This window comes from Rhipicephalus microplus, chromosome 8, assembly GCF_043290135.1.
Source record: "Rhipicephalus microplus isolate Deutch F79 chromosome 8, USDA_Rmic, whole genome shotgun sequence".
In the NCBI taxonomy this organism is placed as follows: Eukaryota; Metazoa; Arthropoda; class Arachnida; order Ixodida; family Ixodidae; genus Rhipicephalus; species Rhipicephalus microplus.
In genome coordinates, this window is record NC_134707.1 from 23,273,572 (window position 1) to 23,334,519 (window position 60,948).

At 45.7% G+C, this 60,948-nt stretch overlaps 1 protein-coding gene across 2 annotated transcripts; it reads left to right on the plus strand.

Annotated features, from left to right (window-relative positions):
• Positions 1 to 20,389: 20,389 nt before the first annotated feature.
• On the plus strand, positions 20,390 to 54,324 carry Cdc37 (cell division cycle protein 37). 2 transcript variants are annotated; one of them, XM_075871313.1, is made up of 11 exons: positions 20,390 to 20,538; positions 21,622 to 21,755; positions 22,521 to 22,668; positions 32,046 to 32,096; positions 32,233 to 32,298; positions 33,751 to 33,909; positions 38,847 to 38,962; positions 41,174 to 41,318; positions 44,649 to 44,717; positions 46,921 to 47,160; positions 53,778 to 54,324. In XM_075871313.1, the coding sequence occupies exons 1-10, from the start codon at positions 20,506 to 20,508 to the stop codon at positions 47,113 to 47,115; spliced, it is 1,116 nt and encodes a 371-aa protein (XP_075727428.1). In that variant the 5' UTR covers positions 20,390 to 20,505; the 3' UTR covers positions 47,116 to 47,160; positions 53,778 to 54,324. The 2 variants fall into 2 exon arrangements, with proteins under 2 accessions (XP_075727428.1, XP_037272320.2); XM_037416423.2 differs by having other exon boundaries at positions 41,174 to 41,294.
• Positions 54,325 to 60,948: the final 6,624 nt, after the last annotated feature.

The window sequence follows — 60,948 nt, forward strand, 5'->3', positions numbered from 1 at the left end:
TAAGCAACACTAACAGAAGTTATTTACCAACTCACATCACTATCCGTATTAGCTTATTAGTGCTCACTTGCCTACAGGCATGAGAAAGGCTGTGTGCATTTGATGCAATTCCAGCAATTTTCCATTCATTAAACACAAATAGCCTATTTATTGTGCACAGAACTACTTTACATAAAAAAAAACTATGCGTTAAAACACAGCTACACACACTAGTCGTTCTTGTAACGAGAGCTACCTTTTTATTCACAACGCCTCCCAGATTTGCTAACTTGTGAATAACTGCTCAAAGTTATTGGACCTTTTAAGCCTACTACGATTAAAGTCTATTAGTTCTCAGTTCACGAAGCACCACTATTGGCTGATTGTGCTCGGAGCTATGTCCCATAACGAATGTACATACATGCATAAAGACAGATTTATCAGAAACATGTAATTAGGTGGCAAATTTATTTGAAGGCAACTCAAAGCATCTCTCGTAAATGTTTAATGGCAGGCAATTGTGTTAAGGGGTTCGACATGTGAATAGTTGTACTCTCTACATGAAAATAAGAGTTCTTTGTTCAGTATTTACCATAGCTAAGCCGATCCTCCAAACAGTTTTACTAGACAAATGAGAATGTATGCACAAACACTGAAAAAATTTTGATAGGTGGCACTATTGCCTTACCCCTTATATAAATGGCACTAGACAGTTCTCCATTTATTACCCATCACTTTTTTACTGCCGGAACTATTTCACAATAATGAGCACACATGCAGACACATTCACTGAACCTACACATAAACTCGACTAATCAAGGAGCCTAAAGAGAATTCAACTTTAACTCAAAGCAGCTTTAATAATTGCATATGCAGTGTTTAAGGCATAACAATATTAGTGGTGGGAAGCATACTGTGGTAAAATAGGTTTGTTCAGCTAAGACTACTAAAGCTACACTCCGGAGAATTTTGTATGCTCAATGAACATTCACACAGACAACACACACTAGCCAATAAATGAATCAGGTAACCCAAGCAGAAATCAATGCCCACACATTGCTTTTCCTAGACTTATTCTATTTGTTGTAATTCAGCAACATGAATAGACACACAGATATATCATGAAAAAGTAACTTAGTATACAGTGATTACCTACCACTACTAAGCTGATTCCATGCTGGAGTATATTAATCAGCATAGGAGCAGACACCAGTAACACATAATTACACTCGCAAGTTGAACTAGGCCACAAGGAAAATTAATGCTGTGACATACAGCACGTCCAAAATTGTTTTAACTGGTCCAAGTTGCGCAGCATGGTTAGATTGACTAAGTACTATCTGGGGAAAAACTTATTTCTACAGTTATTCTCTACCTGTACTAAGCCGATTAAGCAGTGGAACAATTTACATGAATAAAGAGCACGCACACAGACACCCATGCAAACAAACATCTACATGCATACACATGCAAATCGAATTCGGAAGACCTAACAGAAATTAAATTGAAATACCAGCATCTCCTCAAATGTTTAATTTGATCTAGTTGTATAACTATTTCCAAAGCAAATTTTGTACCTGTACTAAGCCGATTAAGCAGTGGAACAATTTACATGAATAAAAAGCACGCAATCAGACGCCCATGCATACAAACATCTACATGCACACAATGCAAATCGAATTCGGAAGACCTAACAGAAATTGAAGAATTGAAATACCAGCATCTCCTCAAATGTTTAATTTGATCTAGTTGTATAACTATTTCCAAAGCAAGCTTTGTACCTGTACTAAGCCGATTCAGCAGTGGAACAATTTACATGAATAAAGAGCCCGCACACAGACACCCATGCATACAAACATCTACATGCACACAATGCAAATCGAATTCGGAAGACCTAACAGAAATTGAAGAATTGAAATACCAGCATCTCCTCAAATGTTTAATTTGATCTAGTTGTATAACTATTTCCAAAGCAAGTTTTGTACCTGTACTAAGCCGATTCAGCAGTGGAACAATTTACATGAATAAAGAGCCCGCACACAGACACCCATGCATACAAACATCTACATGCACACAATGCAAATCGAATTCGGAAGACATAACAGAAATTGGAGAATTGAAATACCAGCATCTCCTCAAATGTTCAATTTGATCTATTGTATAACTATTTCCAAAGCAAATTTTGTAGCTGTCAATTTGCAGCTGCCTTATAATAACCCATCTGAAATTGGTCAATTAAATTTAGTTGCATAGGGCGACTAGATGTAGAAGTAGGAATTAATTACTTTTAGTCATTCCTCCCCTGATAATCAGCACATTGTGCAAAATCCAATTGAGTGCACATGACAAACACACTAACAAGTGTACAGCTTCTGGCAAAATAAATGAGGCACTAATTGACAGTAGCCGATGTCTCCACTGATCACTTCACTAGCAGCGCTTACCTAACGTGACTGGGCAATTAGAATGACTTAGCCGTAATTTGTAAATGAAAAGCAGGACTACAGATTTCAAAAATCCACCCTTGAGCAAATAGAACGAACGAGGTGCAGAAGTTTTATACCTAGCTGACAATGAAGTTATGAAAACCATACACAATAAGCCAGGCAGCAAAGCTGTTGGATATGGAGGAACAATCTGAAGATGACAAGGAAGTAATGTAGAACTTGCTGAGCTTCACACTCAATTATTCTCAAAAACATTTTTAGTGATCTGGAAAAATACAAATATACAAATGCATAAGTAGGGTGCCATTAGAGAGTGAAAGAAATATGTGTTCACAGTAAGTGATAGTGATGATAGTTAGAAACAGCAGTGATGGAAGTGACTTCAGGTGCATACTTTGTATGCAGGAAAAGTACTTTTTTAGAGTAGACTTACAAAAGTTTTAGAGCGGAAATATCGTTACTTTGGAGCACCTACAATTGTAAATCAAAGCATTGTTAAAGCATCTCATAAATAAATATAAAATATCTTTCAGACAGCAGTCAATGTTAATTCGTAGAATCGAATATATTTCACACAACAGTCAATTTTAACTTTCAGAATCAAGCAATAAGCGGGATGGCTGGTCATTGGATTGTGCTGTGAAGGAAGCTTTATATTCAAGATACTAGTATTTGTGACAGAAATCAAATGAAGCCGGCCGAAGTGTAAACACAGTCCCACAGAAGTGTTGCCCAATAAAAGGAGATCAACAGTTTGAAATTCTACGAAGTAAAGTTTAACTAAGGTTTAACTAACTAAATTGAATTGAATTGAAATAACAGCAATCCAGCTGATTTTTAACTATCATGAGTCATGACTTACTGAAAAAAAAACAACCTGCCAAATGAGCTCTGTGCTTAATGTAACAGTTCATGTTGCATAATGAAAGTTAGAGCAAATAATGCTGCACACTAGGGGCATACTGGGATGATAGTATGCATTTTTTTGTTTCTTTAGGACCTATGAGCTTTAGAGCCTTATACCTTTGCTTTTGATCCACCATGTGGAAGTAAGGTTTAACTAAGTTTTAAATGTGATAAAATCAATGCATAACCATAATGTGTGGTGCCACCAAGCAGATTCATTTATGTCTGAGAACTGGTAATTCAAACTTCTTGATAATTCAAACGAAGTTCAGAGGACCATTCGAGTTTGAACAAGAGTCAACTGTATTTACCAAAAAAAAAAAAATACACGAGCGACAATCGCCTAAAGAGACACTAAGGGCAACTATTAAGTCGCCATTGATTGTAATAGCGGTTCAGAAAAGTTACTTTTAACCCAGGGAAGGGCCTATTTTGCAACAAAGTCACGTTTTAGTTGTCCGCATCGGGTTAGCGCACTTAAAATTACCCGCCTCAAGTAGTGAACCGACCGGACCGATTCACGTCACTGTATTTTGCCCGGCTTTTACTGCGCTAGTAGCAGACCGGAAGCAGCGGAAGCCACAGCAGCAACAACGGCCATTGATCGATTTCCCGCCATTGGCTTCGAAATTGCAGACGCGTTTTGTTTCAACTGCGCACCACTAGATGGCACCCCCTGTCCCGGGTAAACACGCGAAAATTGAATTTTCGGTTCACTTGCCCTATATAGCAACGGCCGGTGTTTTTTTTACTTAATTTCTCAGTAAGTTGAGCACTGTTGATACTATTGTTTTAGATGTGATACATTAATTGAGCTTTCACTCTGACGTGAATTATTTGACTTTAGTATCCCTTTAACAAGAATCTGGCTTTCCAGAACAAAAAGTTCTCTAATAATAGTTCTACAAAACTTGAAACGCAGAACATATGGCATAAAAACAAAATTTTGGAATGCTGTAATAAAATCAGAATGAAATGGGAATTCATTCAGCTTTCTCTTGGCACGGTGCCACCATACTGGCATTATCGTAAAGAGTAGATCCGAACTGAAGAAAGCCACTAAGCTGCATTTCTCTGATAAAGAAGTTTCGTTTGCTTACTTTCTAGCTCCAACTTTTTTTTTAGCTTTCATATTATCCGCAGTTGCTGTCATCCATCTATGTGCCAATTAAAAAAACAAAGATATAACCATTCCATTTTTACCATTCAGATCCTGAGACATATGTGAATGCCGTACATCTGTCCCGTATTTGTATGCACATCATTTTATCATTGGATTTTCGAGATCGAAGCAGTCTTGGTAGACACCACCACCAACGGCTCACATTTAGATTAGATACTGCGTGCGCGAATAACCGCGGCATTCAAGACGTAACGCGCGGCGGCGAAGTACGTCTGCCAACTGGGGAAAAAAAGACGGCAATTTGAACATGTCTGCCTTCAGTTTGCTGCAATGTTGGTAGAACACGAGGGAATACTTGCAAAAGCAACTTGCACCTCAACATTTTCCCCCACAAATCGGTCATCTTCTATTGCAAATATTCAAACTCGGAAGTGTCACCGCGCTTGCCTGCTCGGATGCGCGCCAACGTGCCAGCCGCATATGCCGAAATCATTCGCTCCGCGACAGCTCCGCCGCGCCATTTAAGACATGGTCACACCCCCACTAGTCGTGGTTTTCAGCGGAAACTACGAAAAGTGCGCCCTGAAACAAAAATTTCAGTAAAAGACAAGCCGTAGAAATCGCCGGCCGCAAACTCCACCCACCACCGGCGACCGCCATACGGCTGGCCATGGCGCGTGTGACGTCATGAGTTTGAATGAGCACAGCTATGGTGGCCAGAAGCATAGCGCAGCTGCAGTCTTTTAATGGATTCGAACCGCTGCAAATCGTTCAATTTGTCTCTACTTCACGCGCAGCTGAGCACGGACCAATAATGTTCGCCGGATTGCAAACGCTCGCACTGCTAGTCGCCTTGTTATTATGCCACTGTTCGCGAGTGCTCCGTGAAGCCCGACTCTCAGGCAGCCCACGTGTTAATAAGAATGTGCAATTATAATTCGCTGCATCTTTGTGCTGCCCATTCCCATACGTCACGATTTCTTTACACTTCGAAAAAAAAAACAACGAATTGACTTGCACGCAGGGTACCTACAAAATCAAGACTGCCGCAGCGCCAATATATACCTGAAAAAAGGCCTTCCCAGCGCGAACATTCAGGTTGCAGTGAAGCCACATTTACAGAGATTAGCGTAACGCGCGTAGAAATTATGCGTCAATTCGTTCCGTTTTGAATGCTCCCGACGTTCTGGGAACAGAAATTACATTAGTGCGGAAAAGTAACTTCGAATCCCGTAATATTCGATAGAAATTTTCGAAGCGTTCCAATATTCGCTCATACTTAATTTTCATATTTCTCTTTCGCTGCAATGAAAGGCTGAAAAGCCAACTAATCTAGGAAAAGCGACACTGGAAGCGATTTTTTTTTTTCGAAACGCTTAGAATCGGCGTTTCAATGTAGAGCCGTTAGTTGCGGCAGTAGCACACGCGCAGATTTCGTGAACGCATTTCCACTAAACCGGGAAGCTTTATCATTAATACTGCTAATATTCGTAATCATTATCAAATACAAGCATTTTTTTTCTCAGAAGTTTTCGCTCCGACAAATAATTATATACACGAGTTGGAACGTCTAGGTTTTCTCAATTGAAGCCGTTTTGGTCAATAACATCATAAAACTAACCGAGCACCCCACGACTACAAAACAAAATTTGGCATTTTGGCTACCCTGATCGGAGCTCTGGTCACGAGTTTCGTTGCGAACATTTGGAACAATCGCTAAGCAAAGCTCCCGACACTGAGACTGAAACGTCTTTTTGTTAACATTCTACTGGTGGGCACCGCTCATATTTTTTTACAGGCACGATATTGGGAAAAAAAATGCGCTGAAACAAAGAAAGCATTGTCACCCGACCTCAAAGCACGCCGCCGAGAGCAGCCACTGCCCGTGCGTGGGGCTGAAATTGCACGTTAAAACCGTAAACGTTTTAGAAACGAAAGGACGAGTTCTCAGTGATCGAAGTGACTGTTTTCGGGAAATAAAAATAAATGCTAGTTTAGAGCAGCCTTTTTGGTGTTTTAGAAGCAGATACTAAATTCGCGACACTGAATACAAAGCACTGCCAAATTTCGCAAACATTAACATTCATCATGAAATATATCAGACGATGTAAATTTCATGAAGCAAACATGGCAGGTTGTCAGAAATGTGCTGTATAATGAGCTACAGTTTAAAATACTAGTATTTGTCGCACAAATCAAATCTAACCAGAAAGGCTGAATGCCACATTTTTAAAAATCACCACGGCCCCTAAAAACTGGCCAAATAAGTTTAAGACGATGTGAGATAAAGGCACTCCATTTTCACGTTTCACCTCACTAGCCTACATTTCTATAGCTGAAAAAAAAAAAGAAATCAGCCAAATGAGCCACATCCTCAATATGCAAATTCTCTTATGAGTCGGTCAGATGGTAGGAAGCTCGTCATTCTCGTTCTCTCGCTGCTGCTTTCGAGCAATTACAAAACTTGCTGTCTGGAGCAGCAGTTCTTTTTTGAAGCATTTTAGAGCACCGCTTACAAACTACGCAACCAGCGAATGCTTGCAACGCCAACCACCTTAATTGCAAAAAAAAAAAACTGGTCTACCATTGACAACACGAAGAAGCAAAGGATGTATTTCCAAAACTCACTTCACGGGCAAGGCACGTGCAAAATGACTACAGCTATACTTATCAAGGCAGGACCAAGGCCACAAGAGAGGAGGGGGGGGGGGGGGAGGTCCTAGCTTTTCACACCCGAAAGTTTTTACAAAGGCGAGTTTCTCTCGAAAACAATGAAAGCTGTTTTACTACATAATCGAAAACCTTCAGCAAATGACTGCCTTCCCTGAACAATGTTCCTGTCTACGAGTTATAAAAGAAGCGCAATTATGAGTTGAAAGATCATTGTGGGGGACTCTAAGCTCTCGTTGGGACGACAAATAAATGCGGCACCGATACACTGCAAGTTTATACGAGCTTCGTCCAAAAATGAAAGTCTACAATGAAATTCAGCCGCTAGTTACCGTTTAGGCTCATCTAGTGACCACCACCCCCTCCCCTAACGGACGCCTCTAGGACAGTAATAGCACATAAATACCGTTATATACCATTATTACCCTAGCCGGCTAACTTGAAAAAAAAAATTCCTCGGCCCCTTAACGGTCTCCTCTGCTAGCTCGCAAAAATATCCTACACAGTAGGCCCCAATAGCACGCGTAACAAACGTAACTAAGTATAAGCCAGCTCATTAGGGAGGGAAATGCCCCTTACTCACCTTCGAAGAGTCAAGATCGCCGAGCGAAGCTCCAGTCCGAGTAGGATTCACAAGTCCGCAAGTTTTTTTACACTCACACAAGCACACACCGGCGAGAAAAGTTGGAAAACGCGCACCACGTCGACTGGTCCAGTCACTCGAAGCAAAAAAAAATAAAAAATCTCGAATAAAAGATCTTGCATTGGTTGCAGATTGACGTGAAGTATCCTTCCGAAGAGCGCCGACCGAGTCGAACGCACGGCGAGTCTGACGTCCGCGCGGCCTCCCTGGACCACGACCTCGCCGCCGACGAGCACGACCAAGCCCTGCGCGTAGTTCCAGTACAAGATCTCAGAACGAAGGAATCAATCTAAAGCGCAACATTTCGGCAAAAAAATGAACTCACCTACGCAACGTATTTTGGCCGGCGCGACGTCCGAGGTCCGAAGCACAACCTGCGCAAGTACCCGCAACCCCCGCACCTCAGAACAGAGACATCGTAAAACAACCGCCAATCTGGACTCACCGGCGACACGTCTTCCCTTGGCCGAGTCTTGAGAGAAAAGAAATTGTCCCGCGCGTTCTGCGTCTTTTATACCTCGTGTGTGACGTAATCTTTTGTCCCTATACGGAGGTACTCATGGGTACATCAGCCTCAGCACTGCGAGGGCAATGAGATGGAGAACGAAGGGAAAGAGTTTCTTCGAATTTTCCCCATTCGTCACCGTGAGAGCTCTTCCCGCCAAATTAATGGCGGCGGGAGTTCCCTAGACGACTGAACGGATTGCATCACCCTCATTTCTCGTCGCATCAAAGCGACGAAACCGATTCGTAATCGAATCGAATTCAATATGAGACCTTCGGACATCCAGTGGTCGTGCTGCGGAGGCCCTTCGACACGAGGATGGCCATTATTCGACAGATTCCCTGTCGGCTACCGCACTCCTCTTTCAATTCACGTCGAATTCTAAATCGCTCAAATTCGCTTTGAATTTTGAATCGGACGTGTTTAGAATGCTTTCCTGATCTTCAATAGGCGGGATTCGATCGTGTCGTGATCGTGGGTGAACTTTGTACGCACCCATTTCGAGAAAAAGATGCGATTTTCACGCCAGAGAACGATGCTACACGTACAGGTGTCACGAACAGACGTTGCATGTTAAAAAAAAAAAAACAGCAACAATGAGCTGTAATCGAGGTGAAAGCATGATAAACTATCAGTACGCATCCCGTTCTGCTCCATAGTTCGTTATTTCTTATACGGGAACGCTGAAAACTATCACGCACACTTCGACACGTTCGAATCGTCCTCGCGTGTTCAAGAACGAGCGTTCAAAGAGGAAATGGGGCGACTTCGACTTGATCGTTCTATAACTACGGCCAGCGCGAACACACTCAGTCGACGCTGCTTGTTATACTGCGCGTTAACGGCTCCCCGAATAAACATATCGAAGCGCGCGTAGCCTAGAGCAGCCGCGAAATCACAGGCGGCTGCGTCATGGCGGACCGTGTCTCCGGAGCCGGGCGGGAAACCGACCGACAACAACACGGGGCTCACGTCTCTGCGCCGTCACTGATCGAGACGATGTGGCGTTCAGGTTGATCGCGAGTCAATCGCGCGCATTTCGGTCGCATCTACGTTGCGTAAAAGTGTCAGGGCTCCAAACGCGAGTGCGCTAACGGTGTTTTCACCGCGTACGATCGGTGAGGAAGCCATGGCGGGGGGTCGATCTCCGCGAGCAGCCATCTCGACGCGGTTCGATTTGCTCTTCGATTTCACAAGTCGCGTCGGTTCACGTGTTAATCAACGACACAAGGATCCAACTGAACCCACCCGAGAGATCCGTTATGATCGGTGAGGAAGCCATGGCGGAAGAGGGGGGGGGGGCGAGCAGCCATCTTGACGCGGCTCGATTTGCTCTTCGATTTCGCAAGAAAATCGCGTCGGTTCACGTGTGAATCAACGACACTAGGGTTCATACTGACGCCTGTGACGCCTTTACGTGTGAATAAACAGTTAAGGAGCGTACGCGAACGTTGTAATGACGAAATTTTATTCGTACACGCAACTGAACCCAACCCGAGAAATCCGTTATAGATGCGGGCGCATCCGTTGTTACCTTCTTATACATCACGTACACACGACGAAGTGCATGTTTATTTTGCGTTCACTTCTCGTTCGTACACGAGAAGTACGTTCGTTGCTCTAGTAATTGCCCCAGTAATAATCAGTGAAAAGATTACGGTAAATTTATTAAACGGTGAGCACACATCGTCGTGTTAACAAAATGTGTCGCTTTGTTTTTCATCGAGTACGTGTTTAATCGAAGAGTCAGTTGACGCGGTAGGTTTTAAAAGAACTGGAAAAAAAAACTGCGCACGTGATCTCGAATTCAAGCGGAATATGAATATTTCTTTCCGAGAAGCAAACTCTCGGCTCGAGGACGTGAAAAGTCGCGAGCGCTTCAGTTTAGACACTACGCGTGTAAACAGGCCGAGTTCGGCTCTTTCTTTACTTGACAATCCTCGGTGAAAGTTCGACGCGGCCCGGTTGACATCGCGAAAGCGCTAACGGCTAGCGCTTCGCCGGCTGTCCAACCCGAAGAGCGCGTGTCTTCGAACGGCTGCCATGGTCGCATTTGAATTGAGGCGATATGATCGCATCGATCAAGGCTACTCCGATGAAAGGCGGCCCGTGTAATTGTCAAACTTACCTTAACGAATTGTAGAAAACCCTCCCTCTCGACGACACGAAAAGGCTCCATGTCTGCGCAAATCGTGTCATCAGCACAGTCGTGCGTCAATCGTGCGCAAATCATAGCGTCAAGATCAGCATCTCGATGGGCAGGCACGGAATTGCAGCCAGCGGCGAAGGCAGACGTTATTTTCGGCTGGTTTTGCAAACCCTTTCTCTCGTGCTTTCTTTTGAGTTGCCGAATCAAATTCGATGTTACTCCGGCTACGGCATCTATGGTTTCGAAGCTAAGTTTGCAGCGTGCAGCTTCCTTGCTTTCAAAGCGTGTAATTAAAAAAAAAACTGTTTCCAGTGGGCCATGTTCGCGGACGAAACCAGCGTGCGCGAGCAGCAGGCCGCAGAAGCTAGTGTGTCTGTGCGTTACGGTAGTGCCACCCTAGCCGCCAACAAACGGGCACCGGCCGCCAGCGAGGCGGCAACGGCGCCATCAGGGCCGCCCCCCCCCCCCCTCTTCGCCTTCGCCCCCCCCCCCCCCAGAAACAGCGAGTGAACGCGGGTTTTCCTATCGTCGCGTCGGGATTCCGCTGAGGCACACCGCCGTGCCCGCCCGTGGTAGGCTCCGAACCTATGCTTTCAAAAGTCTTTGCTCTCTTCCTCGCACGAAGAGAGAAATCACGCATGCAGTTCATCGTGTACGACTCTGCGCTGCGCTGACCTTCGACCCTTCGTCGACCGAGTTTCGGGCGAAGGCGCCCGTGTATCTAGACGGGGAGGACAGTGCTGCAAAAGGTTGTGTGTGTGTGTGTGTGTGTGTGTGTGTGTGTGTGTGTGTGTGTGTGTGTGTGTGTGTGTGTGTGTGTGTGTGTGTGTGTGTGTGTGTGTGTGTGTGTGTGTGTGTGTGTCGCGGCACTTTTTTTTTCTCGTCGAAATAGATCCTTCGCAAGACACGCACCTCGTTGCCGGCGACGTTCGTTTCCTGTAGGGTCGCTCATGAGATAACTGCAGAGCTCGTTGCGTTTATTGCCGCCGCCTCAACGGTGTCTCACGCTCGACATTTGGCAAGCACCAGCGGTGGTAGTCTAGTAGGCGTCATGTTGAACACATACACACACACATTCAAGTAAAACGGGCTTCTACATTTAAATAACGTCGGTTATAGTGATTCTCGAAAGCGTTTATTGTCGGTGACTGATCCGATTCCAGTTGGAATGTGGTTCCCCTCGATCGCGGTGCGTGGCGAAAACGATTGGGAGAATGTGTTCGATCTTGAAAACAGAGCGCCTACTCTATATGGCGTTGATCCGTCTGTGTCAAAGCATATTGAATTCTATCTTAATTAATTTTTATCTCAGCAGTGTGTCAGTTCAAAAATGAAACCTTTGTGTCCCTCCTTCTTCACACATTTGTTTTATTTATTTTTTACCTGCCGTGTGAGCTACGCACGGAAGGGATCACGCTGCAGCTCGAGCACTCGGGTTCGAATCCCAGTCGCCGCGTTTCCGTGGAGCCGAATTTCAAGCAGTGGAATCTCGTTGATGCCACTCTGCGTAATACGTTTTCCGGTCTGAGATGTTTTTTTTTTTTTTTTCATTCCCGGTGATGGCCCGTGGCAGAAATGCATTCTTGAGCGCTTGATGCGATCACATTTTTTCCCAAAAAAAAATTGTATAACACGTTAACCATTCCTTGGTTTGGACGAAGCTTGAAAATTGCGAATGGCGTAGACGAGACACGCAGAACAAGACTGGCTATTTACCTTAATTAAAAAAAAACAATTAAAAAAAGAAAAGGCAGATCGTGAAACAGAACGCGACATTGTCGAGGCTCACCTGGTAAAGAAAGTCGGTAATGACAGTGTCGGTTGCCCATCTTTGGTATTGAACATAAATTAAGTGGCTTTTCTTTCGGCGGAGTGGACCGGTCTTCGTCAGGGTTTGTGACTTCACAAACCCCGACGAAGTTTGGTCTACTGGTCGAAACCGTTGGAAAAATAAATATATATATTATATGTATGTGTGTGCGTGTGTGTGTGTGTGTGTTTGAGATTGATGCGCGGGTTTAACATGATTCTCACTTCAAACAAACGCCTGTGTCAAGTAAAAGCGCCTGTCCTGCTGTGGGTTTCGTCTTCGTCGGTCGCGCTTTCCAAGTTTCCTCTAACTGTTAATGGAGCCGAGAAAGTGGATATTGACCATTGGCGTAGTCAAGGGAAGGGGTTAAGGGCGTTCAGGCCCCTCCCCAAAAGTTCAGACCCCTCCCCAATTTTTCAGTTTTGCTTGTGTGGATATATATACTCGCACACATACAAACGCACGCACTCAAGAGATCCCACTCAGGAGCTCGCATGAAACCAAGTTTCGATTCGTGGCCGAGAGAGCAGCCGCTACAACGGCACTCAAACCTCATTAGCGGTGTTGTCAATGTTAATTAGGTTCGCATTTTTTCCCCGCTCCGCGCATGCTCCTCCCTTATTTACTTCTCTGCCTTGGTGTCACTCTTCCGTTTCTGGCACTCGATTACATCGCAGTATATCGATGCGCCTTTCAGAATGTGTAGTTCAGATTTCATCTTTTACCGTGTTTTTCAGATGCCATATTTAGCCTTGTATCGCCCCCCTTACACAATGCTCCGATAAAGAGCCTGTAAAATATTGTGAATGTTACGTCTGGCACGAAAATGCTTCGCTATATGCGGAATTTCGCTGTAAACATACACTTAACACTGTATCTATGGCAAAGCTATTCTTCACTTCGTTATACCCGGGTTCGTTATATCGAGGTTTGAGTGTATGCAGCGTAAGCCTGCCAAACACCTGCAAGTCCACCTACTGGCTGCGAAGGCTAAAGCCTGCATCGCAATGTCTTTAACAGAGAAAAGCGATTTTTCGCGGATCAGTAATGTTTCACAGTCCCGAAAACAACACTCTTACCGCGAGACGACGCTCGGTAAACGAGAAAACGCGCGAAAAGAAAGCGCGGGTGGGGACGCCACCGTCGGATTCCCGCACCAAACACCGTGACGTCACAGATTATGATGGCGTCTACTGAGTCCTGCGCAGCTTCATGTCGGTAAAAGGGAAGTACATGGCCACCAGTAGGTGTCATGTACACAACATGTCAAGCTTAAGAAATTTTCATCGAGCCCATGTCGCGAAAATACGCAGTATTTGAAAGTGTTTATGTGCCGCTGAGAGGCTTCGGCGCGAAATTTAAAAATGAAACTTCAACCGTGATTTTCTTCACTAATAACGAAGTTATGACAGTGAAACTTGTCGCATAAGATATCTCAGAGTGCAGTTTATCAATCTAAACAAAATCATTGTTTCTCTTTAATGCGGAACAGCGCCTTTACTGATGGCGAAATTCAGGTAGCACATGCGATGTCTGCGCTATGCGACGGCGCAACCATTTTCCGGACAAAAAAAAATGGCAGCATATTCACGGGGTGAATGATGGAGAGTGGGGGCGAAGCATCCGTCCGTTCATTCGTTCTTGCTTCCGTCCATGCGTGCGTCTCATCGTGCGTCCACACGTCCATCTGTGCGTCCATCCCTGCGTTCGTCCATGCATCCGCTCCTGCGTCCATCCGTCCGTGCAGCCATCTGTGCGTCCATCCAGGCATCTGTCTGTGTGTCCGCTCGTCCATCTATTCAACACTCCAAGTACCACCATCTCGCATCTTTTCATCATATATTCCCCATACAGAAGCACCGCCATCCAGCAGACATTCCAAGGACTAAACGAGAGGTGGCACCCGCACACTTTCTTACGGCTTGCGCTTCGTGTCTATTTCCCACCTTTAACCACCTCGAGTTCATGGTATATACTAGTTCACTGTATTCATGGCACTGTGGCCGAACGCTCGCTAAACCTTTCTAAAACCAAGCAGGTTACGCCCAGCGAGTATAACGTAGCAACCCCTTTTTTGTCAGATAGTGCTCAATGTACATGCCAATGGCTGCTAATGGGAAATGAGAGACAGAAGAATTCGGCTTTTAGTTAACGCACACGCTGCGAATTTTTTTTATTGTTCAACAACGCACCGGAGAAATCTCATGCCGGAACCACCTTGCAGGCCAAAGCGCAAGACGTGTTACGTACTACGTCGAGGGACGAACGGGTGGCGCTTTAAGGAGCTTCGCCCCTAAAAAACCAAAAAGCGGTACCGTGCACTCGACGCGGGCGACCGGTTGGTGCGGAGTGAGGCCCGGAACGCGCAGCAAGCGGCCAGTGCGTAAGTTTTGCAGCGAAAGTTGTGATGATATCAGAACACGGGCCGCGAGCGGCGCCGTGGTTGTCAGCCACGCCGGTGTGTGGAACCAGTATCGCAAGGAATGAGAAAAAAAAACAACACTCGGTAATTAAAAAAAAAAAACACCAAGGACACAACGACATTCGAACCCGGATCCGCTGCGTGCCAACCAAGTATTATACCACTGAGGCACGCCGGAGCTTATAACTCGTTTCTAAACTGGCCTTAGGCAGGCTTTATGTCGGGAAAGGAATCGTGATAATATAACTAATAAAGCGTTTTAAAACATCGAAGGGGACAACTAGGCTTCACACAGTGCGTATTGTGTAACGAGTGGGTCGTCCAATGCTCCTACAAAAGCTTGTTGTTGATCACCTATAAACTATGGCGCATACCCTCTTCAGGCGTAATTCTTCATCGCCGTCAGCCACCGCATAAAAAATTGCAGGAAATTCCTAGCAAGTGCAAAGCGGGTACCACTCTAAAGAATGACGAAGAATAGCATAGTGAATGCTGGCCTACTACACAAAAATTAAGATTATGGCGTAGTGGGTACCTAATAAGTTTTCTTGTAGCAGTTACCCAAAGAATGTTTAAAAAAGGCTCTAAAAACCGCTCTTTCAGCTTTCGCTGTGACTGTGCTGCGCGTCCAGCACAGGCCTGGCGTTTTTTAAGTGTGAATACACTTTATAAGCGACCCCAAACCATCCACCGCCGTCGGCGGCGTCCGCAGTCTTCTCTCTATCTTTAAAAGAAAGAGGACTTGGCGGGCCGCAGCGCGACGCTTTACCGAATAAGCCACGGACGCGACGCTGATATCGGTGTCAGTAACGCGCCTTATACCCCCTCCCCCTTCGCTCGCTGCAGCTGCGCGCGCGCCCCTCTCTCTCGCGCGCCCACCTTCTCTCTCAGCCTCCCGTCGGGAGCGGGTCGTGAGGAGGAGTAAAGTTAAAATCCGTTGGCATTCGCCAGTGAGTTAACGTAAACTCCCCCGTGTGATCAAATTGCGATTCCCAGGAACCATTACACCATACAGGCACCATAGTGTGATTAATAAATATAATAGTGCGAATTAATAAATACCCCTCATAGCATCACCCCGTGTATTCGCACTTAACCATGTCCACCCTCGGGGAAATGCTTGGGAGTTTTTTCTCGCGCCTACAAAACCCTTCCACGCACCTGCGACGCTTCCCTTTTTACAGCGAATCCGTTCTTTTAGAGACCTGATAACACGTACCTGTCGCCGCATGTGGCTTTCTGACGCGGCGCCTGAGTCTAATAATGCTCGCGTGCTGACGCGCTACAACGAGTACGTGTGTTCAGCAGGCCTCGCCGAGGCTTCCCCGACCGTTGGCGTAGCGCTGGTCACGTGGTCGTGTGCTGTAGCGAGAGAGGGTCTCTGCAGAAGGGGAGGAAGGGCTGTGGCGCGCCGAGGTCAGCAAGGCTCGGTGGAAAGAGTGAGAGGGTGAAACGTATGAGAGGCGTACAAATATGGGTGGGGTCAGCCTCATCGGCGCCTCCTCTATTTTTATATGCCTGCTGCGTCGCCCACTGGAGGAGGCGCTGGCCTCATCAGCGCTCTCTATTTTCTAGATGGCGGTGTCTTGATGAGGGAAGACATAAGCGCATAATTTATGAGCCTCGCTCTGTCGACACTGATCGCAAAGAGGGGCTGACTGCGTATTTGTTACTTTTTTTGTTCCTTTTTTGTTTGTAGCGCTCCACTCCGCGACCCCGCCTCTTTCGTAACGACTTCGTCGCTGTCTCTCCTCAGTCGGCACACCTCCGTGAAGGAGCGCGGTCATTGCCTGGCTCATCTCATTCGTATTATGTGCGGTCTATCATCTCGGACGCCGCACAGTAAGTGGTACACGGACACGCGCAGTTCTGCGGCAGTAGAAACCAGAGGTAGGAAAGTAGCCGGTAGTCTTAAAGTCCTTGAGGAAGACAGCCAGTGTGAATGCAGAGATGAACAGTAGCACTGAGAATAGAAATACGTCCGCGAAGTACTAACAGTGCCTCCATACTCTTTGCAGGCGTGCTTGCTCAGTATGATCCAGTTGGTGGTAGAGCTTACGGTACTAAGAAAAGACTGCATTAAGGCTGGTTCTGCGTTGTAAGCGGTTACGCCATAACTAGCCAGAGCTGTACGTCCGTAAGTCATGGAATGATGGTCTTGATCTGTTCAGCATTTTAGGGGCGAAGCTGCTTACGATGTCGCTCATGTCCCTCCTCCGTTGTCGTAGCCACTCCTTACTTCTCACAATGTTCACCAGATGGCGTTGCGCTGTTGCATTACGGCTTGGCGGCGTTAGCCACCGCCCGATCTAAGGGGTACAGCCATATTATATACTTCTAGTACATTCTAGCCATATCAATCCGTCCATCCACCCATACGTGAAGTAATCACTAGATGGCGTGAATGCGTGTTGTTTAGTTCGATAGGATGGCGGACAGACAGACAGACAAACGGACGATTGAGCCGAGAGCCCGTGAAGCTTCGCCCCACTCATCATTCACTCCGTGGATATGCTGTCAATTTTTTTAGTTGTTACAAATTACAATTTGTTTAGTTGTAACAAATTCAATTGTTTCACTCGACAACATTTAGTTACACCAAAAGACGTCCTGCCCTAAAATGGGATTATAGTTACACCAAACGACCCCGTCCCCCAACACCCTTTTTATTTTCCTGCTCCAAAATGACTCCAGCCTATTGCGTCACTGCTGTCCTCTTTTCTTCTTTTTTTGCACCGTCGGCAGAACGGATTCGTGTGCTTCCCTTCAGTTCTCATTGGGCAAGCATGGACGCGGGGCCTTATGTTCAAGATACTCGTTTTCGGACCATGGAGGGACGCAGTTTCGAACCCCAGACATGAAAAAAAAAGTTGTATTTATTATTTCCTTTGTATCTACGGGTATGGGGCATGTTGTATATGGGCAAAGCTCCTTATGACGTGGCTTGTGCGTCCCCCGTTGTCGCACTGCGTAACCTGTGGCACATAACCCCATACCAGTTGCACATACCTGCTCTCGGGCACATATATATTCGCATATCTACCTGTTACGAAAAACGTATCACGGCGTCGTTATCCCGCTCTCGGTGATAACAAAGCGCTAACAGCACAAATGTGGTGCATACTCTCACTTAGTCCTTGGATTGTCCGCTGGATGGCGGTACTTGTATACAATTAATACATGATAAAGAGAAGTGAGATGGCAAGTGCTTGAAGTGTTCACTAGATGGAAGGAGAGGCAGACAAGCAGACGGACGGACAGACAGACAAGCAGACGGACCGATAGACAGGCACACGGGCGAACGAACGGACGCACGGACGGATGGATGAATGGGCGCGCGGACGGATTGATGGACGCTTCGCCCCACTCATCATCATTAATTCTGTGGATATGCTGTGATTTTTCTTTTATCCACAAGAACTACGCAGATAAGTCAGTATACGCTTCGCTCGAAAAAAAAAAAAAACTCATTTGTGTCAAATGCACTTTTTTTTTGGTTGCTTCCGCTGGAAATTATTCTTCTTGTGGTCGAGGACAGCTTATCTGCGGAAATCGCACAAGAGGATGTAAACGCCGCAATATCCCTAAACAGGCAGCGGCACTTGTTTTTTTTTTTTTCCTCTAGTAGAAAGAGCTCTTTCTCACTACGCGTGCCTCGCCGTCTTGTAGAATCGCTTGTGAGATAACTGAGAGCTCGTTGCGTTTGCTGCCGCCGCCTAGACCGCATCTCATGCTCGACACTTGGTAAGCACCCCATTGAGAGATATACTATATAAAGAGTGGCCACTGGAGCCTTTTCGCGCCCAGCAAGAAAGGGCCTGACCAACCGTTAGATAGTGTACCCATCCTCGCTTTGACTCCTTTTTAAAGACCTTTAATAGCCCACTCAGGAGGATAATGAATATACCCAGGTTTGGCATCAATTTTTCGCAAAGTCATTTTATTTGTGCAATTTTTCATATCCGCTCTACATCATGTCCGGCTGAGGACATTTAATGCATTGCAACAGAAAACAGTAAAGTATGACGAGAAAGTGTCGTCTTTCTGCATTTGTTTTGTACAAAGAGGCACACTCATGTGGCTTAGATGTGCTGTACATGTCAAATCCCAGCGTCGGAAAGAAACAAATTTTGTTACTTTATGCTGAATACATTATCGGGTCTGAACAACCACTTGTGGCGCTGAAAGCAGCGCAGTAGTTGAGCTCCAGGACCCTACGGGAGTGTCCGCTCTTCATGTAAGTATGTTTCTCTATCAGCACCCGCGTTGGTGATCTAGTGCAACTTGAACGTAGGCCAAAGACCGCACGTGCCCGTCGGAGCGCGTGGAACTTTGACGCGGTGCCTCGCCCTCTCCCTATGAAGAGAGTGAGAGCACAGCTTAGCGTAGACCTGACCACACGTCCTCAATTAAGTTTGTCTTTCATGGCACCAAGAACACAATAGTGGCTGCGAGTAGACAAGCGAAAACAAAATGTGGGTGTCGACGCCGCTTGATTTCCGCGCCATTCGCTGTGACGTCACTTATTTTGACGGCGCCTACTCTAGGGCCTACGGAGTTTGTCGTCGGTAAAAAATGAGGCACTTTATCCTCTGGAATAGCTGTAGACTTCGTACAGCAGGTTTGATGTAACTTTATTGAGCCGAAGACACCAAAGTACGCTTTAATATGCGTGACGTCACGCATGAAGATTTCAGCGCTAAATTTAAACATAAAACTTTGAACTTAATTTGTCGCTCTATTAATAAACGTGGCCTGTGAAATAAACAACATTACAGTTCTCAGAGTACAGTCTATAAATCAAGACCGGTACATTGTTTCTCCTTAGTGCCCGTGGGCGCTAATGCTCTACATGTGTCTCTTTTGGGAACAGCGGCGCTTCGCACCCATGGAGGACCCAGTAGTTGTGATGGTGTTATGTTTATTACGCGTTTGAGCCGAAAGCCGACATGATCGTAACTAAAGTGTGTGTGTGTGTGTGTGATGGCCAGTTTAAATCTGTGAGTGATTTACGTGCACGCGCACGTGCTCAATGGTCAGGGGGTGAAAAAGGTCGGAGGTTCGAACCCCCCTTCCCCGCGAATTAAAAAAAAAAAAATCTGCCTTCGTATATACACGCACACATGCACGAACATACATGAAGTATGGCACGAACATACATAAAGATGTACGACTTTTCACCTGTTACATGTAGGACTTTCAACCAACGAATGTTTTCTTGGTCAGTGCAGGGGCGTAGGTAGAGCATTTTTCGGAGGGAAGGGGAAGGCTCCTAAATCTGAAGTGGGGTTTGGCCGGGCACGTGGCCAGTTTTCGCTGTATATGCGCATGTCATGTCGAAAAAAAATAGGGGAGGGGGGAGGCACTAGCTCATTGTGCCACCCCCTGGCTGCGCCCCTGGGTCAGTGGTCTCAGCGAGAGAACAAACTTTTCGATGGTTTGATCCCGGCTGCGGCGGTTGCATTTTGTTGGAGACAATACGGTAGAGGTCATCTATAGCCTCGAATGTATTGTTTCTGTTTCTCCGTAGAGGCGCGCGTGCATCAACGCCTCTATCATTCTTCACATCTTGTTCCTTTCATCTTTTTTTTTTTTTCCATACCTAAAAGCCGTGCTTCCACAAATGTTGACTCCGACGACGGAAACGAGAAAATGACGATTTCCGTTTCTTCTTTCCTCAACGATACAGCAGTGCGGCGTGACTGGCATTTGCAGTGAAGAATTTAAACGGGTGCCAACGTTCCCGCACTCTACCGGCGACTGACCGAACTGCTGTTACGCTCTCTTTGGCCAACTTTGGCCGAACGTCACTCGGGCAGCGGGCAACGGCGGTGCGGCAAGATTTTCAAAGATGGTGGACTACAGCAAGTGGAAAACAATCGAGGTGGGTGATTTAACGCTCGCGTTTCCCTTATTAAGCTGCACCGCGGCCTAGAACGACGCAATTGGCAGTATAATCGCCGAAGGATCTCGACGTCGATTGATCTGATTGTTCCCAAGAACCGCTGCGAAGGCAGCTGCAATGGAAACCCAAACCGTGATTCCACATAGATCATTCTAGAAGTGGGCCTCAAAAGGCCGAGTGTTTACTGCCGACAAGCGATACTGGGCGCTGATTCTTTCACTAAGGCCTGTCACGCTGTCTTAAACGGGATCGTTTCACACGCTTCAAGCGACAACCCGCCAGTTTATCTAGCTGGCATCCCTGAACTCGACGGCGCCACTGTGTTATTGCGCGCCCTTCGAAGAGCCCTCTTTCGTTTTTATTTATGTAGTCCTTAGAAATCGCTGATCTGTTCACCTGTATTAAAAAGAACCGTTAAATCTCTTGAAATGTTTCACCTGGACAACCGCCTCCGCTACGCTGGAAGGATTTTGTCTTGTAAGATAAAAATGTCTCTGCGCGGCCGCTTTGACGTTGCTTCTTGCGTTGCTACTGTCGTTCTTGCACCTCACTATTATGTTCTTTTACCCGCTCATGTTATACCATATTCTTTTACCGGCATGAAACTGGGGCTGCTTTGATTTTGTTAACATTTTTTTCACCCATATATGTGCCCGCTTTTTCAAATGAATGCTTAGTTGCAGTTAAGCGATTGTCTTTTTTGTTGTGCCATTGCGCACAACATATTGCGCTTCCTACGAAAATGGACCTGCAGCAGCTAGCCCGATCTACTTGTTTGTTATATTAAGAAAAATTGTTTGTCTCTCATCAGTGTCTTGATTGATTGATTGATATGTGGGGTTTAACGTCCCAAAACCACCACACGATTATGAGAGACGCCGTAGTGGAGGGCTCCGGAAATTTTGACCGCCTAGGGTTCTTTAACGTGCACCCAAATCTGAGCACACGGGCCTACAACATTCCCGCCTCCATCGGAAATGCAGCCGCCGCAGCCGGGATTCGAACCCGCGACGTGCGGTCTCTTCAGTGTCTTAAGGGAGTTTGTTGCTCATCTCGTTGCAGGTGTCGGACGATGAGGACGACACGCACCCCAACATTGACACGCCGAGCCTGTTCCGGTGGCGGCACCAGGCACGCATCGAACGGATGAACGAGTTGAAGAAAGAGCACCAGTCGTACGAGGCAAAGAAGACCAGGTGTGTGTGTGACCTGTCGGTAAAAACGGTTGCAATCGTAAAACTGGAACGGCATGGAAATCGGCTTTTCATATAAGCTGGGGCAGACGCAGTGAAATAGCTGTTAACCTCCCACCCTGTGTAGGTAGGTGCGGTTAGGTGCTGCCTTTTACAGAGCACTACGGATGTTTTTTGCCTGTTCAGGTCCTAAGAAAGTGTGGACATTAACCAAGATAGCAAGGCATTCAGCCTTGCTATCTTGGTTTAACGCAGACGTCGCGTTTACGGTTGGGTGCACATTTTGCTCGCATGACTTCGTCAGTGTTGCACCTGATGATTGAATTGAAATATGAAGCACTAGTCAGCTACTTTCAATCCTAAAGCATTCTAACAACGCTGGCTTTCATCGAATCCTGTGGTCTAATGATTTGGATGTAAAGGGCATCAGGCTCAGTATGCCGAAAACATTTGGGAAGCTTTTTCGGTTTCGCGAGCGCGTGCTGCGACAGTTGTATTTGCCAAATGGGGTCGACTTGTGCGGCAGGGTTCATGCATTGCCTCATCATACGCAGGAACGACAAGCTTTCATTCTCCAAGCCTTCCAACAATGCTGGATTTCCTCGAATCTCGTGGTCTAATGATTTGGAGGTGTAGGGCTTCAGGCTCATTTGGTGAAAACATTTGGGAGCCTTTCTTCTTTTTTGCGAGTGCATGCTGCGACAGTTGTATTTGGCAAACGGGGTCGACTTGTGCGGCTGCGTTCATGCATTGGCTCATTATATGCAGGAATGACAAGCTGCTACTGGAGGCCCGTAAGCGATGCGAGGGCAAGACAGGCAAGGCATTGGAGGAGGCGAAACGTGATGTGGCCAAGCTAGAGAGGAAACAGAAGGAGTTGCTGAAGGAGAAGGAAGCGCTGGACAAGAAAGAGAAGGTGGGGACCGGCTTCTTTGCTAAAGCATATGCTTCTTGTCTAGTAAAAAGGAGGGAAAAAAAGCTAGCAGTTTAAAATCTTGATTTGTAGTCTTTGTATGCAAGCATTGGAATCATTCAGTTAGTACCAAATAGCCCAGCTAAAGGGTAACTAACTGGATTCCTAGAGAAGACAAGCGGGTTAGGGGAAAACAGAAAGTTAGCTGGGCAGATGAGATTAAAAAGATTGCGGGTATAAATTGGCAGCAGCGAGCACAGGACCGAAATGACTGGCAGAACATGGGAGTGGGAGAGGCCTTTGTCCTGCTGTGGATGTAGTCAGGCTGATGATAATAAGCCCTGCTAAATGGAATACCGAAAGAACTTACTCAATTCCACACATCGTGAAATCAGCAGAAACAGTGTACAGCTGCAGTTCACCCGCCCTTGTGACTATTTTTGTGTGTGTGTGTGATGACATTGTAGGCTAGAGATACATGGAAAATGACGTGTGGTGGTCGCTGACATACCTGCGTATTATTACGTTGGCCTTATGCCCCTGTCACACGTGGCAACTTAATTGAGCGAGTGTACTTACACTCACCAAGTGTCATTTGGTGGTTTGCTGCTAAGCGAGAAAGAGAAGTGTACTTTGGAAATCACGACAGTGGCAACTGACGGGTTTGTAATGCAACATATATTTGTTATTTTTGCTCGAATGTCTCATCGTCGGAACACGTTGTCTTCGCGAAGTAGCACCGGTGGCACGCGCCATCGTAAATGACTGCAGAACGTCTGGCCTACACATGTGCAAGCGTGCCTGTAATTAAAAAATGCAACAGATGCAGCCATTGCACAGCATGTGCTGCTGCATCTCCCTGAGAGCTTTGCCGCAACCTGCTCGATGGTCAGAGTAGCGAGGATTTTGGTTGATTTAGGACTTGTTTTAATGCGTAGCAGTATCCTTTATAATGTAAACAGTAGTTTAAAAATACCGTATTTACTCGCATAATCCTCGCACTCTCACAATTGTCGCACACCCCACATCGCTCAACGAAAATATGATTTTTTTTTCCTCGAGTAATTATCGCACCCCCGAAAACAACCGTAATAATCTTGTCTGCTCGTTCCAGCCATTGATAATAATAGCGCATAGAGTTACTCTATATGCTACCTTCAGGTAAAGGTAGCATATAGAGTATCGTATTTACTCGCGTAATCGTCGCACTCGCATAATTTTCGCACCCCCCACATTGCCCAACAAAAATCCGATTTTGTTTCCCTCAAGTAATTATTGCAGTCTCAAAAATGACCGCAATATTGTCGTCTGCTTGTTCCCGCTGTTGATGATTATAGCACGTGCTTTCTGGCGCCATCTCTTAAGCATGAAGCGTACTATTGCACAGAGATTCAATCCAAGCCAAGCCGAAATGGCAAGTGCGCGTTGCGGCGTGTTTTGTATGTTGTGTTGGTAATCTTGTGTCGGTAAACTCGTAGGCCCTTCGGAGTCTACGAATTTTGTGTTCGCTACTGGTGACGACAGCTGAAAGCCGCTAACCCCTGTATTCACAAACGCTCCTCGACTCGACTTTCACCCTTCACTTGACAGAGTTGAGCCCTACGCCGCTGCTCGGCTGAAAATGACGCTGCGCTACTCAAGAATAGCAGCAAATTATCACTGATATGCAGTGACTTGCCCTGCATAGAGATGGCGCTCCCATCGGCTTTCTCAAGTGAAGGTGGAGCGTTGAGTGAAGGGGCGTTCTAGAATACGAGGGTAAGACGTGTTGGGCCTGCGTGTGCCTAAAACTGGAATTGATGGTAAATTTTATTTCTTCAGAAGGAAACTGCAGACGATTGTGTTAAATAGCCATCAGCCCTATACTGACGTCCTACGCTTACCTTTTGAGGGCTTGTGTTGAGCAACGAACGCTACTGCCACACCCGCAATGCCCACAAGCTTTGCTTATAGTATTCTAATTCTCGACTATTCGCTTGCATTTTTTGTGTCTCAAATAAATCTTGCCTTGTGTTGACCCTCTGCTTGTATTGCTGAGGTAAATTTTAATTAGTACTTCTCAAAGCTTGCTGTTAGTTGCTGGTGTGAGAATCCCGATTTGCGGCCACTTCGTTTTCTTTTTTGCTCTGTACGTTTTCGTGGAAAGTTTTCCTTACGTAATTCTCTCGTCCCCCAACTTTGCATCGATTTTCTGCAAAAAAAAGTGCGAGGATTATGCGAGTAAATACGGTAGTATGGGCGCCGCTTTACGTAACAGCGTATTCGTGTTCAAGCCACTGGTACCAAAGCTATACACTCCGTCGCAGTGAAGTGGGGTTGGGGAGCGCACTTGCCGGCAAGTGTACTTTCCAGCGAGTGACACTAAACTTTCCCGTGTGACAGCGCGCAAATGACACTCGCGGCTAAGTGTACTCGCTCAAAATACACTTGCGTTGCCACGTGTGACAGGGGTATTAAACCCTATTTACGTTCAAGCGCCCCTTCCCCGTTTCAGTGTGCAGCTACCGCTTCGTTCATGACCAAGGCAGTTATGCCATCAATGGGTGTATCTGGAAACGAGAGCGTGACTGGTGATGCGGACACTCATTGTTTGGCACAGCCTTAAATCAGCCCTACGGTTATGAAACAAAATGAGGAAAATAGGGGCAAGCGAACCTTGGTGTTTGTGTGCCGGGCCTACCGTTTGTCTTTCTTTTTGTCGCATTGTGCTGTGCTTCCTGTGCACTTTTTCTGTCATCCATGCCTGCACACTCAAACCTCTATATAATGAACCTTGATATAACAAAATATCAGTTGCAACGAAGTAACTGAGAAATAGTCTTAGAATAGATATATACTCGTACCTCATCATAACAGAATTGCACCTACAAGAAAATAAGCCTTTCATAGCGGAAAATTCGTTCGATACATGCTTAGGAATAACCTTACTTTGTTAATTTACTTTGTTATAACCAGTATTTCATTATACCTGTGTTCATTATATTGAGGTTTGAGTGGAGCGTTAGGAATATACCTTTACAACAAATTTTCGGATATGTTTTTTTTTAATGTAAAATGCAACTGTGAGGAATAAGAGGGAGTGCCGGTAGGCTGGGTGTGAATCTCTGAGGCTGTGCGTGGTTGACGGTGGAGGAACAAGGTGGCGTGCGCGAGTGTCACGTGAACAGTGAAGGGGTCTCTGAGGCTGTGCGTGGTTGACAGTGGAGGAACGAGGTGGCGTGCGCGATTGTCACGTGAACAGTGAGGGGGCGCACGGAAAGAGGGAGAAGGGGACGGGGCGGTCGAAGTCGGGACGGGTGCGGTCGGAGTATGGCACGAGAAATAAATGGTTGTGTGAGCGTGGTTGCCTGTCGTGAAGTGTATCGTCGTGCGTGATAAGTGGGGGCTCGTCCGGGATCGACATGGCAACCGGAATGGACAGCGTGAATGTGCCGGAAGAGCTGCTGCAGCACTTGCTGGGACAAACAAACGGATCCGCCATACAGCGCGAGCAAATCGCGGCTGCCGTCAGACAAAGGCTTATGACGGCCGAGCCCATGCCTGCAGGCGCCATGACAGCAGCGGCGGCGGCGGCGATCCAGCCGGCGATTGACTGCGCTCCCCGGGCCTCGGGAAGTCAGCCCCCGCGGTTCGCTGGATTCGGCGATGCGCAGTCACCCGAAGAATTCCTGGACCGCCTCGAGACCTTTTGCTTGGTGACTGGTGTCGCCGCCGACAAGAGGCTCACGCATATCGTGCCCGCTGCGCTGGAGGGGAGCGCGAAGTTGTGGCTGCGCTTCGTCAAATCATTTGCATCCTGGGATGACTTCAAGGCGGCGTTCGTTGCGGAATTTTCGTCTATTGATGCGAAGCGGCGCCTGAGGCAGGAGTTGGAGCTCCGCACTCAGCACCCCGAAGAAAATTTAAAAGAATTTATCTACACGATCGCGGAATTCTATGACAGGATCGGCGGCGAAGTGTCGGACACAGAAAAAGTCGACCGTGTGTTGCGGCAGATGCACCCGCAGCTCCAGGATTTGGTGGAGGGCAAGCAGTTTGCAACTCTCGCGGAGCTGGCAAGGGCCGCTGACGGCCTCATGGAGCGGTATTGGAGGCGATTCCAGTACAAACCACCGCCACCCCCAACCGATCAAGTTGCGAGGGACCTTGCCTTCCGGCCTGCTGGGAATACGGCTGGCCTCAGTGGCCTGTCAGGAGCGCAGCCCGGAGTAATGGCGGCGGCTGCGGCGCCGTTCCAGCATCCGTCGGCAGCATCATACTGGCCGTTGCACCCCGCTGCGATACAGCCGTCCTACTACCGGGACCAGCTGCACAGATCACCTGCTCCACATGTTCCCACGCCACCACAGCCGCAGCGATACCAACTGCTCGACGGCGGGGCAATTACGTGCCACCGCTGCGGAGGCATAGGCCACATGGGTCGCGAGTGCCCTTCGGGTCGGCGTAACGGTCCGCCCCGCTGCTATCAGTGCAACAGAATCGGGCATATCCGCTCCCAGTGCCCGGGAAACGGGAGACGGTAGGTGCTACTCCGGCGAGCACCTACGAGACAGCGCTGCGGATAGCGGCTGTGGCCGGCAACAGGGAGCCTCTCCTGGAGGTGCGGATTGGGCGGACCACATTCCTGGCCCTGCTAGATACAGGGTCCAGTGTGAGTTTGCTTGGTACGCCAGCGGCAAGGGTAGCGGAGGCGACGGGCGCCAAACACCGGGTACAAGAAAGAGCTCTTCGACTGGCCACAGGTTGGTCACAGTCAAGCACATCCTTAAAGTGCAAGATACATTGGGCCTCAAGCAACCGCATCCAACGCTTCCTGTGTGTGCCAGATTTGTGTCGGGACATTGTGCTTGGCAGAGACTTTTTGACTGCAACAGGCATGTCCCTACATGTGGCGTTGTCGGGGTGGACTATTGGAACTGATCCGCAGTGCATTGTGCCATTTGCTAAGCGCGACAAGGATATAACCGCCGCGCTCGCGATAGAAAATAGTGAATCTTATTGCTTGCAGGGCCTATTTGAGGAAGTGCTTCTGGTCCCGGGCATTGGGCACACTATTCCAGCTGAAGGCATACCAACCATGAATAAGGTGCTCGATGACTTCTCTCATTTGTTCACTACCATTCCTGGATGTACCGCCCTCGCTCAGCACTGCATTGACACTGGAGATAGTGCACCTGTGAGATGCAAGCTGCGCCCAGTAAATGCAAAAAAGCAGAAGATCATTGAAGACTGCGTAAATGACCTTTTGGAGCAGCGCCTTATAAGACATAGCACCAGCCCTTGGACTAGTGCCCCAGTGCTTGTTGCCAAGAAATCTGGTGGCTACCGGCTTGCTGTGGACTATCGGCCGTTAAATGCACGCACCCGCATACCTGCCTACCCAATGCCACGAACGGACTGGCTGCTAGCACAATTGGGTCGTGCAAGGTGGTTTTCGAGCTTCGACCTTTCCCAGGGTTTCTTTCAGATCCCTGTGTCTGAGGCCGACATAGAAAAAACAGCCTTCATCTGCCACCAGGGCACATATGAGTTCACGAGAATGCCCTTCGGGGTGGCAGGTGGCCCGGCAACTTTTCAAACCCTGATGGACCGGTTGTTGCACGGCATCAATCACAGCTTCGCCATGGCTTTTCTGGATGATGTTCTCGTCTACTCTGAAGATCTGGAGAGTCATGTTGAGCATGTTAGGGAAGTGTTGCAGCGCATTGGCAATGCTGGCCTTACGATTAACCCTGATAAAATGCAAGTCTGCCGTCAGTCCCTTAAGTTCTTGGGCCACGTCATCTCCCCTGGGCAGTGCAGACCAGATGAAGAGAAAGTGCGGGCGGTGCTGGATTATCCGCGACCTAGCACGATTAAACAGTTGCAGGCTTTCCTGGGACTTGCTGGTTATTACCGCAGCTTCATACCGCATTTCTCACTGACGGCACATCCACTCACTGTCCTTCTGAAGAAAAGCGAGCCATGGCGGTGGGATGAGCGTCAAGAGGAAGCCTTCACTGCGCTCAAGCAGTCCTTGGCTCATGATGCAGTTATGAGCCTTCCAGATCTCAATCGACCCTTCGTGGTTGAAACGGATGCAAGCGGCATTGGCATTGCAGCTGTCCTACTGCAGGCTGGCCCCGACGGACTGCAGCCCATTTCCTTCATCAGCAGGGTTCTCACAGAAGCCGAAGGCCACTATACTGTCCAGGAGTGGGAATGCCTTGCAGTGGTGTGGGCTGTGGACAAATTCAGGGCGTATCTCGAGTTTACAAACTTTGAGATACACTGCGACCACTCTTCCCTGTCGTGGATGTTCAGCACCGACCAAGCTTCGCCCAGGGTCAAACGCTGGGTCCTCCGGTTGCAGGGTTTCAACTGCCGAATCAGGCACAGACGGGGGCTGGCAAATATACCTGCAGATGCCCTGAGTAGAGCCCCCCTTCAATGTGAGGACCGTCCCAGCGACAGCTTGCACGAGAAACTGCTTCCTATTGCTGCACAAGAACCTGAAGGGAAAATTACATTTGAGCAAGTGGCAGTTGCCTTGGAAGATGATATGACTGCCTTAAGTGACACCGCGCAACTCGTACAAGAGCAGGCTCGTGACAGTCGTCTGTCAAAACTGAAAACTGTGGTCCAGGGGGTTATGCTTCCAAATTCAGACCCTGATCATCGCCTTCTCCATGATCTGGCGGAAACAACAGAACTAGAGCCAAGTGGCCTGCTTGTTCAGCAAAGAGGCAACAAGAAGGTACCATGGCTGCCCTCTCACCTCCGGCACCTGGCATTGAAAATGGCGCATGACCATCCCACTGCGGCCCACGCTGGATTTTTCAAAACCTTGAGACGTGTAGCAGCACGATTCGTCTGGCTGGGCATGCGGGCGGACATATCAAGGTATGTGCAGGGCTGTGCTATATGTCAGCGCACAAAACCCAGGCGCAAAAAGCCTGAAGGCCTGATGAGCAGTCAGTGGGCAACAGCACCGATGGAGGAGCTTAGCGTTGACATTATTGGACCCTTGCCGCCTACACCTCGTGGCCACAAATACTTGCTCGTAGTCATTGACAAGTTTACTAAATTCCCAGAGCTATTCCCTCTACGAGCAGCCACCAGTGCAAAAGTACTTGAGTGCATGCTTCAGGTCTTCTGCCGCCATGGGACACCAGTGGCAATCACCAGTGACAATGGGAAGCCCTTTGTCAGCACATTATGGCGCAACCTCCTGAAACACTGGGGAATCAGAGATCGGCATACTGTGCCTTACCGGCCGGCTGGACAGATGGTGGAGCGTCATAATGGCACAATTAAGCAATGTCTACGAGCCTACTGCACTAACCACAAAGACTGGGACCGTCATATACCCGAGATCAGCCTTGCCATGCGTACTGCAGAGAGCGTAGTCACCGGATATACTCCGGCATTGCTTTGCTATGGTCGAGAGTTGCGCACTCCGTGGGAACCTGCAGGGGACAAGGAGGACACGGAACCTCCAGAGGCAGCGCACCATGCCCTTGTTGCAGAACTCCAGCAGTGCCTTGGAGAAGCCCTGAAGTACACCAAGAAGCATCAAGCAGCTGCCTGGCAGACCCAGAGGTCAACTTATGACCGTCATCGGCAGTCAACAACCATCAGAGAGGGTGACCTCGTGCTCTTGGACACTCATACCTTGAGTAATGCAGCCAAAGGTGTTTCGGCCAAGTTGGCACCACGGCGAGGTGGACCTTATCGTGTGGTCAGGCAGGTTGGTGAAAATGACTTCATCCTGGGTGACCCAGTTACGAGGCGTCGTCGAACCATTGCCCATGCTGATCAGTTGGTACTGTACCATGAACCACTGCTTCTCCCTTCCGCCCCGAATTCACGATTCGAGGGGGGGGAGAGTTGTGAGGAATAAGAGGGAGTGCCGGTAGGCTGGGTGTGAATCTCTGAGGCTGTGCGTGGTTGACGGTGGAGGAACAAGGTGGCGTGCGCGAGTGTCACGTGAACAGTGAAGGGGTCTCTGAGGCTGTGCGTGGTTGACAGTGGAGGAACGAGGTGGCGTGCGCGATTGTCACGTGAACAGTGAGGGGGCGCACGGAAAGAGGGAGAAGGGGACGGGGCGGTCGAAGTCGGGACGGGTGCGGTCGGAGTATGGCACGAGAAATAAATGGTTGTGTGAGCGTGGTTGCCTGTCGTGAAGTGTATCGTCGTGCGTGATACAACTTAGTTTTGAGTGTAATTGAATCTTCACCCGTGTGCCTAGCAGCGCAGCACTCCTGTTGCTACAGGCAACGATGACAGTCATGCATGCTGATCGAGAGATGGCTGATCGCCGACCAGCCCACAATCGAGAGAGCATCAGTTATGGGAAAATGGCCCATACGATTATGCACGTGACTTGTGCTCCTTTGAGGGCTGCAGTTCTGTACACTGTTATGACCGGTGAGGCTGCAGTTCTGTACTCCAACCCATCCATGTTAGGTTTATTGGAGGTGGTGCCGCCGCCACCAATAGCCGAAATTTATCGAAGGTTCACTCGGAAAAAAACTGTGTACAAGGAATATGGCACTGAGATGCCGACGAGTCGTTTTTTGTGGGAAACATGCTATAAACTCTTCACAATGGACGTGCCAACTACAGGAGCTTGAATGTAGACTAAGGAACAACTCCAGCCACAACATAAAGCCGTGCCAACATTTTGGGACCAGTTCCGTCACTTAGGTGTTCGCCGCGTCAATCAGGTCTGTAGGGGCTTCCTCACCACAAGAAAGGAAAAACGGTGGCGTGCTATCGAAAATTTAAGGATGTGCTATAAAAAGGGAAAAAAAAAAAAAAGAAACTGTAGGCGGTGCAATGATTGTACCGAAAGTGAGTGAAGACGGTATTGCCCCCATAACGGCCAGGTAGCGCTCGTTAGCCTGCACCGGTTGACATTAAGAGCCATTATTCAGTGATAACAAGCACTGGGAGTGTGCGATCAGACGCAGCGGTTGAATTTAATCGGGAATCTCTTAGTGCTGCCATCACCTTGTTATAGATGGTTGGTGCAGAAAGTTGTTTAGTATTAAAGTCTCTTACATTTTTGACTGCCGTGAATAACTTGAGTGAGGTGCTGTTTTTGACAACTGGCAGTTTCAGTATTTGCTATCAGGAAGAGGGATCATAGAAGCAAATGTGAATAATGTTTGCCTTTGTCGGTTCGAAATGCTTTTGGCATATGCTTGCATGTTTTTGTGCATCTGTAAGTATGTGCACATGCGTACGGTGTAGTTGCTGTTCATTTCTTGCTGCAAGGAGTTTTTTACGACTTCATAAACTGCTGATTACCTCTTGGAATTCCTAAGTGCCGCTGAATTGTCTCTGTTATTCGTTTGCCTGATGTGCTGTCCTTTTTTTCATTCTTCCTGCTTTAGATGATGCCTTGGAATGTCGATACCATCAGCAAGGAAGGATTTCAAAAGACAGTGAGTTTGCAAACTCTTTGACGTTGAAAGCCCCACTAGGTCGCATTCCTGTAATGGCTACATTATTTGACAATGATTGATTGCGAGCAACGAATAAAAGGGGCATTTAATTAAGGTGCCGAAATTTTTATCGCAGATCTTAAACAAGCCACAGCCAAAGGAGGAACTCGTACTGACTGAAGAAGAGAAAGAACAGACCCAGGTAAAAAGAAATGTTGTGCCTTCAAGCATTAAATTTCCGTACTGCGGGGGCTTAGTTGTCACATTGTGTGTATGCCAACTTTGTGTTAGATTAAGTACACCAGTGTTGTCTTAGTGTAAGCTTTCGCCGACCTGGCATAGCGTCTGCTGTTCAACAATACTTTAATCTCCGGTTACCCCCCACCCGTGCAAAATGGCAAGCTTTGCTTTTTGTCAGTTCCTGTTCGTGCATGCACGTGCGATGCTTGTGACGTCACGGGCAATGCTTATCGTCACACCCAAGTTGTGAGACTTATAGTAGCTGCCGTGGCGCTGTACGGTCTGCACCGAAAGCTTAGAGACCACGATATGCAAGAAAAAAAAACTGCTGAATATCCCCACTGCATCGGCAGGCGGCCTTGAAAGCAGATTTTCGGCCTAATCTAGAATGCGTGCGCCGTATGTACTGTGCAGCTAGACCGAATACAGTCGCATATTGCTGAGAAATGCAATGTTTCCTCAGACTGAGTGGTCTTGAAGCTTGTGACGGCAGCTGTGCCATCTGCGCATCAGCAATTGCTTTGCATGCCTTGTCCACCTTTACACCCCTGTAAGCCAGAACACCATTGGAGGAGTTGCAATGTGATGCTAATTCTTTCCCGTCACCGGCAATGTCATTTATAAGCAACTCACTTTCTTTTTTAATCGGTATTATGTGCTAATGTGACAGTCGTGTTCACTCTAAAGGGTGGCTGTTTGGGTAGGTAATTGTTGCGTGATTTTAGTGGTCAGTGTACTTCCGAAACAGAGAAGGAATGGTGGAAAACAGCGAAGAGACGGGTGGTGTAAGTTGGCACCTTTGCTCGGGCATTATCATAATCGGCTCACCCGTAAAATGAAACAAGCTAAAGCTTAGTAAAAAGTCAGGCAGTCGTGTAATTTCGAGTTTGTCAGGCAACGAATTGACGTTCCTACTTACGGTAGCTTTTTGCACGAAATAGAGATTATTGGCGTTCTTTAGCGTGCTGGCACATGTATTGCTTGCTTGTTTTGTCAGTAGCACCGAGTACATAAGCTTTCTTTGATGTCATAAAATAAAACTGGAAGTTTAGCTCCTCCTTGTGTCCGTCTTGGTGAAAAAATTTGTGAACCCGGGGTTGTCGTTAGAACCTATGTTTCGACAAGTAGAGTTCTCTTCTCCTCGGCAGCAGGAACGAGACGAGGGGTAAAGTTCGCTTGTCGAAACGTTGATTCGAGCGAAACCTGCATTCACAAATCTTTCAGCTCTTCACCTTCAAGCACCCATCTTCCTCCCACTTCTGCTTTTTGTCGACTTCTCTCTGTTTGTTATTCTCTTGGTTCCTTCAGTGTTTCCGAGGTACGAATGATTCTCGAAATTGTAGAAATCAGTCATAATGAACTCTGCGAACTTCCCGTTCCTCTTAGTCCAAACTGTTCTCAACCTCATCCGCAGAAAAAGTTTGTGGAGGAGAACGAGCCCCTGCTGAAGCAGTACGGCATGCTGCAGAAGTACGATGACAGCAAGCGCTTCCTCCTGGAGCACCCACATCTGGCGTGCGAGTACACGGCCAACTACTTGGTTCTCTGGTGCATACGGCTCGAGATGGACGAGGTGGGTGTTGCCATAGGGCCTTCTGTGAATACGCTCTACAGAACTCTGGCGCAAGTGTCTGTGGTGGCTGCAACGCACGGCGTTGATAAAGCATGGGAATAATGGGTACTTTGTCATAATCTTCATACTTTCGGCTTCGTTTGGCTTCGCGTGGCTTGGAGCTGCTTTGTCACGAGACGACAGTTAGCAAGTGTTCAGCAATTTCACTTCACCACCTTAAGCTTTTGGGCTCACCAATTCAAGCGGGGTCACAAAGTTCACTATGATTTGTTCTTTTATTCGTGACAAAACCAAAAAAACAGCAATAAACAAAGCCACAGGTATGTTTGAAACTGGAAACACGAAGACTAGTGAAACGTGTGCTATCCACCATTCTCATGGTCGCTAAACAATCGCAGCGCCAGAGTCCCCTCAAGTTAATTTTGGGTAACTCTACGAGTGTTGTTATGCGAATCCGCTGAAAAGCACACCACCTCTTTTCAATGGCGAATAGACTTCAGAAATGAGTCACTTAGTGCTGCGCCCTCTCCGACGTCTTCACCTTGTCTACCCTCTTTGCAATGATGAGTTATGTCTACCATTAGTTGGCATTGACTAGCTCCACTTTAATCTCTGATACTGCTACTTAACAGTGAAGCTTTTCGTAGATGACCCTTGAGCAGTGCCGTTGTAACATTTTGCGCTGGAGGTGCGCATGTCGTGCACAACATCAGTAATGTAGCATTTCAGCAAAGCGGGGGTTAGCAATTTTTTAGCTTTGAACCAGCGAGCTGATGAAATGAGCCACGGTCTCACTGAGATGCTGCTGTGCCATTTCAATGCAGCCCTGTTCCAGTATATCACTGCCCCATAGAGCTTAGCGTCAAATACAGAGCAATGACATAACACCGGGGTACTTAGACAACACTGAAAAACATAGAAATAATTAAAAAAGAAGTTCAAAGAAATATAAAAGCGGTAGCCTGACGAAGGGGGCATTAACTTCGCTGTTTCACAGAGTAAAGCTTGCTGCATTCTCTACGCACACTCTTAGTGTCTCTTCCTACCATTTTCCAATGAACATTTCAGTGTACTTGTTTTAATACAGCGAAATCTCGATTCAATGAATCTCAGGGGAGTGCAAAAGAATCATTCGTAATTTTAAAAGTCGTTGTAGTGAAAGTATTAAACATTTGCACAAAAATTGTAAATGCAACCACGTGAGTCACCTACCCGTGCCATGTATACCGTATTTACTCGCATAATCCTCGCACTTTTTTTGCCAGAAAAATGATGCAAAGTTGGGGGGTGCGAGAATTACGCGGGGAAAACTTTCTACCAAAACGCAGAGAGCGAAAAAGAAAACGAAGTGGCCGCAAATCGGAATTCTCACAAAAGCACCTTACAGCAAGCTTTAAGAAGTACTAATTAGAACTTACCTCAACAATAAAAGCGGAGGTTCAACACAAGGCAAGATTTATTTGGGACACAAAAAGTGGAAGCAAATAGTCGAGAATTAGAATACCATACGCGAAGCTTGTTGGCGTAGCGGTAGCGGTCGGCACTCAAAAGGAGCCTTCAAAAAGTAAGCGTAGGACGGCAGTATTGGGCTGATGGCTATTTAACAGAATCGTCCGCAGTTCTCTTCTGAAGAAATAAAGTTTACCATCAATCCCAGTTTTAGGCACACGGCAGGCCTAACAAGTCTTGGTGGCTTTCAGCTGCCGTCACCAGTAGCTAACACAAAACTCGTAGGCTCCGAAGGGCCTACCGGCGGCCCTGTGGCCGTTGTTTAGCGCATGAGCTATCACTTGCAACTTTAAGCAGTCATGTGGCTGCAGTATCGCCCCATAATGTGCCAAGATTACCGACACAACACACAAACACGCCGCAATGCGCACTGGCTACTTCGGCTTGGCTTGGCTTGGATCGGATCTCCGTGCAATAGTACGCTTGATGCTTAAGAGATGGCGCCAGATGGTGCGCGCTATCATCATCAATGGTTGGAACGAGCAGACGACTTTATTGCGGCAGTTTTCGGGGGTGCGATAATTACTCGAGGAAAAAAAAATCGTATTTTTTGGGGGGCGATGTGGGGGGGGGGGGAGAATTATGCGAGTGCGAGGATTACGCGAGTAAATACGGTACATTCGCGACCACGCTATAGTGAAAAAACAAACACGAGATATTACAAAACCAGTGCACGTTTATTTGAAGAACGCGACCTACCCTAATGTGGGCAACTCGATTGCTGAACGACAAACTCGTAAGCGTGTGCATCTTTCCTACGCACTGCGAAGCCTCGACATTAAACACCGATTCTTCACGTTGGTTCGCGTGCGCTTATTCAACGTCGTCTTCGCTCTCTTCGCCGTTTTCTTATCACGACTACAGGTGTGGATCTGATCAGTCGTCGGCTGAGTTCGCATGTACGAGTTGTCGTCGCACTGTTCGTAGTGTTCGAGCCAAGCATGCCCGGGTAATCATTGGGGGCTTCGTCCCATCGGTCACTCGCGTCCTATTTTTCACTGCTGTAGCATTCTTTTCATGCTGCTTCTGTGGTTCAGCTTGAGTGTTCGATCACAAACCAAAAGGCTAAAAAACAGCTGTGTGACAAGCGCGCAGGTACTGTTGTAAAACTGCCCGATCAAAACAAGGGCAACTGGCGAAGCCTGACTCGAAAACGTGTGAAAAGCAAGTAGCAGATGATGGCGATGGGACTATCGCACATTTGAGTTGGGTGGACACACATAAAAATATGCGTGTGCTCTGATGATGATGATAGTGGCAACTTCGGAGCTGGCCATTATTTCAACAGCCACGAGTAGCTTTTTAAGATGGGTATTTGTTATTTTGAAGTGTTGTGGAGATACAAAGGGGATAAAATTCGTTACAATATCCTGAAATATTCTGTATTCTGAAGTTCATAGTAGTGAAATATTTTTACATTAGACCGATGGACATTCGGAGGGGGGCTTTCGAAAAACTTGCTAATCTGAAAACATTGTTAGTCTGAGGTTGGATATAACGAGGTCTGACTGTATATTCATAATAATTCTTGTAAAAAAAAGTAGAAATATTGGGTTTAGGTTCAAGTTCACATTTCCATTGGGTGCATATGACATTGAAGCATAACTTGGCACAAAGGCGAAACCTCCGTCAGGATAGCTCTAGAGAATTAGTCGATGCCGTTTGTGTGAACATTGTGCGTAGCAGAGACTGTAGCAGCAGCTGGCAGAGCAGATCTCAATCATGCATTTATTTCCACGTGGTATCTGGAATCGGCTTCAGCCGCATGGCAAAACACAAAAGTTAACTAGAGAAATACGCCATGGCGCACAAATGCCAGCGTGAAAGTGCTACTATGAGACACCCGAGTCAAGGATTAGTCTCCAGGTTTCTCACAGGGCCTGTAAACAACCCCGAGGTACAACAATTGCAATGAAGGGAAATATGAACATATCGAGCTATGTGAATGTGCTGCCGCTAGAATATTGCAAACACGTGCTATATTAAGGAATTCACAGTGATTAGAACATTCGTCTCAGCTGGTTTCAAATTTTTGAGCGGCCTCGCCACCCTTCTCCGCCATAGGGAGTGGAAGGGGTAGCTCGTCGTCGTGGCTCCTCCCACTTCGGCAGTGCGGCTTGACGTCAGCGATGCGCCATGGGAGCGCAGCCAAGGACCGATCAGGGTTTACCCGTGCGTGTCGTAGTGGCGCGGGGAGCAAGCGCACTGTGAGGAGCATCCGTCCCTGTAGCAGTAAAGTAGTGAGATGCCTCTTTATCTTGGAGGCATTCGTTCTGGCAGTACAGTCGAGCCCGCTTATAACGAACCTGAGCCTGACGCGGCATTTGTTCGCTGTGTCTCAAAGGTCGTACTAAATGAAACCCAGCTTTTAAAAAAGTTGCGAGTGGAAACGCAAAATTTTTTGCCAGAAAATGTCCGTTATGCACGTGTTTCGTTTATTTCAAACAACAGCGTGCTCTTTGCCGAGGCCCATGGCATAAGCTACATAAGGCACTGGCTGCAAAGTTTTGCTGTTCTCGCTGTGCGATTCCCCCAAAAACGCTTTTGCCGCGTAATTTATTCACAATGCCCTAATCCGTGCACGGTTCCACGGTGTCGGCATCATCATCGGTCAAAATGAAACCATCGCAACAGATGTCCCACCCGCTCTCCCATGTCGTAGTCAACGACGTGCTGCCACAAATCGCCGCCTCAGTGGTTGGAATGGAGGGTCAGCACGGTGCATAGCGATGTAATATTCGGAAAATGTGATCACCGAGGTCTACTGAGCAAATTGGCGAGCTTGTGAGAGGGGTGTACAAAAAAAAAAGTCTGAGCCTGTTTACTGGCCTTTTAATCTCTTGCGAAGTTGCACTGAAGAAAATTGCCTGCCGTATGATCCGGAGCAAGCACTCCCTTCCCTTTTCCTGGAAATTTCAAATATGCGGCCTATTCTCCCCATCTACTATTTTCACTGCTTCATTTGCTGGCTTAATTCGCCCAACGAGGACGTATGAAAAACAGTGAATGCATGCAAATTCAAGAAAGCATTTCATTAGAAGCAAGAGTGTGCACTCTTCATTCTCAGCTCATTCACTGCCGTCTTGAATTTGGTCTGTGACCTAGCAGTGCCCCGTCCCCCCTACCTAATATTGTGGAATTGTCTTTCATGATAGCAGGGGGGTGGAGGGCACATGCTTGGGATTTGAGGTTAATTATTTGATCACATCTTTTCATTCTGTGACTTAATATTCATTTGCAGAATGGGGTGAAATAGCGAAGGTAACGACACCATAATTGTTTTAGCCATGTATTGCAGTTCTTTTTGCTGCGTGAGACAGCGACAGCTGTGCGCTGCAGATTAGATTTGTTGTTAACTTGTTGCCGACTGGTGTGGTATCGCTAGAGACACGCGCCGGCTCTCAGTGCTTCACGACCTTATGACGCAGAAACACGACCTTATGTGCCACGTCGCCCACCAGTGTATCTGCATCCAGTACGTCCTGGAGCTGGGCAAGCAGCTCGAGGTGGACCCACGATCCTGTATTTCTTCGTTTTTCACGCGGTGAGTCCGAGGCACACTATAAACTTGAGGTTCGGGGTTTGAGTGCTGGCAGCAGCCAGCCGTTTTCCGGCAGGCACGCAATGCCATGATGCGACATGTTAACGTAAATGTCGGAGAACGCCAGGCGATTGTATTTAATCGAACAGTGTCGAGGTTTGTTATTCCCGTGCGATTTTAATGATTACCATTCAACTTTTGACAGTGATGTTGCGGGAGGAGCACGGGACGGTGGTTGTGTTCCGATGCTCACTGTGGATGGCACAGTAGACAGATAGGTGGACAGTAGCAGGCTTATTTTCCACTGCATTTGTTACATGGCTGGTAGAATGGAGAACATTACCGAGACAGCATCGGAGCCTTGTATGATTTCGGCTACCTTGTTGTCCAAACTACACTGAAACCTAATATAACGAACCTGGATATGACAAGATATTGGTAAATGATATTACAAGATATGGGTGAACAAGTAAGTGAGAAACAGTCTTGCAATAGATAGTATTATGAATACACCTTTATAATGAATGTTCGGATAGAATGAACTAGGCCTGTGTGAATAGTGAATTTTAGGTTCGAAGCGAATAGCGATTTTAGTCAAATAATTTCGAATCGAACTCGAATTGAATATATGACGTATAAAAAAATGGCCACATTTATTGTGACCTAACTAACCTGCACAATATTTTTTTTAAACAAATCCTCTAAGCTTTTGTTATTTTTTTTTTCATTTCAAAGAAAGTCCAAACAACTTTGAGAACTAGCAGGATTTGACTTCCAGTTGGATGCAAGTGATAACCTGTAAAATACGTAACATTATTCATTACAGCTTGAGTGTATAAGCTGGCAAAACAAGCTTCTAAGCTTAAAAAGTTATCAGTCGTTTTGAGGATAATATGTTCGTTTGAAGGGACCCTGCAACAGTTTTTCAAGAAGTGGATTTACTAAAGAAGCCTATTGCCTTATGAATTTTTAGAATCTGTCCACTATGAGCGGGGTCGCGAAAATTTGCCACATGCTGCAATCGCGTTCTCTCTTCTCGTCTTGACGGAAGCGCTTGAAGCAAAGCCGGGAGAGATGGCATAGAGAAAGAAAATACATCACGTGCGTGTCGTGAGCTTGAGCACTGTTTCTCTCTATTTTTTTTTCTTTGGATATGCAGGTTTTCAGTGCAATCGCGCATATACGCGTGGACATGTCGCGGCCGCCCGCAGCTGCCCCAGTATCGGTCGAGCGCCCCATGCTCAAATCAGCCAATGGCTGGTACAATGGCTGTGACGAGCAATTTTTGACATTGTGGTGTCATTTACTAAGAGAGCAGTTTTTATCTGACTTTGAGAATTTATTGTGAATTCCAGGTCGGGCGTGCTGCGTTATAATATTTAGCTCGCGTGTTGTCGGTAGCCTCGACTACAGATCGGCAGCGTTTGCTGACCATGCTCTAAAAGTGTTGCAGGGCCCCTTTAAATTTGAAGTGGGGCTTCGCGGCAAAGGAAATTTCTCTTGAATAGGTGCTTTCACAGCTTATCACCTCTGTACTGCAGTGAAACCACCTTTACAGGTGGTTACATGCGGTTTAGTATACACCTATTCGTTCATGTCGAATACTCCGAAATATTCGCTAATTTAAATTCGAATAGAAGCGAATTCGAATACTCTACTACTAGTTCGAATATTCGCACAAGCCTATAATGAACTTATTTTTGTGCAAGAACTTCGTTATGACGTTTGAGTTAGATGGTGGTAGGAAAGGTGACTAAAAATGGTCCGAGTAATATGCCAGATGGAACGAAGACATCTTCAGGATTTGTTAAGGAACTAATCGAAGTAGCGTTATAGATTTCGCACATTTTAACACAAAATAATGTCAGAAGCATTGTGATTTTACTAGAAATCTTTAGCTTTCTCGTGTCTTCGCGAGATGGTGTCGCGTCTTGCAGATTTCATGCAGTCGTGTTTCAACGTTGAGGCAACTCTGTCTCAACAGTGTCTTCAAAGCTGTCAGTGTACACAGTCCGAGGTTCTGTCCGGCATAGGAGTGCAACCAAAGACAAGCGTTTTTCCTCTTTTGCTCTTGAATTTCTTCTCAATTTACAATGAGAGATGGACTTGGAACCATGACTATGTTCAGCGTTGACAAGTTCCAAACGGATGCTGCGAAAAGGCATCTGAAGTGCTGACTTCCAGTCAATCAATCGGTTGTTTCTTGACCAATAGCATTCAGATGGCTGACCAGGTGTACAAGGACGCATTCGAGGACGAGCTGAAGGGATTCAAAGAACGGGTCCAGCTGAGGGCACGCGAGAAGCTGGAAGAAGCAGTCAAGGAGATTGAAGAAGTGAGTGTCAGTGAGTGTGAAGAAGTGAGTGAGACATTCCATCATTAGCATGCACGCCGTCATGGCACTCTTTTCAATGAGGCAGTGTGATAGCTCATTTATGGGTGCATGTCTGAAGTGCGTCACGAGATCACCGAACCGGTGTAAGTAGCTTCACTAGTGGAAGCCGAGGGATCCCTCAGCATCAGCTCTATCGCCAAACCGATTCGAGACATGGCTAGGTGCGTGCAAGACACAGAAAAGCGGTTTTTGAACTCAATTGAACCACTTTATAAGAGATGCTCACCTGGGAGTATTTCTTGTCCCTTATGAGAGGTGTTTTTTTATAAGCTGGGTACCGCTTTCTCATTTTCTGATCATATGTTCACCACAGTGGTGTCCCTTTCAACCAGTTGTTTCCTGCGTCGGTGTCTATATAAAGGTATGCTACTGTGCTGTCGAACCCAAATCGATCAAATCTGAAGAGGATCAAGAAGAAATTTCTATACAGAGGTATTTCGATACACAATACATGTTATATATAAAAATATATTCAGGAGGACTTCGCAATCTTGAAATGCAGAATGATTTGTTATACAGTGCAGTCCACTTATAACGATGTCGAGAAAACCTAAAGATATGATCGTTATAACCGGTGATCGTTATATCTGGACTGCCGCCTAAAAATCGTCGCCGGACGTACCTTTTGTAGCTCCAGGCTTCATTTCGCTATTTTCACCACTTAATAAATATTGTAGATAGTAGGATGTCAAAAACAAGACTTTATTTCTTACTCCGAAGAACGCATCACGGGTTCGCTGAGGAAGAGAGACTGACCGACGGCGGGGTGGGAGCAGTGGGAGGAAGAAATCACAGCCAGAGGTACACAGCCGGAATGCCAACGAGGCCCCGCCCCGATGCCGCCGCGCCGCTTTGCTTTTCGCTTTTTTTATTTTCTTTCTCTTTCCCGCTTTCGTTCGGCAAGCTACGAGTAGCTTGCCGGCTTGCCGTTGTAGAAGGCGGGGAGCCGCAGAGCGCGGCGCTTTGCTTTTCGCATTTTTTTTAAATTCTCTCAGCCTCTCCGCGGTCGACGCGCGGCGAGGCGCAAAACGTGACACAGCTGGCGCCATCTGTAGCGCGTCGCACCAACTCGTGATGCTCTCCTCGGCTTCTTGAACGGCCGGGACGCGCTGCCGGCGCTGTGCTGCAGTGGCGGCAGATACGTACTCGCCTACGCTAACTTTTCGTCTTGTCTCGGCATAGTTCGTTTCAGAGGAACTTATCAATCTAAATGTTACGATTAATCTGAATGAAACATGCCGTCCACGGCAAACTTTTCATCGTTGTATCCGATATGCGGTGGATAACATATCGTTATATATGGTTTTTTCCCCCATAGCCCCAATGCATAAAATGAGACTGTTAAGTCGACCCATCGTTATAACCGATATATCGTTATATGTGGTATCGTTATAAGTGGACTGCACTGTATCTGAGTTCGACTGCAACAAGTCCACACTGGGGATGGAAAGAAACACAAACATGCTGCATCTACATTCTACGCAGTTTCGCACTTATTTTCAAGTGGTTGTAGCCCTGATGGTGATAAAAATCCACTATTATTATCCGTGACATGACCAAGAACTCATCTAGCAGCTTTTTATTGTCGCCAAGGTCGGAGCGTGATGAAAACCGCACGCCGTGTTGTTCACGTTTCTCTCTGTCCTGTACCTCCATTCACTGTCCTGGCACCATATATCGGCAGATGGATAGTGGAAGGCTGTTGTTTTTACTCCAACACGCGACCTCCCACTGATTTGCATCAAGTTATTTAGTTGGCTGGCGCACCGTGCGCCGCATGCATTATAGTATTTCCCTGGAGTGATTTCTAGTTTTTGTTCGCTCTGTATAGACAAATTCCACCCAAATTGCGTCACGTAAATGTAGTGCCGCTGTCTTGGTAGGCAAAAGACGCTTTGCCTACTGCAGTTTCTGCTGGGTTTTCAATGGTGCATGTGGTGTTCTCAGTGAAGAAATGAGGGGGGAAAAAAAACGGTATGCCGATGAGCTGCGTCACGGTGGGATGCGAGTCGCGTCTCACAACTTAGTTTTGTTTGTTGGCGCACATAGCAGCTCTCAGCGCTTATGGCTTTCACAACGCTTATGGCGTCTCACAACGTCGTTTTGTTGGCGCACATTGCAGCCCTCAGCACTTATGGCGGAAGTTACGCGCGGACTTCGCTATAATTTTATCCATAATGTCGACATCGGCCTACCTGTGTTCACAAACATGGAATGGGTCTATAGTTTCTAGTCAGGTGGGAATACAGTTGGCTCTCGTTAATTCAAACTCGAAGAGACCTCTGAATTTTGAATTATCAAGAAGTTTGAATTATCAGAAATTAAATGACTCAGATAGATGACTCTGGGTGAGGTGACACCACAAATTATGATTAGGCATTCATTTTATCACGTTTAAAAATTTTTGGGTGTTTTTAAGCCCTAACTGCATGCTGTGAACAGAAAGCAGAGGTGTAAACTCCACAAGTTTAGTGGCCATTTACTGTTGATCGAACTTTAAAAAAAAAATCGTGAATTGCCAACTGCTTCATTGCTATAGGTATGTGCCTTCAGCACAAAGCTCCCTGCACCGGTTGAAAAGCATCACGGTTTACAATGCGTGTGCTTTGTTTCAAGCATTTGTTTGCAAAGCCTTTTTTTCTTGAAGGCCTCAGGTGCTTATTTTTCATTTTTAGATTGTTAGGATTGTATAAGCCCACAAATTTTTAAATAGTAGTGTGAAAGCAGCTGATATTTTTGGGTATCGACCTGCAAAAAGTATGAATTCACTGAATGATGAAGTTTGAATGTAGAGGCTTTTAAATACATGGAAAGAATAGAGGGCCAAGCAAAAAATTGAATTTTGTTTCAATTAACTGAAAGCATGAAATTTTGTGGTTATTCAAACGGCTTTATTTTTAGCCTACCCTGAAAATTTTATTAGAATATCTCAACATTCAAAGAAGTTGCCCTTCCATGGTGGACTCCCCCCTTAAATACAGCTGTGTAAGTTGCTGTGCAACACAGTATTCAATAAAGCACTAGTTCCCATCCCGTCGAAACTTCAGGACGTGCTCTGTCAGTGCAGTGCTGGCCTGGAAAGAATGGGCGGCTGCGTTCGACTCACCCATGTGACGCGATTACTTTAGCCCTGTACATCTTTCTCAGTAAACGAAAAGTGTTAAATGGAACGCGTTTTTCCTCAACTGCTTTTGATTTCGTTTAAAAAGATTGTGCTGTACACGCAGTGTAATGTGTATTGAAAACTTGTGTGTGCACCTACGTCTGTTGAATAAAGGAAAACCAAACTCGCAGGAAGAACGGCAGGAGAGGCTAGGACCTGGCGGCCTGGACCCAGTCGAGGTGTTCGAGTCTCTACCAGAGGTGAGTTGTGTTGGCCTTTCTTGTCCTCCACAATGTTCATGCTTCGCGATGAATGTCGGAACCTTTGAAATGCTTCGTACACACCTGTACACACCTTGTCTCTGCTAGCTGTGTTCAAGAGGGTCAGAGAGAGGACAAGATACATTAATTTTTTTTTATCAATTGTACCTGTTTCATTACAATTCTCTTGTTTTTAACTTCATGTTGCTGTGTACTTTTGCCATTCATAATCACTTCACCGCTATACATAAGCTCCTTAACAAAAAGTGATACTCATAATTTTTATTCGCATGCAAATATACATTCAAACCTCAACACAACGAACCCAGATATAACCAAATATTGATTATAAAGCCTGAAATAAAAGCTAGTCTTGCAGTGGATACATTGTTAGAAATAAACCTTTATAACTAATTTTGTGATGAGTTGAGAACCTGCTTCTACCAAACCTCCATATAACAAATTTCCCAACATAACAAAGTTTTTCTATTTTCGGCACTTGCTCTATAAGAGCACATGTATTTGTGACCGCTATGTAACGAAGTAACAGCGGGAGACATTCTTGATATAGCGGATGTCCGCCGCGGGCAATCTAGAAATTTTGCCCCAGATTTTGTCATTTTGGCATGAGCGTGCCTCTTCCGTGGTTGCGCCGCTGCCGACGAAGCGCCAGTGGCATGTACGGCGAGCTCGTGGCCCCGACGACTCCCGGGCAAGAACGAGCGCTCGTTATGGCCGAGCCTGCTACCCACGAGCCGGCGTTGCCGTCGTTCTTGCCGCCGCAGGCGCATGCGGAGATGTACCCTCCAAAAAAAAAAAAAAAAAAACTACATTTGCCTTGGCAGTGCCACACTTTTAGTTAGTGTCACATATGTGGAGCCGCCCTGCATATGGAGGGCGCTTTACCAAATACTTATCCGCGGTATCGGTGTCGTTCGCGCTTTGTTTTAGACGCCGTGCGTGCGTGCATGGTTTCAGTGCGTGCGCATGGTGTAGCCCCTGTTTTTTTTTAATGCAGACCATTGTGTCGTCCTTACAGAGGGGATGTCAGATTAGGGATCGTAGCTTTCGTGATTGGCCGATTACCTGTGACAACAACATGACGGCCTGTGCAAGCCTTGCAATGAATGCGATAGCAACAAATTGTAATGTTATAAGAAGGCTGGTAGCCAAGTCTTTTGGATCATTTAGCGGAAGTCCTTCAAAGCGTTGGTGTAAGAAAACACAGGCACTTCATGAAAAAGTGCTCTTTTCGCACAGTCCCTTCACATTGAAAGTGCAAAGCTGATACTTGCCGAGATAGCACGCGCCAATGCCCTTGAAATCAAAGTTGACCGTTGCTACTCGAACCCCCCCCCCCCCCCCCCCCACGTTTCTTTATGCTCGTTCAAGGCGGGTTGTTTTCTTTCTGTTTGAGCATTTTACGGCAGTTCTTATCAGTTTGGACTTATTGCGGAACATGGTGGCGACAGCGAAAACTCGCCGACAGTGTTCATATATTTGCTCTCGCGATAGCAACACAGTTTTTTATCACTAAATAAGTGTTTTGGTTAGCTCTGCCTTGAGTTCCCCTATTGTTTAATTCCTGCATTTTTTCCCCTTGAATTTTGTACTGAACCTGCATGTAATGAAATCCGATTTATAATGAATTTTTCTGGGAATTTCTCAATTTTGTTATATCCAGGTTTAACGATAACAAACTTATTTTAGAGTAAGGTGAAACTTTGGTATAATGAGGTGTGAGTGTAACTGTTCACTCAGAATATGTGAGTGTTCTAGACGTGTGACCATAAATGTGCATGAGCACTTGAAAGCAATTTCCAAGTGTAAATGTTACTTTTCTTAGTAAATGTTCAGTTTCAAGTCAGTGCTCTTCTTAGACTTTTTCTCTTTGTTTTGTCCTCATTGAAAATTCCCCGCTGTTTTTGACGAGATGACTGATCACCCTGTCACCCAAATGCGCATCCTTCCAAAGCATTCATTGCTTGCGTCTTTGATTGCACTAGCTACATACAGTCCAACCCCAATATAATGAACACGGATATAACGAAACATCGGTTATAACAAAGTAAATGAAAAATAGTGTTGCAATAGATGCAGTGTTAGGAAAATCCTTTGTGACGAATTTTTAGATATAACGAACTTAACTTTTTGCAAGATACAAATTTGTTATAATAAGGTTTGAGTGTACTTTGTTGTGCAGTCGCTGCAGAAGTGCTTCGAGTCTCGCGACCTGGACATGTTGAAGGAAGTCATCGCAACCATGCCCGAGGAAGAGGCCAGGTACCACATGAAACGCTGTGTCGACTCCGGCCTCTGGGTGCCCGACGCCAAGAACGCGGAGGTGGCTCCGCAGGAAGGGCAAGAAGCGTCTTCGGAGGCGTCGGGCGCCGAGTGAACGAAAGAGCGACGGTCACAGCTACGACGGCCTGCGTCGAACGGGGTGAGTCGGTGTGAAAAACTCCCGCGGCTTGCTTCACATTGTGAGGTCCCAGTTGAGAGGTGTATAGAGAACACGATCAGTGGGGATACTCCCATACCAATAAACATCACATATTTTACCACTTATAACTTGGACATTACATTTGCTTCTTTGAAATATTAGGCAAGATCACATATTTTACCACTTATAACTTGGACATTACATTTGCTTCTTTGAAATATTAGGCAAGTAAGTTGGGTCTTGGGAAAATTCTCTTTTTTTTTTATCCAGTAGTCTCATTGAATTGAACCTGAAGGGGCCAGGAAAATATGTTCTATTTAACAGGAGTTCAATTTACTGAGAGATGAACAAGGGTACCAAATACAAGCAGGGCTGTCAGGTTGAAAAGACAAAAAAGAGCCTAATAATTGGGAAAAATAAAAAAACTAGCCGAAATGTAGCCATCCTGAGCCAAGGGCAGTAAACGTAGCCAAAACTAGGCAGAATTTGTGAAAACCACTTCCACATTTTTATGTAAGTGACTAAATGCAAAGGCCTTTCGGCAAACATGTGTAAATATTTGCAGCGCTAACACTTATAACCCTTAACTGCTGAGGTTCTAGCAAAAACTGCTGACTTTAGCAGTTGTTTCGTGCATGAGGACACATGTTGGCACCATTGAACGAATGACTATGCGCGCTCTCGCACGTTTTTCTTCGAAAGAACTAGAAGTTGCTACAACAACAGAAAGGCCTACGGCATGATTTAACGCCCTCAAAATCACAGCTGCTGACATTGAAGCGTAGATTATTGCCTCTTTCGCAATAGTTTCTCCCGTGATGACGAATCCAGAATCGCAGTCCGTGCACAGCGTAAGAAATCATACAGCTAGTTCATCAGATGTCCTGGAATAATTTATGGTCAAGAGTGCACAACATTTTAAAGATAGCGCTGAAAAACAAGGATACAAGAGGTAAAGGTGCCTGCACTAGTGCTCACTAACAACTACTTGTGTTGCGCTTGTGTTTCGCTTGTGTTGCGGCCTTTGCCTCTCGTATTCAGTGGTCACACGAATGGTGGGATATCCAATCGCCAATGTCGGCGAGTGCAGGTCGTTCTGGGTGCGAAGTGCTTTCGGTTGCTGTCTACTTCCGACTGTAGTTTGAAACTGCGTTCAGTAGTGGGTGGCCTACAAAACGAGGCACCACGCAATAGTTCCCGCCGAGTCACAGCCACATATCGCAATGCCTTTTGCATGTGTGAAGCCTCCTTTAGTGGCAGTTTATAAATTTTTAGTACACTTAAACCTCGTTATAACGAAGTTGAAGGGCAGCCACAATTATTTCGTTATATAGATTATAACAGTTTGTGGCAATGTATGCTCATATAGGCGCACACGTATAAGCATGCAAAGAAAGAAACCGCCTCACAGCCTGATGTACCACTACGCGACTACACATGCCACGGAAAACAAACGCAGTCAAATCTTATTAATTCGAACTTCTGGTTAATTCCAACTCGCGCTGAGGTCTCGTCAAAGCTATGTGTATTTCAACGGGCGAAAACGCCTTCTAATTTGAGCGTGCAAGCGCTTGGGACGGTTCATTTGAACATACAGAGCTCCGAAAATGCTGTCCGCACCATGCCCAATCCCGCAGCGGCACCTCTCAACGCTGTGCACGACGAAGGAAAACAAGAAAAGGAAAGAAAAGAGTGTGACGGATTGTTTGCTCTCTCTCAAATGCCGATCTGCGTCGCGCCTATGCGACGCTTCTCCCTTTTCTGTCTCTGCACGTAGAGACCCTTCCCCTTTCAAGGCCGCACGCAAAGAGAGAGGAAAAAAAAGAAAGCTGTCGCAAAGAGTCCTCCTTTCTTGATACAGAGGGTAGCAGCCATGGTAGCAGCAGAGACTCGGTCATTGCCGTCGGGAGAGGGAAATCGCTTTGCACCGCAGCACCGCTTCTCGGTGATGTGACCCGCTGAGCGCTTCCTCAATACTCCTGGCTGGCTGTGTGAGGAAGACGGCTCTCTCGGCGTGCGGTGCGTGGCTGTAAGGTCGGCACTGAAGTTTTCAAGAGTCGCGCCGAACAAGCGCCAAACTCCACAGAAAACTAATACTTAACGTGGTTGGTTTTTTTTTGGATAGACTATTTGATAGACCAGTTTGTTATATCCACTTACCGGTCAATTTTACTTCGTTACAACGACGTTTAAAATGCATGGTTCTCAATGGAGGCTTCAAGGGGAATTTCATTTACTTCATTATGTCCATTATTTTGTTTTATCCCATTACATTATATCGAGGTTTGAGTGTATTTTAATATACTTATGTTCTCATGGCCATCACTGACCCGTGTGCCTGCTTGGGCTGCTGCACCGTCCTCTTCATTAAAGTTTTTTATCTGCATAAGCGAAGTGTCTAATTCGATTTTGGGAGCGGGAAGCATGCTTTGGCTGCCATGTTTGGCGCCATCACTCGAGCAGCACCGCTGCGACGTTACGAGGTATCGATAACTTCGCTTAAATCGGGGGGACATGAAGGTAGCCAAAAAGGATCCAAGTTGCCAAGACGATTTTTATGCCGCCACAGACCCCCCCACAAAAATAGCCAAATCGGTGCAGTGTAGCCAAACCTGGCAACCCTGATTTGTACATGTACAAAGGAAGCAATCTCATCAGAAGCACTCGTTCTATTTATCATATACATTCGTGTAAGGGCCACCCTTTCTTTCTGCGATTTGGAAGGGGTTTGGCCCTTTTAAGGAAGTAAAATTTTTGTTAAATTTTCAATTTACGCATGGAAAATTTAATCGTGCAATGGAGAGCTATCTGGTGGGCTTTCTGGCATCTAGCTGCTGACATTCTTAGATGTCTTCATTGGTATCGTTGCTTGGTCTCAGCTCAAGGGTCAATGGTCAGTCAAGGGTCAATCTCTCAGAAAGTGCTGTGTGTCTAAGCTCGTAGATAACGCCACGTAACAAAGTCGCAGGACAGCTATTGCCATCCGGTAGCTCCCGGAAAATGCCCATATGGGAGACGTGACAACGACGCGGTTTGGGGACAAGATTTTAATTTTTATTATTATTTTTTCGAAATGTGGACTGCCAAGTTGGGGGAAGTGGCCCTTACACTAGCACAGCCCTTAGTCGAGTGTACACAGCAAGCAGGAGTTCCATTTAAAGGGATTTTGTGTGATGAGTCTACTGTAAAGATGGGATTTAAGCTATTTAAACAATAGACTCCGTAAATGAAAATATCTCGGAGGGAATTACTGCTTAAATGGGACAACTGCCTGCAGCACGATTGGCTTCATACTTAGATTCTCCGCCCGTGTTCATCTCTCAGCAATTGGAACTCCGTTTAAATGAAACACATTTTCCTGGTCCCTTCTGGTTCTCTTTAGCGAGAGTCTACTGCATTTGATTAATATTCAGTTCAAATCTCTCAAGTTTTCTATTCGGCCATACCTAGATCTGACTTTTTGCATGCAAGTACAGTAATACCACGTTAGCATGGAAATTGTAGGAACAAACGAAAATTTTGAGGTAAGGGGATGTTCGAGGTAAACAAATTTGCGCAAATCGCCGGGAAAATCGGGCACTTTTCAGGAAACTAGGTACTACTTATCGGCTCTTCAGCAGCAGTTTCTAATCTTTCTTCTTGTGAAGGTTTAAAAGTAGGTGGGGGGGGGGGGGGGGAATGCTAGAGACGTTAACCCACTGGATATCGCGGCACTGCCATTTTATTTAGCAGAGAAAAACTGTCTAATGCTCATCTGCTTTGCAGTCGTACTCTGGTCTAAGAAGGCACTTGCCATCTGCTTGACACATCACTTAAGCCAATCTACCCTACCACTGCACTGCACCTTATTTTGAACCAGGTTCAGCGAATTTCTTTATTTGAGCAGATGTAGGCACTTTTCGAGAAGGTATGTCGTCGGTTGAGGTATGGCGGGCGGTTGAACGATCTTGGCGTGCTTCATTTCTTTGGTCATATGCATGTCCTGCTCGCACAGCAAGTACTCGGGGAAAAGTTGTCACTTTCGGCTGCATTGTCATCTGTAAGCTTGATGACCTCGTGACAAAGTTCCTCACACTCTGTGAAGTCATCTGTTTCCACTTCTGGCAGGCTGGTGGCACATGAAAACTCAGCGTGCTCAAAGCCGCTGCGCAAACACTCTGCGAGACATTCTTGTGAAGATGCTCTGTTCCCAGCAGGTCAGTTCTGTGGCCTTTGCCATTTTCATACGACAACTAAATTATGTAGAGCAGGCACTTGCGGTGGATTTTTCTGGCAACTTTGATGATACCTTGATCCATTGGCTGCACCACAGACGTCATGTTTGCTGTTAGAAACTCGACTGATTGTTGGCCTAGTTCGTACTTGCTTAATGACATACTTTGGCCGCAAGTATCACAAACACAGAGCAAAGGAACACACAACGACAAGGACAAGCGGCACTTCCAACTAAAGTAGACCGAGCGCAAACCCAGACTTAAGTAACAACATACAGACTTGCGCAGTCTTTACACAGCCTTACGCTATCCAGCTGTCAAACCATCTCTTCTCGGATATGCACACAACGTCACCGATGTGTTGCTGATACACCTTTCTCCTTTCTTTTTAATGTAATAGGCTTCCGTCAACTCACGTCCAGTTTTATACCTACTTCTATGTATATTCTTAAACTCTTCAAAACATGGTAGATACCAGCAGGCTTTGCAGTGCATAGGCAAATGTCATAGCCATCCTTCATTAAATTTGATTCGTGGTTACAATGTACGAGTTGCCACAAAAAAGAGGAATCTCATAAACCACGCCTGTGGCACATTTTCCTTATGTTGTGCCATGTTTCTCGCCGCATCCCTGATGGCTCACCTCCTCCCGAGCAGTTTTCGGGCACGGCTGAGCCAGTTTTACTAGTGCGGAAAAGGTAACAGGTACCCCATACCCTATTTACGAAGTGTTTCCTGACTGGAAGAGTACCAGAATCTTGGAAGAGTGCTAACATCATCTTAATACATAAAAAAAGAGATGACAGGGACTTGAATAATTACAGGCTGATCAGCTTGCTCTCCGTCGTATACAAGCTATTTACGAAGGTAATTTCTGACAGGATCAACATAATATTAAAATTCAATCAACCAAAGGAACAACCCGGATACTATCAATCAATCAATCAGCTAATACAGAAATGCTCAGAATACAGCCAACCACTATACATAGCCTTCATAGATTACGAGAAGGCGTTAGATTCAGTAGAAATATCCGCAGTCATGCAGACACTGCGAAATTGGGGCATCGACGAAGCATATGTAGACATCCTGGAAGAAATCTTCAGGGAATTAACTGCCACCATAGCGCTCCATAATGAAAGCAACAGAATACCGATCAAGAAAGGTGTAAAGCAGGGGGATAAAATATCTCCAATGCTATTTACTGCGTGCTTACAGGAGGTGTTCAGAAGCCTAGAATGGGTAGAGTTCGGAATAAGAGTTAATGGAGAGTACCCTAGTAACCTGCGGTTCGCTGATTACATTGGATTGCTGAGTAACTCGGGGGCAAATTGCAACTCATGATTACCGAGTTAGGCAAGGAGAGCAGGATGGTAGGTCTTAAAATTGATCTGCAGAAAACGAAAGTAAGTGTACAACAACCTGAGAAGAGAACAGTGCTTCAAGATAGTTAATAATAATGCACCTTAAGTTGCAAAAGACTATGTCTACATAGGACAGGTAATAACCGTGAAGCCCAATCATGAGATTGAAGTAACTAGAAGAATAAGAATGGGGCGAACCACATTTGGCAAGCACACTCAAATTATGACAAATAGATTGCCACTATCCCTCAAGAGGAAGCTATGTAACAGCTGCATCTTGCAGGTACTTGGTTACGGGGCAGAAACCTGGATATTTACAAAAAGGGTTCAGTTTAAATTGAGGATGACGCAGCGAGCGATGGAAAGAAAAATGGTAGTCAAGAGACAAGATGAGAGCAGAGTGGATCAGGGAACAAACTGGGGTTAAGGATATCATAGTTGAAATCAAGAATAGGAAATGGACATGGGCCGGGCATGTAGACAGGCGCGTAGACAGGATAATCACTGGTCATTAAGGGTAACTGACTAGACTCCCAGAGAAGGCAAGCGGGTTAGAGGGAGACAGAAAGTTAGGTGGGCAGATGAGATTAAGAAGTTTGCAGGTGTAAAGTGGCTGCAGCAAGCACAGGACCGGGTTGATTGACGGAACATGGGCGAGGCCTTTGTCCTGCAGTGGACGTAGTCAGAGTGATTATGACCTCATACCAGTCTGCTACCTTTTCTAGGTTGGAGGAGACCTTACAAACATAAAGAATCACTGCAGGTCTTACGGTTTGGGTTTCTTGTTCCCCCTCCTTGGCAGCTCCAGTACCCTCACTCTGCGAAGAGCCAGTTTAAGATAAAAGGGCAACAAATACATAGGACGTATAGAAAAAAGTTCGGTTCCCGGAAAAATTTCAACTTCGCCGATATTTTTATGCGCTTTTCCGGTGTGCAAGTTCGAGTTAACGAAGTATTACTGTATAAACTAACTGTGGCTACTGTGTGAATGAAAAAAACTAAAATTTATATATTACTCTTTCTCTTTTTTTCTCTGTAGGTAAACAAGCAAAGGAGTGCAAGGAAAGAGAAAAAAGAAAAATTCACATGCCTGGGGGCATTCTTGCGCCGTGTCCGACGAAATACCTTCAATAACAAGGACACAGATTTGCAGTTCGTTTATGTGCTTTAGTATTTCTTTTTTCGTTGCGCTTTTGCAGTGTACATAACGGAGAGCGTTACTCTTATTTTTCTTCTCTGCACTTTCCTAGTAGAAACGTCGTTTTAACCCTTAGGTGATTCCGCGTATGGAAAAAAAAATAAGCTAACAGAAAGACCACGCTTGAGTTGTAGTAGCCGTGAGAAGTTGGAGACACACTGTTCATTTTCGCACGCAAAAGAATCTTGCTGGAAAAACGTATGCACTTCTACGCCGAACTGTTTCTTGTGCTTCCTAGTGGGTGGTCCACAAATGCAAATCGCCACTGCAAGTTAAAACAAGAATCGAAACTGTCGAGCGTTGTAAATGTTTTATGTAAAAAAAAATTTTTGTGCTGAAATAAAAGAGTTGCATCACAAACATCTTCTGATGTTTGCCTTGAGAGAAAGTTTGTTTGTCTTTTCTGTTTTATTTTTTTGTAAATATCCTATATAATAATAAAAACTGGGTTTTAATATCCCAAAACCATGATATAATAAAAGAAGCTGTAGTGGAGAGCACTGGAAATTTTGGCCGTCTCGGTTTCTTTAATGTGCACCTATACTCAGCGACAACTTTTCTTAGCACTGAAGAGAAAGCTACGGAGGCGGAGCTTGTGCACCTGTAGCACTACGCGAAGTAGTTCGTTTTGGCGCGCGTCTGGTAACGCTATAAAAAGTGACGGAGGCACACCATCACAGTTTCATGTAGATGCAGACGCCGCTAGGCGTTTGAGGTGCACGTAACAAGGCGGCACTTTCTCGCGCGTTCAGAAATGCGAAGTCACATCGAAATAATTGAAGTAATTATGACTATCGTAATGGTGGGAGCTGCGTCCTGTCTCAAATAGCTCCACGTAAAAAATAAAGGAGGAACTTCTACATTTCACGGTGAAAATACGGGCGCTGTTGTGGAACTGCATTCACTGGGGGTAAAATGCCCGCGATTTGGCTCTGTAGCCTTCACTCCAGTGCCAAGAAAAGTTGCCGCCGAGTATAAATATAAATACACAAGGCTCTAACATCCACCTCCCTCAAAATATGGCCGCCACGGCCGAGAGTCGATCCCATCACCTTCGTGACAGCAGCTGAGCACCATAACCATTAAACCATCGTGGCAGGCTTTAATGATGCTATAAATTAGACTATGGTTAAGGGGGATCACAGCACTTTAAGACTACTTTGAAGTTCATTGATGAAACTTTCCGAGTTAACATTTGTGTGCGAGCTTCAAATAAGCAAATTTTTTGTGGCTCAGTATGCAGTTTTTAAAATATCAAATTCTGTGTCTTTTCAGAAGCCACCATTTGTTTCTAAGCAGATAGTTATTCAATGAACTGGCATGTCATAATAATCTGGATTGTGCATTTCAGCATTGTCTAGCTTGTGAAGAAAGATTATTAAGGTGATGGATGTGTAGCAGGCTGAGCTTGGCTCAAGATCCATTACAGACAAAGGTGGCAGTGTACAAAATAAATTTAACTTACACTAGCATTGGGAAAGGGCACAGTGGGTGGACTCGCAGCGATTGCAAAAGACATAAGATGTCATCCTAAAAGAATTTGTCCGGTTAACTAGCCAGTTTTTCCCGCAGCCCATGTAAGGGTGCAAGTTGTGGGCCTTGTGAGAATATGAGAAAAACACTGTTTAGAGCTTTTTGTGGTGCATAGTTCGTTAAACAACAATGAACTATTGAATTAATGTAACATCTCAGTGACTGTGAAATACATTGTTGAATGTTCATTTGAATAAAGCAAAGGTCTTGAAACTTGAATGTTTCTTACATCACGTTATGCGGGAGAAAGAATCGATGCAAATGAGGTCACGGATGCTCAAGGTGATTAGGTTGTTATGATGTGTGCGGGCGGAGAGGTGCTTGTGATTAGAAGACGAAGAGACAATTGGCACCCGCTGCACGTGGCGCAAGAGCGACTCGACCAATGAGAGCCATCAACGGGGGCTCCAAAAACAGGGGGAAAAAAAAGCAGTGGCAGGGCAGAGGTGGCCGAGGAAAGACAGTGGCGTGGGCATTGGAGTAGCGGCCAGCCGATTTCGTGGCTGAAGGTCATTGAGGCTCCCATTTGGCACCACGTCGAGCTAATATCCGGCATCGACGTCTTGGGGTCGTCACAAAGACGTGCGATTCAAGGCCCTCCTCTGACTCCACCACTGTGAGCAAGCATCATCTGGCAAACGCTGAAAGGACGTCTGGCCAATGAATGACCTTCACCGGGTTTGGCATCTACCTCCGCGTCTACAGTCATCATCGCTTCTTGACTGCGCACCCGCTTATGCCATCGTCACACGCCCTTGAGTCTGCGGCGTCCGTGACTTTTTCTCCCCGAATAGTGAAACTCTCTTCAACTTCTCGACCCTTTGTACACATGTATTACTTTCGCTTTGTTATTGTACTATCTGTCGCGTCCGTGCGCTCTTGTGTAGAGTGAGTGTCTGTCTTGTTCATAAGCAGACAGCCTCGTGTCTGTGAATGACTATGCGTCATCAAATTCTTCCTGCACAAAAGCGAAGTGCCTTTAGCTTTGTGGCAGTTATGTATTCTTCAGGCCAGAGGGAAATACGTAGGCAAGCTCAAAAGAGCTAGCGCAAAATAGACCTCACTAGCTTGCACAAACCATTTGTTTCCAAAAGCTATCGGTGACTATATTAATCAACAACGACGTGATAATATAAAGGGACACTAAAGTGAGGCAGTGAATAAAGTTAAAGTGGTCTACTATTCCTTGAAACTCTCCTGCTGTTCATTTCACGGTTTTTCACGAGTTGCATCGTACAAAAAAAAAGAAAGGCCCGAGTTTCAAGTTTCGCACAGGAATACTGACGCGACATCGTGGACTTCGAAGTATTTTTTTCAAGCTTCGGCCATGTCCGCTTACAAATATTTAATGAAACTTGGCACATCAAATTTTTGGCCTTCACAACGAACGTCTTCCTTCATTTGGTAAAATCGAAAATTTTGCAGGCCCTAGTGGGGCACTTTCAAAAGCTATGACATCATAGCAAGCAGTGCACAAATGTCAAGGCGCTGTTGCCACCTGTATTGTCTGCTTTCTTGCTTACTATGCATCTTCTTATGGCATGAGTTTTTGGTACAGTGAAAGGATAATTAATATGGAAAAAGTCATCCTCTTTAGCGCCCTTCCATAAGCATGAGCTAAAAGCCACAAGACAAGTGGAGGTAGTGTTTTCTAAGGTACGATCTCCACTCTATATCTGCGTAGCGTGTCAATTTTTAATTGTCTCAAAGTAGCGCGAAGACAAATTCAAAAATGCACAACTGGGGCTCCATCTCTTCTGTGTTAATTTTTCTTGAAATTCGGAGGGTGTCTTTGGAGGTTACTTTTATTGCTGCTGGTTGGGACCATTGCGAGAAAAATTGGGAAGTCTACACGCTTCGCAACGCTTCTTGATTTTTTCAGGTTTTGTCGACTCTTGATTTTTCATAAATGCATAGGGTTTTGAGTAATTCAGATTTGGGGCAATTGTGAGACAAAATGAAACGCCCATGACTTTTGCAAAGGTTCTATTTTTTGGTATGTCGAGGTTGTGTCCAATATATAATAATTATATTTTGGGGTCATTGTGATGCAAAATGGGAAGCATTGCAAAGCTTCTATGGTTCACTATTTTTCGGATGCATCAGACATTGAATACTAATTGAGTTTTGAGGTCGTTGTGAGACAAAACGGAAAGCCTTTGCAAAGCTTCTATTTTTCGATATTTCAAAGTTGTGTCGAGTTTTGAAGAATTCAATTTTGGGGTCATTGTGAGACAAAATGGGAAGCCTACAGCCTTCGCAAAGATTCGATTTTTCGATAATTTTTGGTTGCGTGAAATTTTCAATAATTCAGTTTTCGGGCCATTGTGAGACAAAGTAAGAAGCTAGCAAAGCTTCGATTTCTCAATTTTTTCTAGGTTTTGTCGAATTTTGAACGTTTCAATTTCGAGGTCCTTGTGAGGCAAATGGGAGGCCTATAGCTTCAGGAAAGCTTCTATTTTTAAATATTTCTAGGTTGTGTCAAATTTTTAACAATTCGATTTAGTGGTCATTGTGAGACAAAATGGAAAGCCTTTGCAAAGCTTCCATTTTCCATATTTTAAAGTTGTGTCGAATTTTGAATAATTAAATTTTGGGGTCATTGTGGTACAAAATGAGAATCATTGGGAAACTTTGCAAACCTTCCAGTTTTCACTATTTGCTGGTTGCACCAGATTTTGAATGATTGAGTTTTCAAGTCATTGTGAGACAATATAGAAAGCCTATAACCTTTTCAAGGCTTCTTTTTTTTTATTCTTACAGGCTTAGTTTTGAAGAATCCTATTTCGGTGTCTTTGTGAGACAAAACGGAAAGCCTACAGCCTTTGCTAAGGTTCTATTTTTTGATATTTGCAGGTTGTATTCAATTTCGAAGAATAGAAGTTTGGGGTAATTGTGAGACAAAAATATCCGGTAGGTCCCATGCACCTTGGAATCGACGTCTTGCAAAGCATGCGGAGGGAAGGTGACTGCGTTGTAATTTTGCTGTTTAGCAACTGGTCATGAAATTATGCTAAATATATGTATAAATGTTGCACTCAATGACATATGTTGGAAAAGTAGCACATGTTTGTATAACCAGTTTGCACTTGTGTAACGATACCTACAAGAACGCGAGTATTAGCAACACCAGAAGCGATAAGCTGATATAAAGCGCTGCTACGTAAATCAACTCCAGCTGCAATCCACGTTGAACTGACGTGACGGCTGTATGAAAAGAGGACATGTGTAAGCTTTATAAAGTCAGACAGCCAGCGCTGCAACCGCAACTGATGTTTCACGAACATTTGGGTGTGTTTGAAAAGCACTTCAGAAGCTTTGCGTGGCATTGTGGTAGAGTGCTTGATTTACACGCCGAATGCTTGGGTTCAATTCCTGCTGGGACCCTAACATTAATCTTTTGCATTCGTCGGGTCGGCGCTGCCCACGTAAGGTTTTTCTTAGCGCTCGCAGGTTAAAATTGTGCATGTGTGTTCTCGTTATTCTTGGGAAGTTTCTACCACCCGTGACACATACCCGCATACCAGCTGCACATGCCCGCCTCTGGCGAAGTGTTTGATGAGGACGTACGGGAGGGGATTGTGACGTTATTCAATTGTTGACCAGCGTGTACAATTTGTCACACTGTCTTACCCTCCCATACTAATTCTGTTTCACCCCAAGTTAAGGGGGTGAAACACCCTGACCGAAGTGGATGGATAGATAGATAGATAGATAGATAGACAGACAGACAGACAGACAGACAGACAGACAGACAGACAGAATATTTCAATGTCGGGGTCTTTGTGAGGCAAAATGGGAAGGAAGCCTATAAGCCATTGCAAAGTTTCATTTTTTTTTTAAATTTTACCAGGTTGTGTCGAATTTGAAACAATTTAATTTCGGAGTAATTGTGAGCCTATACTCTGCGAAGGCGCCGGAACGCAATTGAACCCGGCACCCCCCACATTTGAAGCAGACACTCATACCATTATGCTACCCCTGTGGTGGGAACTTCAATGACAAATAATCTATGTTTATTTCATCAATATTGTGCCACTAAACTTCAGAAAATAAAGTTTTAAAAGCTCTGGGAACACTTTTGAGACATGAGCACGCCATTAAAATTAGGCTTTCGATTTTTTCTCAAACTGCGTGCGCCAAGGCTCGGAGACATAAATTCACCATTTAATATTGAAGAATGGCCTGTATAATGTACACAACTTTTACACCGTCTTATCAAGCCGTGACAGAATAGCCTAGTCTGTAAGGTGGTAGGCTCTCAATCAACTGGTCGCTGGTTTAAATCCTTGCACAAATAGTGCTGAAAAAAGAGAGTGAGAGTTCAGTGAACTTCAGTGACAAATAATCTGGGTCAATTTCGTGTATGCGGCCAAACATCAGAAATAAAACCCTTTAAAGAAAACTTTTTCGCAATCAGGCCGGCATCGGGATTTTAACCACTGCCCATCCGATTGTGAAACAAGCACTTTACCACTCGGCTACAGCCACGGTTCGACAATATCGACTAAAAGTAGGTCTGTACATTACGCAGTCGCAGTTTTTGTGTCCCTGCCTCGGGGCACACAATGTTTTATGGCGTCCGTAAAGACAGATACAAGTTTTCCGGAGCTTCTGAAATCGTCATTTTCTCTCAAAACGGCCCTTAATATGATTTATCATCATTAGACGCAACCACCAAAAATCGAAAGTTTCCAAAGGCCATTTTTCTCAAAATCATACTGGATATGAATGACTTAAAACGCGCCGAAGTGTCATAAAATAGAAAGATAGCTCTCCGAATGCTATAAAGTAGTCATTTTGTCTCAAAAGAGCCCTATAATGAATTATCAGCATTCGATGCAACCTTGAAAAATCGAAAATTTCCAAAGGGTACAGTTTTTCCATTTTTTCTCAAAATCATGCCGAATAAAAATGATTTAAAACGCGTCAAAAAGTAACAAAATTGAAGTATAAAAGTTGTCCGAAGGCTTTAATGTCGTCATTTTGTCTCAGAAGGGCCCTAAAAATCATTTATCATCATTCGACGCAACCTTGAAAAATCAAAAATTTCCAAAGGCGTCTTGCGATTTTTTCTCAAAATCAAGAAGAATTTAAATGACTTAAAACGTGACAGAACGTCGAAAAAGCGAAAGATAGAAGTTCTCCGAAGGCTATAATGTCGTCATTATGTCTCAAAAGGGCCCTAAAATGATTTATAAGCATTTGACGAAACCTCGAAAATTTGAAAATTTCTAAAGGCTATAGTCTTGCCATTTTTTAAAGAAATCTTGCCGAATGTAAATTATCTAAAACGCGTCAAAACGTCAAAAAATCGAAATATAGAAGCTCTACGAAGGCTATAAAGTCGTCATTTTGTCTCAAAAGGGCCCTAAATTATTTATAAGCATTCAACGCAAACTTCAAAAATCGAAAATTTTCAAAGGCTATAGTCTCGCGATTTCTTCTCAAAATCACGAAGAATTTAAATGACATGAAA

Coding starts and splice junctions, on each gene's coding strand:
- Cdc37 (XM_075871313.1), top strand. CDS start 20,506: ATGGTGGACTACAGCAAGTGGAAAACAATCGAG. Junction 32,097..32,232: donor AGGAAGGATTTCAAAAGACA/GTGAGTTTGCAA, acceptor TTTTTATCGCAG/ATCTTAAACAAGCCACAGCC. Junction 38,963..41,173: donor ATTTCTTCGTTTTTCACGCG/GTGAGTCCGAGG, acceptor CTTGACCAATAG/CATTCAGATGGCTGACCAGG.